Source organism: Aethalodelphis obliquidens, unplaced genomic scaffold (assembly GCF_003676395.1).
Source record: "Aethalodelphis obliquidens isolate GAN/ISIS:26980383/991018 unplaced genomic scaffold, ASM367639v1 scaffold7, whole genome shotgun sequence".
Classification (NCBI taxonomy): Eukaryota; Metazoa; Chordata; class Mammalia; order Artiodactyla; family Delphinidae; genus Aethalodelphis; species Aethalodelphis obliquidens.
In genome coordinates, this window is record NW_020837951.1 from 31,312,545 (window position 1) to 31,384,633 (window position 72,089).

General features: G+C 41.8%; 1 protein-coding gene across 3 annotated transcripts; it reads right to left on the reverse strand.

Annotated features, from left to right (window-relative positions):
- Nucleotides 1–3,286: 3,286 nt before the first annotated feature.
- On the reverse strand, nt 3,287–39,996 carry MSANTD3 (Myb/SANT DNA binding domain containing 3). 3 transcript variants are annotated; one of them, XM_027105360.1, is made up of 4 exons: nt 39,901–39,996; nt 39,614–39,812; nt 12,791–13,241; nt 3,287–4,463 (listed from the first exon to the last, which is right to left on the reverse strand). In XM_027105360.1, exons 3-4 carry the CDS (start codon nt 13,206–13,208, stop codon nt 4,054–4,056), a joined length of 828 nt encoding a protein of 275 aa, XP_026961161.1. In that variant the 5' UTR covers nt 13,209–13,241; nt 39,614–39,812; nt 39,901–39,996; the 3' UTR covers nt 3,287–4,053. The 3 variants fall into 3 exon arrangements, with proteins under 3 accessions (XP_026961161.1, XP_026961160.1, XP_026961162.1); XM_027105359.1 differs by having other exon boundaries at nt 39,614–39,959; XM_027105361.1 differs by lacking the exons at nt 39,614–39,812; nt 39,901–39,996 and adding an exon at nt 26,907–27,106.
- Between the last annotated feature and the right edge of the window lie 32,093 nt (nt 39,997–72,089).

The following is a 72,089-nucleotide window of genomic DNA, read 5'->3' on the forward strand; positions in this document are numbered from 1 at the left end:
AAATAAAAATAAAAAATAAGATCCCGCATGTTGCAATTTGCAATTAAGACCTGGCACAGCGCAGCCAAAATAAATTAAATAAATAAATATTTAAAAAAATAAAAAAAGAAATCCCGTTGACCCTTGAACAACATGGGTTTCAACTGTGCTGGTCCACTTATACTCAGATTTTTTTTTTTCAATAAATGGGTACTACAGCACACCATCCGCAGTTGATTGAATCCCCAGATGCAGAACTGCAGATACAGAGGCCTGAATGTAAAGTTATAAGCGGATTTTCCACAGCTGGGGGTGGTGGGCACCCCTAGCCCCCTGGTTGTTAAGCATCAACTATAGTCTTTCCTGCTCTTTCAAGTGTGAAGCCATTATAAGAGATGGTGACTGATGCACCACCAGCTGCACTGGAGGTACTGATGGCAGAGGGAGCACCAAATTGAGTCGGGGGACAAGGACCCAACAGGGAGGGGTTAAAACGTCAGATGAACAGGTGCAAGAGGCAGCACAGGAGGCTGAAGAGGCAGAAGCCAGAGCAAAGAGGTGACAGCCAAAGAGGAGACGGGAGGAGGTGCTGGTGTTTGAGGCTGAGTGGGTGGGAACAACTGCACTAGTTCATGTCTAGGCCTCTCCTAGGACACGTCAGCCAGAAATGCATCCGTTCTTTATTTCAATCAGCATCATTCTTTCCGGCATCTAGCTTTAAAACTTTACCCATCCCCTCCAACAAAAGCAATGTGCTGCCAAGACTGACTGATTCCACTTCAGCAACGCCCTTCACGTTGGTCTCCCTCGTTTTTTACTAGGTGCTCCTATCATCTCATCGTAACCAAACCCTCCTACCTCATCTCCTGAACTCCAGTCTTCTCTAAACTCAATTCCATCTTCTAATCTTCCTCCTGGAGCACAGTTTTGATCATGTTACTGCCTAATTTGGATATTCTCCCATGTCCTCCCAATTATGTGTCTCACCATCTTGAACCTTCAACAGGACCTTGCATCTAGTGAAGTTCCTCTCCTTTCTGAATCTGCACCTACCAAAATACCAACTCTAAAGATTTAGCTCAAATGCCACCTCCTCCAGGCTTTCCTTCAAGCTTCTTCACTCTCTGCTAGGCTTCAAATCCTTTAGAAGACGTGCCTGATCAAGTACATGATAGCTGTATACAAGTCTTATGTCCCCTACTGGGCTGTGTCCATTATTTGGCAGGTCAGGGGATGATGAACTGTGTCTTAGTATTTATCGGTCAATTCTCTACAGCATCTACCAAGAAATGATTATTGCATTTCCACCTCAGGTAAGGAACTACTCAAAAGTGGAATGAATTGGGATGTACCTGTTCATGAGTGGAGGCATTACAAGTATCCTGTAGATGTGATCTGGCTCTCGGGGTAAAGCAAATCCACGATATAGCTTTGAGGGATGGGGTGGGGGAAGGCAGGTGGGCCTATTTGTTTTTGAGTCGAGAGACCTAGGACTGAGGTTCTGCTTTGCTGTTCACTAGGTTTCATCCTGGTGCAGGCGGTTCTTTTCTGAGCATCATTTCCTCACTTCTGCAGGACTTCACAGGACTAAGGACCAAATGAGACACATTTGTGAACTCTACACCAGTGGTTCTCAATCCCAATTGGGCATCATCACTCCCTGTAAAGCTTCCAAAAAATATAGAGGACCAGGCCTCAATCCAGATAAACTGAATGAGAATCCCCTGGGAGTGGGACCCAGCGGGACTAATTTTTTATAAAATACTGTTTCTAATGCATACTCAAGGTTGAAAACTGTTATAAACTCGTAAATACCATTAACAGTAGAACAAGGTGCTTTAGCCTGCTGGTTTAATTATCCTTTATTTGTTCAGTTAGGAATTAGTTCGATGCTTTTATAGTTCCATTATGTGCGTGAGCATTTTTTGTGTTGTTCTACATTGTTATTTGTGTGATTAGGCGGTAAATTCTGAGAGAGGAATAATATCCGGCACAATGCTGTACACAAAAGTGTACCTAACCTAATGGGTTTTTTTTTTGTTTTTTTTGAGAACAGGTAAAAGGTTCACAGGGTCCTCTAAAACCTTGCTACACAGAATTGTGGTGACCAGACAAGCAGAACTGGCATAACCTGGGAGCTTGTGAGAAATGCACAATCTCAGGCCCCCCCCACCAGAATCTGCATATTAAGGAGATTTCCAGATGGCTCAATAGGTGAAGCAAAGGCAAACTTTTCTCAGTCCACATCATCTGTGTTGAGGACCTGCCACTCTCTGCCCTAATGTCTCCCATAAATCGGTTACGCTTGGGACTTTTTCCAGATGCTGCTTCTCTAAAGGGTCCATTTGGTAAAAACTAAATTAAGAACGCAAATCCTTACAAAAGCATCCTTCCTTTGAAAGAAGACTAGTCTTCACAGGGTTCCTTCAAATAACCAGTTCCTCTAAGATATTTAAAATATGATCAGTGTATAAAATAAATTGATATCCACTTAAGTTTTATGCAGTGCATACATTAGTATATTAGTATATACAGACCCCAGGACGCAAATTCCAAAATTATGAAAGGAAGGAAGCTTAGCCACTGCAGTAAACTCTCCCTGTTGACCCGCGTCCTCCGGACAATCATGATGTTAGCAGTACTCACCCAAGACTGTGCAGATCAAATCACAGTCAGGGAGCTGTAGCAGATTCTGACCATCACCTAGACCAACTCTCCTGTTCTATAGACGGGAAACACCAGGGCCAAAGACTAAATGGAGTAACTTAAGGTCACACAGCCCTTGAGACAGAGCCAAGCTCAGAATTCAAGCCCTGACTCCTCGTCCTACACTCCCTATATAGCCTCTGTCACACACACTCCTCCTTCCCCACAACATGGCCTTGAACTTTCATTCTCAGAAATTGCTGACCTGCCTTGGCTCTTAACTGTCACTTTGCTTCTTCCAGCTACTGTTATGCCCAACTCCCAAGGCTGTTTTTCACACTAGGCTACAGGAGAAGTTATATCACAGCTCAGTCAAAATATCCATTTATCAATCCACGTTTCCAAATACATTGGTAATGGATTCTGCAAAAGCTCAATACTAACTGCATACTCTGCAGACTACGTAGCATCACTATTAGCTAGCACCAGGAGCGTGGCGAGGGAAGGGCCTTGCCTTAGGTGGCTAAAGATTAAAAACAAGGGCAACCATTTACTCAGTAGTACAAAGTCGGTAGGAAACTACAGCAGGAAGGCAAAAACTGTAGCACAGTGGGGGTGGGCAGCACCTTTCAAAAACATACACAGTGTGACTATAAAATCACAAGTCTTGTCTTTTAATAAAACAAGCAGGACAGAATGTAGAGCTCTAAGCGAACGTTTCTCCCTCAAGGTAGTCACATCCTTAGTTCCAACAAAGCTACACCTGCTGGAGACATTATCTGGAACTCCTCTTTGGGGAAAGGAAGGACTTAAAAGGCAGCCTATGAGCCACATTAGAAAAGAGCCTTCCATTATGTTCGGCTGTTTAAAAACAGAAAATCCATGCTCCAAAGATGACATTGACAAAATGAAAAGTGTGCTGTAGCTCTTGTGGAGGCTCCGAAAGACCTCTAGCAAATTCTCAGCGACAGCATCACCACTGGAGAAACGTGTGTCCTCCCAGGACAGCCACTTTCAATGGGAGGGCATTCATTTGGATAGACAAGGTCTGACGTCTATTTAAAAAAAAAAAAAAAAAAAAAAACCCACAAAACCCAGCCACACTCCTTTATAGTCACACTTGCATTTGATTAAAAAAATACAACAACAACACTCACACATGGTTCTTGTATGAATTCTAATTAAGAGACATTACATTCAGAATGATAGCACTCATAGTGATAATTTTCAGAAGACTCGAACAGCTTCTTTGCCACTTCAGGGGTACATAGGGTGCAGCTGTTTACCTGAATGTATTCTTAAATAAGTGACTACTACCACTCTCATCTTCCTAGTTGTAGCTCTGTGACAGGCTACCGACCGCAAGTTCGTGTTCCAGGCCTTCTTTGCCAACACAGATTAATTACAAGGGAGCCACACCCCACCATCTTAGGGTGAATTGGGAAAGGGCCGGTTAAATGAGGAAACAGGCCATTCCTTGGTAAAAGTTTGCAGTTTTCTTTCCCAATACATCTTCTTTTTATTGAGAACTTCCATTCTTATCCTGTGTTCCTCCTCTGCCATCTCACACTCTCGCTCTAGCTGCTGGATTTTGGCCACATGCACCTCATTCATCTGTATCAGCTGCAGTTGTAAGATGGACATTTGTTGATGGTGTTCTTCCTCATGCATCTTTTTTAAAGCACCTTCCTGAGAGGTTTTGCTCCTGTAGTTTTTATTGGCTGTTATTCTGACAGCTGAACACGAGGGTTCAGGTTGGGAGGTCCCCTCACATACGGGGAAATGTATGAACTCTTTCTCATCATCGCACAGTTCTCTATTTGAAACAGCAAATGATTCTGAAAAACAGTAGCAGAAAACATGTTCAAAGATTTTACAGGCAGAGAGTAAATCAATCCTATTTCAAATGACAGGGTCCCCCACGACAGGATGATCTGAAGTAGCATCTGCTCTGGTCTGCATGTTCACAGGTACCCCTGCCCCACCTGACTTCTCAAAAACCCATAAATCGAGAGCAATTTTCCCTGAAGAAGTAACGATAAAGGGTTTCATTATGTCATTTCTGGCACTTCAAACTACGGGAACAGTGGTCAGAGATTGTGCTTATTAAGAATTGGAGACCTGGTTATGTGGATATAAATCCTAACATGACATGTGCATGACTCCCAGTGAGCAGAAGACCACAGTGTGAGGCCAGCAGTGGGTTTTCAGATTAAGTTCTCCCTCAGTCTCTCTCCCTCTCTGACTCTCATTCAGCCACGAACACTGAACTTCAGTCTCCACAAGGGCACCTTTGCTGTGGGTCCTGGTCACAGGTCTTAACCCTTACCCAGGATAGGCATCTTAACAAAGGTTCTTCCTTGAAAGATGAGCCTACACTCCCTGGTTTAACTTCCCCAGACTTCTCTTCAGTCTCCTACATCTGGCTGTTGCCTCAAGCACTGCCATCTGGGGGTCAATATTCAGATCCCAAAGACACTTTCCAACGTCCCTCGTAGGTAACTTCTCCCTAGCACTTGACAATCCTTCTTGACATTTCTTTCCTCTATTAGCTTCTGAACCATTGGTCTCTCCTAAGTTTTCTACAGCCTCCTCTCTGATTGCTCTTTAAGTCTCCTGTCAGGACTCACACTTAAATGTTCCCCTGGGGTTCCTATCTTCGGCTCTGTTTCCAATCCACCCTAAGTAACCCTCTTAATCTGGTTCTGACCTTCCTTTATCTTCCTTGTCTTACTCTTCAAAATACCCTGTGTACCCTCCAATCCTACCACAATCTTTATTTTCTCCCATAATTCTGTCTCACTGCTCCTTCAGCTAAAGTTGGGCTATTTGTCCCGACTCCCTTACGCAAACACACACTCTTACTCCAGTTTCCCCTTTCAACCTCCCTCCTAACCCCTACTGCATGCAGGATCAATGCCACTTGCTGTGAAACCTCAGCCCTCTTCTTTCTCTGTACATACTCTTCTGTTACAGCACTTAACACATTCTAGTATTATTTGGGGACCATGCCTTAATCATTTCTTTTATCCTTGGGCACCAATTATTTTGCTTGGTACCTAGTGGATGCCTAGTGAATATTTATGGACTGAAGCTTTGAACAAAAGGGGAAAAGAGCTTCTGGATATAAAAGGATGCCACATTTGGTGGCGCCATGTTTGCACTAGTATTTTTATTGGGCAATGATACAAGTATCAATTAGGAAGTTTCAATAAGGAAACCACTAACCCTACTAACCCATGGAGTCTTCTAGCTGTGACTCCAATGCCTTCTTGGGAAGCTTTATATTTCCAATGATGAGAATCCTCTCCTTGGAGAAAAATAATATCAATTTATTAACAGAGTTGATTACATTATTACATCCACTCCATTATTGCAGAAGATGGGATGCTGGGAATGTTAATGGCTACTGGGGGAAACCTAACTCATAATGTCTGTTAATAAAAGGAAAATGGCTACTGTTTATTTAGATTATTTCACTCCAAGGGGTTAGGTAACAACCATAACTAGTCCCTAATTAAGATAAAAGAAAAGGTAAAAACCTTACTTTTGAAAGAGGAGGTTAAAAGGACTTCTCTGTCATCCAGAGATAATGAAAATGTCTCCCTAGGAATCTTTCCCAAATCCAGCGGCTATAGCCTCAATTAGATGTCCTTCCTTCATGCTCCCACTGGTTCCTAAGCCTACCTCTGGCAGAGCACTTGTTAAAACTGGCGGCTTAACTACCTCCCCTTCAGGTCTCTGATTACTTTGAAGACAGAGACTGCCTCTAGTTCATCCTCCTGGAGGACCCAGAACAGGGCCTGACACACTGCTAGGCATATAAGAAACGTATGCAGGATGAATTGGCTGCAGTAGGTCACATCCCTCTCAACACAGCACAACTGTGTAGAAAGAACAGTGTTCTGAGTGGAGAGCTGAGGCACAGGACAAAGGAACAGGAAAGGCTTGGCACTGAGAATAGGATCCCTCAGATGGGATCAGATGCAAAGAGGATTACCTCATCCGTTTCCTTTCTAGTCTCAGATCTGAAACTTCTTCAAAGAAGACTGGACACATTAGACGTTTTTTGGTACCTTTAGCCTCTTTTCTCTTTGATTTCATTCCAGAGGATAGTTCTGAATACTCCTCTGAGCCTTTAAAGTTCATGCCCTGATGATGCTACTCATCTCTCCCAATTGCCAAACGCTCATTTTTATCTCAGTAATTCTTGGCTTTAGGAGCCTTTTGATGATGGTGATGGTGATGGTGATGACGATGACGACAGCAGCTACCATTTTCTGAGTAGCTAGCTAGGCATTAGGCTAGTGCTTTGCAGCATTACTTCATTTAATCCTTACAGCAACCCTCTGAGGGAGGTATTAGTATAGAAAACCAAACACAACATCTAAAGTCATTTGGCTAGTTCAAAGAACCAGGACTCCAGTCCAGGTCTGCACAACTCCAAAATCCAAGCTCAGCTACTACAGCACCTAGCCTCTCGCTGTGTCACTTGCTCAGCTGATCACTTGTGTGTCTTAAAAGGCAATCTCCAAGTTGTATCAACTACAAAACTATCTATTATTAAGAATATGGGTGTATATCCTAAATTCTGATCTCCAAATTTCTCTCTCGAGTTGTGAACGTGAAGACAGCATGTTTATGTCCAGGAGCAGAGAAATGACTCTACTTTAAAACTAACTTTTTTAGTTTAAATGTGTGCTAACAAACGCATTTTAAATTTAAAAAGCCAGGCCTCTTAAGACTCTGGCAGAAGCTGGGGCTTAAAACTAGAGAAGCTCAATGGAGTAATTAACTTTCACACACATATTAGCTCCAATGAATGGAAGCTAGTGTTCAGATGGGGAGAATCTCCTCTTAATTAGAGAAAGACTATCCTGGGCATGGCAACCTGCTGCAAACACACACCATGTAATCTCTCTCCCAGGTAAAACAAAGCCACCTGAAGTAGAAAACAATTCAATCTTGTGCAAAATGGTTAGGAAGGCCTGAAAGCTTTCCTGGGAGCAGAGAACACAGTCAAGGGGGTATTCTTCCACTTGGGCAATTTGAGTATGTTTAAGCTCATCGGGAAAACCTACTAAGGCAGTAAAAGGATGGGAAGGAAACTGTGTACAGGCCAAAGTTCAGCTCTTCTTAGCAGAACAAAGGAAACAGGACGGACTGGGAACACGGATAAATAAGATGTGGGGGATGCATACTACGGAATATTATCCATCAACAAAAAGAAACAAATTAGACTTACACACTGCAATGGGAATAGATATTTAAAACATTCTAAGTGAAAAGCAGCAAAAGGAAAAGGAAGGTATCTACTGCACAATTTTTAATCCATGTAAATTTAAAATATAGGCACACACGACGCCAACGCATGCTTTCAAGAACATGTGAGAGAATACACAAGCACCTTAGAATGATTAAGGTGCAGAAGAAAAGACTGAAAGTGGTGAATGGGGATAAAAAAGTAATAAATGTGTAAGTAACACACAAAAAAAGGGTTTTTCCAGACCAATGATGCTAGTGTGCCGTGACTGGAAATATGTCAGTCCCCTCTACTGGAGTTCCCACCCCAAAAGAATAGGATTGGTCTAAACAGTGATAATAATGGAAATTATTAAGAAATGTCTGCATTATTTAATATAGCTTTGCATACCTATGTCTGTGTTACTGGATTATAGCTTTATAGTAGAGAAATAATAGCATATGAATTAAGTGTAAGTTCTCTCAAGATATTTGAGTACTACTGAAAGCTTAGTTTTCCTAAGTGTATTTGACATTTGGCCATCCTTCCCTCCCGACCACCCCTAGCAAATTTTGTTGGCTCCCTTAGTTTGTTCTGCAAACCTCTTCCCCAAAGATAATGGAAGATAAGTGTCAAAGGCAAATTATCACAGATCATAAATCTACAGGGTATAAATTGTTTTAATATATTTAAAGGGAAAATACTGTTTTTTTTACAAATACATTCCTAAGTGTTAAATTTTAAGACTACTGTGTTCAACTACAGATGTACATTTCGAGCAAGTCATTGACAAAGCTAAGAATATGCATGCAGGGGATGGTGATCAAGATGACACAGCTGTTTTTGATAATTGGAATTTTGTACTTAGAGGTTACATTTTGTCAGCTTATGAATGGGCAGCTCTTGGAGAGGTCACAGGGTCCCCTTCTGGCCTGTTAATTCAATACCACTGGCCTCAGGAGTCCCTGTTAGTCGTTAGCTTGCTTTTGAATTACTTTGGCCACACGTTCTGAGACAATGCTGTGTAAAACAGGAAGGGGCCGTCCTGAAGGGTGTTATTTGTGAAAAGAACTTGCTGAGTGCCTTCACCAGAGGCAGTAGAGTCCGCAGGTGAACCACAATAAATGGGGATAATTTTGCACGGCACAGACATTACGGTAGTTGTCTTTATGATAGGAACTGATTCCTTGAAGGTATAATTGAACTCTAAAATGAACTATGCCTCTATGCAGGTTTAATGAAATTTCTGAGGTTGCTGAAATTTGTATATTTGTTTTCCTTTTCCAATGCAAAATCTGCTGGTGAGGGGAAATATCTGACTGGTTTTATTATGGTTTATACATGAATAAATGGGATATTTAGTTCTGTACATAAATCTACAGTGAGTACATACACTGGAATGAGAGACAATCATATTAGACCAAATCATCAGATCAAAAGACAAAGACATACTTTTCAGGCTTGAAAGTTCAAAGCTGACATTGACCTCTTGAAGGCCAGTTTTCCAACCATTTGCTGCCCTGGCTCAACCCTCCACCCCACTCTCAAATCCACATTTGCAGCTGGGTTCCCCTCACTTCCTCACTGCTGGGGATTGTGACAGCAAATTTAGTTCACCCATCCGTGGCATGGTCTGCAAAACTAACTCAAACCCAACTCCTTCGTTTTACAGAAGGGGAAACTGAGGCTCAGAGGGCATTTTAAAATAGTGTTTGTTCACTATCTTGAGACTCAATGTGGAATTTTTAAGCACCTTATTTTAAGTCATTCATTATTGGGAAAATCAAACCCCTGTTACAAAGGAGAGAAGCCAAATAGGTTCAAATGAAGAAGCACTTGGAATTTCTGGATTTTACTGTGTATTTGGCATACATCATGCAACAGGCCCTCTGTTATCACTGGGACATAACCAGACCCGGATACCTTAAGGTCTAACAGCCTGAAGGGCATAGAACATTAGATTATTGAAGAATCTGGAAAAAAAAAAAAAAAGATGACACAGCTGAAGCCATCTCACACAAGAAACAGTTGGAGGGAGGCCTCTAGTGGAATCTGTCAGGCTCCTTCCTGTTTAACAAGTTCCAACAAATCTTTCAGCACCTAATTCTGTCACAGGCATTCTGTAAGGTGTTTGGACAGAGCTGGCCAATAGAAACATAATATGAGATACATATGTGATTAAAAATTTTTCTCATAGGCACATTAAAGAAGTAAAAAGAGGTAAAATTAATTTTAGTAATATATTTTTGATCCAATATATCTAAAGTATTATCATTTCAACATTTAATCAAAATAAACATTATTAGTAAGATATTTTATTGATACACTCTTTTTTGGTACTAAATCTTTGAGATACAGTGTGTACATTTATAGCACATCTCAATTCAGTCTCCCCACATTTCAAGTGCTTACCAGCCTCATGTGGCTTGTAGCTACTGTACTGGACAGCACAGTAGAGACAGAGAGATAGTAGAGACCAAGTTAGTAGAGATAATAACTGAACACACACACACACACACACACACACCATACACACACACACAGAGTCTATGTGTCAAAATACACACAGTGGAATGTGAGCCATAACCCTACAGCAGGTTTTCAACCTCTTCCCCAGAAAGACCCAGAAGGGATGATTAACAATTCCAGCTTTCTTTTTCTTTCTTAAAACTAAGTTGAAATGCAAAATGAGTGAGGTTACCTCAAAGCTGTTTAAATGTATGGAAAGCGTTCCAGTACCTTAACTACTAGAGTTTACAGATACTTTGGACACAGTTCCCAACTGACAAAGCAGCATATTCTCCACCGCCCTCCACATTTGACCTGGAAACAGGAACCAGGCAGCATATGGCTGTACTTTAATAATCACCAACAAAGAGAAGTCTCATGTGTCATATATGTACAAACATCCAATTTAAAATAAATCTCTTTTACAAGTGAGTCTCTAGCAAATGTCACTACAGCAAGGACACTGAGAATCCATATTTATTGCTTTCTTGGAAATTTAGAAATTGTTTTTATGAGTAAATGAACTACATTCTTTCCTCTAAAAAGCAAGAGAAATTTAGAAATTGTTTTTATGAGTAAATGAACTACATTCTTTCCTCTAAAAAGCAAGAGAAATTTAGAAATTGTTTTTATGAGTAAATGAACTACACTCTTTCCTCTAAAAAGCAAGAGAAAAAAATCTGTGGAATGGACTTTCTAGATCCTACCCTAGAATTTGAAAATGGGGAAATAAGACTGTCCCGTTAAAATAAGTCTATGAAATCAATACACAATCATCCAGATCACAGATTTGCGAAGTAAACTGCATGCAGTCCACACCAGCATCTTCCTCAGCAACATCTCCCAGGGAATATGAGCAATTTGAAAAGCAGCCCTTGCTGATTCACCTCCCTCCCTCCCCTAGCACCATTCCTTTCACTGCCTCACAGACTCGCAATGGCTCCAAGGCCAGCATAATGGAGAGGAACAGCCTGAAGCTATAAACATCTTCAAAGCAAGGACACTCAATTAGCAGCGGGCCCCCTCCACCACAGAAGCAGCAACAAGGAGGGGTGAGAGAGAGCTGGCAGCGTCCATATCAACACCCTCTTCTGGGAGCTGCCCTGGCTAGGGAGCTCAAGAATCAAAACTCAGACACAGGGTTCCTACCCTGAGAAACAATACATGAGTTTCTTGACATTCACCACTATGGTTGCCCAACTGGCTCCCTAGACTTAACCTTGGCCAAATGATCAGAAAACAAACATTTGATCATAATTTAGCTTCCCAGGATGGTCTGCCGACGGGAAAAAAAAAAGTGCTAATCAAAAACATGTATTCTGTTCACTTGGTTATTATATTTTCCACTCTATATGGATAACATTCTTGGTTTTAGACAATTTCTTATGACTTTTAATTAACCAGTCCCTCAGAGCTCAATTTACTCTGGGGACACTAATAAGTGAATTTCTCATCCTGCAAGCCAAGAATCGGATTTTCCTAGGCAAATGCTTGCTTCCTGGGTCCTTGGAGCACCTTATGAACAGCCCTCTGGCCTTCCCAGAAATCTTCCTCTGCTTCAAGTATATTTTCTGCAAACTGCAATCTTTATATAAACTGGTCATTCCTATCTTAAAAGAGGCAGGAATTACTGGCAATTTATCTATATGCATCCTCACCCTGCCCTTGCCTGGAGACATTTCAATAAGCCCCTTAAATTCCAACTTTTTAAAGCCATGACACACTATCGCTACAGCCTTGATTATATGACATTCTTTTCCTTCCCCAAGAATTATGTATGACATTTTTCTCTTTTCGGTGGAAGTATATTAAAACTGAAATGACTTTTTTCCATTATTTCTCAAGTTTCCTAGAGTGCACAAACCAAAACTACAGATCACAATTTTATAATGGGTAGAAATGCTGGTTTTTAATCTGGGTGACTGCTAAATAGGTGTTTGCTATATTAGTCTCTGTACTTTTCCTAAGTTTGAAATAGTTCACTTTCTTAATGAGGCATTTTGAGTAACTTAATGCAGAGCTTTGCACATAATAGGTCCTCAAAAACTATCTTTTGAAAAAAAATACGATAGTGTGAATGAATATAAATCCTCCAGTTCTCTTTAATATATTTGAGATAGATTGAGATAAGCGACTAAGATATTTCATTAATAACTATATTAATGTAGCCCCTTATTTTTCCTTCTTAAGTAATAACAGAGATAAGTGAGATCTCTCTAAGAGAGACATGAGATAAGAGCTTCTGTTTTTATGTACGACCTGAATGTCCTATCTAATTGGGAAATTTTGTATTGAGAAAGTCGTTTGATATGAAAGTTTCTTTTTTATAAATTCCCTCAAAATGAAGGACTTGAAAATCGCAATGTCAAACAGGTACCCAAGGAGAACATGCAAGCGGGTGTCAGGCACCTATACCTTGAGTGGCGGCATCAGCATGGTACTCGGGCTCCTCCTCGGGAGGGCTCTGCAGGAAGTACAGCTGCTCGGGCAGCATGTTGGCGATCTTCTCCTTCCCCAGGACGTGGGTGCTCAGAAGGGGGCTGACGCTCCGTTTCACTTTCTCTCTCCTTTCATGGGCCATAATCTTTTTGGTCCGAGCCTTGATGTTCTCCCAGCACTTCTTCAGCTGTTTGAAATCCCGCAGCGACACGCTAGGCTGCGAGTTGTATTCATGGGCGAGCGCCTGCCAGGTACGCTGCTTGAGGGCAATAGTTCGCGCGTCGCTTTTCTTACACTCCAGCACATACTTGTACTTTTCTACTAAAGCCAGCAGGATGCTCTTTTCCAATTCTGAGAAGTATTTGGCAGGTTTTATGATTTCGTTGTTTTGCATTTTCCACTACGTTTCTCCTGGCTGTTAGCTATCCTGGAACAGGAAGTTTGAAACAATCAGTACCAACTCCAGCAATAAACAAGTCAGCGAATCACTCACGCTCTATCCCTGACTTGATTCCCTGGTCTGAAATACGGTACTTTCTTTTCCACTCATGTTGAATTGTGGTATTCTCAAGAAAACATTCAGAAGATTACAAGGAATGGGGTTTTTACTTAAAAGTAGATTTTCAGGTAGGACCTTTGCTGTAGGTCTTGACCATTTTGTGATTATCCGGTACAGGACAGCAAAAAAAAAAGTTGAACATCTGTGTGGAACTCTAATGTGTTCATTTATTTCTGCTTAATATTAAGGAACAGATAATTCCCCAAATTCATAATGTTAGGCAGCTTTTAAACTAAACAGGTCTCTCAAAGTTTTGTCACAGCTTAAGACAAGAGAAGCCACTGTGTGATCTAATACAACAGATAAAGTAAATACTACCAAAATTTCAGAATCATCCAGAAATCACCCCAGAAGATCTGACATTTCCATCACTATGTCTGTGACCTTTGTTAGGTCCATGCTCTTAGAAGAACCTCAGTTTCTTTATCTTAAAAATGAGGGCTTGGAGTCTGTGATCCTTAAGGTCTAAGGGCCACTTTTATTTTATTTTATTTATTTTTCTGTTTTTTAAACATCTTTATTGGAGTATAATTGCTTTACAACGGCAGGCCACTTTTAAAAGTGTACAGTTCTGTGTAAATAATTAATATAATTTCAGAAGTGCAAGGGCCTGGACACTTTAGAGCTTGAGTCCAGTGCCTCTCTTTTCTTTTTTTTTTCTCCTGGACATTTCATATAAATGGAATAATTCAATATGAGGTCTTTTGTGACTTGTTTCTTTCACTTAGCATAAAGTTTTCAAGGTCTGTCTATGTTGTAGCATGTATCAATGCTTCATTCCTTGTTATTACCAAATGGTATTCCATTTTATAGATGTAGCACAGTCTATATCCATTTACCAATTAATGGATTTTAAAAATTGAGATATAGTTGACATATAACATTACATTAGTTTCAGGTATACAACATAACGATTTTATTTATTTATATATATATATACAGACATATGGAAATGATCACCACAATAAATGTAGTTAACATCCATCACCACACAGTTAAAATTTTTTTCTTTTAAGATCTATTCTCTTAGCAACTTTCAAATATACAATATAATACTATTAACTATAGTCGCCATGCTGTATATTACATCCCAGGACTTACTTACATTATAACCGGAAATTTGTACCTTTTAACCACCTTCACCCATTTTGCCCCCCCAACTCCCCATCTCTTGCAACTACCGATCTGTTCTGTATCTATGAGTTCTTTTTCTTTTTCCTTCTTCTTCTTCCTTTTTTTTTTTTTTTTTAGATTCCACATACATGTGAGATCATACAGTATTTGTCTTTCTCTGTCTGACTTATTTCACTTAGCATAACACCCTAAGGTCCATCCCTGCTGTCGTATATGGCAGGCTATCCTTCTTTTTTGTGGTTTAATAATATTCCTTTGTGTACCTATATACCACATTTTCCTTATCCCTCTTTTCAACTGAGGGAACTAAACTAAGGGCCAGTAAGGTGAAATGGATTGTACAAGGTCACAAAGATGGTGACTTCAGAAGTCAAGAACCTGGACTGCCCTGATAGTTTGGTAATCTTTTCTTTAAACACACCAAATAATAGCCATTTTTTAACACATATTCGTTTAAAGTCTTTGTTCACCTATTATAGTAAAAGTTACCAATTTTATATTATTTTAAAATTTTGAAATGACATTACATTTTCTCCCTTATCATTATTACAGTCTACGTACCTTTTTATATTTTTAATAGAAATTGTATATATTTAACATACATAGTGAAATAATCACTACAAATAAGCTAGTACTACAATTACATATCTCCTCACACAGTTACCTTTCATATGCTTCACGAGAGCGCCTAAAATCTAGTCTCATCATATTTCCAGTATTCAATACAATATTATTAGCTACAGTCATCACTCCTGTACACTAGATCTCTAGACTTATTCATCCTACATAACTGCACTTTGTACCATTTGACCAACATCTCCCCGTTTCTCCCACCTCCCCCATCTCCAGCCCCCAGTAAGCACTGTTCTACCCTCTGCTTCTGTGAGTTTGAATAGCCTGGTATTCTTAGTATCATTTCACAACTATCTCTTGAGCTCTCACCTTGGGTGACTCCAAATTACTCAACCATGACTCCCTAGGTCATCTTGCCATCCTCCCCAGTGCTGAGCCAGCATCTTTCACACAATAAATGCTTAATAAATGTCCTATTCCACTGAACCTATGTGTGTTTTATGACTGCACAGTTTTCCACATCTTTTAATCACAGGAAACTTCCTACAAATTAATCTCTCAGTTACATTATGGCAAGAATGTTGCTAAGCAACAGAGAATGCAGCAATGAAGCAAGCGTTGCATGTCTCCTTCATGGAAAGGGCCGACGTGCCCAGTCCTCCTTACATTCTCTAAGCCTCTGATTTTTCAGAATAACAGGCAAGCATCAAGATACTGATGATATAGTCCATTTAAAACTGACCAACCGGGCTTTTCTGGTGGCGCAGTGGTTGGGAATCCGCCTGCCAATGCACGGACACAGGTTTGAGCCCTGGTCTGGGAGGATCCCACATACTGCGGAGCAATTGGGCCCATGCACCACAACTGCTGGGCCCGCACTCTAGAGCCCGCGAGCCACAACTACTGAGGTCCATGTGCCTGGAGCCCGTGCTCTGCAATGGGAGAGGCCACCGCACCGCAACGAAGAGTAGCCCCTGCTTACCGCAACTGGAGAAGGCCCACACACAGCAACGAAGACCCAACACAGCCAAAAGTAAATAAATTAATTAATTAAAACAAAAGAAAACAAAAAAAACCTGACCAACCTGTATTGAAAGAATTAGAAACTAACTTGAAAGGAGTCCCACTGGCCAAAAATGGGACATTTGAACAAGGGTGATGGGTACACAAAGATTCATTAAATTATTCTCTTGATCTTTGTGCACACTTGAAAAGTTCCACAATACAAAGCTGGGGGGTGGGGGGAGGCTGTGACTTTTAAATTTATGGTACACTGATTTAAAATCACACCATTACAAGTCAGCTCTTCACCTACTATGCCTGGGGAGGGGTTACTATTGTTGTAAATAACTGAAATCTGTTAGATCTGAGGCTGGAGGGGACCCAGCCAGATCAGAGAGCCCTGAAATAGAGGCCAAGGAATGTAGGCTTTACATGGGGGCAACAGAGCCTGTTCAGGGTCCCCCACTATGTACAACCTCCTCCCAAAAGTTAAAGTTAGTGTGATCAGTGTCTCCAGATACAAGGTACCTCACATTCATCATGGACACATCAGTATCAGAAATCGAGAGATTTAGACAAGTCAAAGGTGGTTTGGCCCTCAGGTCTTGGGCAAAGAGAAATGAGGGAGAATTTATCTTTGGAGATGTGTCCCTGTACCCCTAAATTATCAGGCCTACGCTTCAGTCATGTTGCTCTAATGTTCCTACAATGATCCAATCCAGGCCCCTTCTTCCCCAAAAGTCCAAAATTAATTTTTGCCTTCATCAATACTCCTATTTCCTATAAATCAGCATTCCCAAACTGAAATTATTAACACACCCTCCCTATAATATATCTCTTCTATATGATCTCTATCTGCCAAGATGACTACATTCAACTTTATATTCTATAGTTTTTATTATGAAATCAATAGGTATACTGAATGTTCTTAAACTACACAGCCCCTAGAGCAGATTCTGATCTGAAGCCCATCCCGATTCTTCTGCCCCTAGAAGATGTCTACCCACTCTTTTTAGGAATCACTGCTGGGGCTTCCCTGGTGGCGCAGTGGTTGAGAGTCCGCCTGTCGATGCAGGGGACACGGGTTCGTGTCCCGGTCCGGGAAGATCCCATATGCCGCGGAGCGGCTAGGCCCGTGAGCCATGGCAGCTGAGCCTGCGCGTCCGGAGCCCGTGCTCCGCAGCGGGAGAAGCCACAACAGGGGGAGGCCCGCGTACCGCAAAAAAAAAAAAAAAAAAAAAAATCACTGTTATAAGGATTGGGAATCTGATTCACAAATGAAAAAGGGATTGTTCCCTGTTTCATTCTATTAAAGGTAATGCTATTTTATACATTATATATTTTTTCTTTTTAAATAAATATTTTTTATATCCTTGATTATTTCAAGATAAATTCCCAGAAGAGGAATGGTTGCCACAAAATATAAAAACACTCAAGACTTTTGTTCCATCACCATCTGCCCTCCAGAAATGGTGTACTAATTGACATGCCCACTTCATTGACTTCTGTTGTTAACATTTTTTAAATCTATGCCAACTATGGAAGTGAAAAAATGTCCCTTCATTGTTTAGTGATATATGAATTGCAGCTCTCGGCAAATAAGCCATACTCTGCCTGCACAAAGTTCCTTTGATACTTAGTGGAAATGAAACTACATGGAATTAGTTCCAAGCAATTTAATAATTCTTCCTCACAATGTGTGCAGTACCACTAACTGCCACCAGGTGGTGGTGGGCTGGGGGTTGTCTAAATTCATAAGGATCTTAACCTAAGTGTGGCCAGTTAAGTCTCTAATAAGAGCAATAATTACAATAGCAGATTTATTTATTTATTTATTTATTTATTTTTTGCGGTACGCAGGCCCCTCACTGTTGTGGCCTCTCCCGTTGTGGAGCGCAGGCTCCGCGACCATGGCTCACGGGCCCAGTGGCTCCGGCATGTGGGATCTTCCCGGACCGGGGCACAAACCCGTGGCCCCTGCATCGGCAGGCGGACTCTCAACCACTGTGCCACCAGGGAAGCCCCAGCAGATAATTTTTATTGAGCCTTTACTGTGAGTTTGACACAATACTAACTGCTTAACATGCACTATATCATTTAATCTTCCCAAAAATAGCCCCTGAGAGCATCATTTGTTACACTGTTAAAAAAAAAAAAAAAACAACAACAAAAAAAACCCCACAAAGCTTTATGAAAGTATCAGAAATACCAGAAGAAATTATACAACTGCTCTCAAAAGCAAATACTCAGAATTACCAACACCTGGGGACCATTAATAGCCTATTAATTAAACTATTATTTAATCACTAGCTAAGTAAATCCAAGTTACCAATTTACTTTGCTTAATTTTGTAGAACAGCAGGCCTCCCTCGGCCATGTGGTTGCATCCTTCCGGGCTATAAAGGGATTCTGATGTGAGACAGTGTACCCCCCAAAGGTCCCCTGTGGATCCCCAACAGCCTCCTGAAGCAGGCTGTTTATCCCCACTAAACCAATTATTTTTCCTATTTCCTGGATCAGAAAAGTGAGGCTCCGTAACTTGCCGGTGATCACACAAATAGTAGCAGCGCTAGGATTCAAACCCAGGTCTGACTCCAAGCCCAGGCTGCTCTCTGATCTGCTTAGCCCTCTTCTTTCAGACCTAGTGACAGCCTCTAGTGCTCCAGCTCAAATTACATATCAATTAGCAATCTGATTGTCAGCAGGGACAACCTAGGAAGAGCTGTGCCTGCTTCCGTCATCTCCATTTGTTGGCTCCTCCCCTCCCTTCCCCACTCCCATCACCTCCACCCTTCTAGGTCTCAAACCTAGGGTCCACAGCTCCCCACCCCAACCCAGATGTACCCCTCTCACTCTAACTAGGGTTCTGAAATAATTTCCACTGTTGATCTGCTAAGAATGTATGTTTGAAAAGTAACTGTAGCAATAACATGGAGCTTTAAAATGGTCCACACCTCAAGGGGAACTGGATGCTGACATTCTGCTTGAGCACCTGACTGACAGTCCTAAGTAAACAAACACTTCCCAAAGAAAGAGATCTCCAAGAGAAGCTTGCTAATAGAAACGTCGAGGCTAGAAAGCACATTATAGCTTAAAACTGCTTAGGAACGTCCATAACTGGTTATAGATGACAACACAACAAGCCTTCTCTGCTACATTAGTCTTTATTAGAAACTTCCCTTCCCTTCTAGGGAACTCCAACTCCCCTCTGTACGGATCATCTTTTTTGGCTGCTGTTCTGCTAGACAGAGTGCTACCTGTTCTTATGTGTGGTTGTAGAACAACAAGCAGCCCAGAGACCCCAAAGTGAGCCTCAGCAAGATTTAATGAATGAATGTATTTTGATTTAGTCATAAAACTGTCTACCATGCACAGAATGAGTATCATACATGGTAAAACAATCAGTACACCAAAAAGCTGCATTAAAGTAAAAATGGTCAAATAAAACAGCAAAATCCAAATGCAATGGAAGTTCCTCTTGGGCTAAGCAAAGACCCATAGACAAGACTAAATAAAATAGCAGGATTCCAATACCATAAAAGAACAAAGAGGAAATAATCAGCACAATTCCCAAAACACTAACATTGACTAAACCACCGGAAGATTGTAATAAGTACATTTAATATGCACCTTAAAAATCCATCAGTTAGGGGACTGAATGTTTGTATCCTCCCCCCCCAAAAAAATCATTTGCTGCAACCCTAACTCCCAGGGTGACTGTATTTGGAGATTAGGCTTTTAAGGAAGGAAGTAAGATTAAATGTGGTCCTAAGGATGGGGCCCTGGTTCAAGAGGATTAGTGCCCTTAGAAGAAAAGACAACAGAGAGCTTGCCCCTCCCCGCACTAACCCCAGGGCTTACAAAGAGGCCATGTGAGCACACAGAGAGATGGCAGCCACCTACAAGCCAAGAGAAGAGCCCTCAGAATGAAACCTACCTTGCCGGCACCTTGATCTGGACTTCTTAGCTTCCAGAACTGTGAGAAATAAATTTCTGTTGTTTAAGCCTCCCAGTCTGTGGTCTTTTATTATGGCAGGCCAAGCTGACTAACACATCACCTAATGATATTTTAAGTCCACCAAGGGTCAAACTAAGTCCTAAAATTTGAGCAAAGACCAGAGAAAGTTGGCCAGATTTTACTTCTACTGCTATTTGTAGAAAAGGGAGTTCTTTGAAGTCAACACTCAGGATGGGAACCATGACTACAAATCTGTGACACTGAGACCTCAGACAGATATTAGGATATTAATGCACTACTGCTCTTAAAGTGAAGTGAAATAACCAAGACAGTGGATGCAGAGAACCTGGGCTCAAATCCTGAATTCAGCACTCACCTAGCTGTGTGACTTTGGGCAAGTCAATTAACCTCTAATGCTTCCTCTGTAAAACAGGGTTAATACTCCCTACTCTGCTTTATTCTCTCTACACAACTATCCTGCAATGGGAGTAAAGAAGCACAGACTAGATCTTCAATAAATTTTAGTTCTTTGCACCCCTCTCACCCATACTGAACTGCTTCCAAAAGTAGAACAGTGGTCTAAATACAGCACATACTCAAATACTTATTGGCTCTTTTATTCATAGACATACAATTCAACAAATATGTAATGGACTCCTGCCAAAGGCTCAGTACTGTCCTAGAGTATGTGGGAGATACAAAGACAAGCTGAAGGAGCATTGGCACGCAGAAACTGACAACCAAAAGGAGAGGTACAATGAATGGACACCATAACAGAGGACAAAGCACCCTGGGTGCTCAGAAGAGAGAAGAGGTTAATTTGCACTCTTCATGAACAAGAAGACATTTGAGCTAGATCTTTAAGAATGTATAGGATATGAACAGAGAGGGCTGAAGGAAATCATTCAGATAAATAATTGATAAGAAAGGACCTGGATTCTGAGTGGTGGTGATGTTAATGGAAAGGAGGCGGTGCATGCCAGGGACTGTTTCAAAGTGAGAAATGACCAGGACGTGTGTGTGTCCACACTACGGTGGGGGATCAAGAGAAAGTAGAGGCAAAGAGGATACAGGAGGATTAAACAAGCACCTAGAGCACCTACATGTGCAGGTACTGGAGGGAGGGGTATTCCTTAAGATCCAGGAGACCACAGTCCAGTGAAGACATATCACAACACAGTGTACTGTGGATGAGCTGGTGACAAGGCAGTGTGATAAGCACAGTCACAGAGATGTGCCCAGGGATGTTACTCCAGGATTGGGTGGGATTTAGAATAAGGACCTTAATTCCTATCAGAATAGACTGGAAATAGAATTAGCATTAGAACAAAGCAGGGCCACTTTGGAAAGACTGAAAGAAGGGACAAACACAGAATTGGTGAGTAAGCTGCAGGAAATGTGGCAGCCAATCCCTGAAGGGAGGCCTGGCCACAGGCTATGGGTGATCAGTTTGCTCTAAAGAGATGAAAGCCTATTTCCTATCCTGGTCTGTTGACTCTGTCTCCTGACTCCACAACCCCCAAACAACCTCTTTTGGAAACAACATAGATCCTAACATGTTATAACTAAAACAGGACTTCAGTCCAATCCTCTCATTTTACAGATGAGGAAACTTAGGCTTAGAGCAAACTACGGGGGTTCCTGGGGTCCCAGTAACAGAGGAGGGCCTAAAAGCGAAGCTTCATTATTTGTTTTCAACCCCTCCCCCCACATCTCTTCTCTGGAACCCTCCCGTCATCAAGATGCCCTTTTGCTAGGTACCATCAAGCCTTCCCCACTCTCCCAATGGAAAACTCGAGGGCACTGCTCTCAACACTGACACTCACTTTGTGACGTCAGGCAAGTCCCCTTTCCTCCCTGACTGTTGATTCCTCATCTCTAAAAAATAAAGCTGCAATGGGTGTTCTCTAAAGCCCCATCCGGTGCTGGCAGTCCATTACTAGCACTGCTGCTACAATGGTTTTTCTGCAACCTAATTTCCACAGTTCTCTGCCAAAGACGCATAGATGGTATTTTCTGATTATTTATGAGGCTAGTGGAGCTACTAGCCAAAGTAGGAGAACATTGCCACAGAATAAAGTGATCTCGGCACTTCAGAGGATTTAAGGCTCACGCCCAGGTTTAACTCTATAGGTTAAGTAGTTCCAAGTGAAACATCTAAAGCAGGTGATGGGATCTCTCTTTCACTACTGTAGCCCCGGCTCCTTGAAGACCACCTGGTACACAGAAGGTACTCCATAAATATTTGTGGAATATACGTTGAAACTAACCTGCTCGCCATTCGCATTTTTTACTAATTATATCTAGATGTTCTACTATCTTAAATTTCTTCTTCTATAAAGGACTTCTCATAACAAAAATCATTTCCTGGCTTCTTCTTGTAAATACTGTTGTATGCCAAATTTTTTACAACATGATACAACAAATTTCTACAGCTATGATGCCTTCATGATTTCATTTGACGCAGAGGTAGGAACAGTCAAACATTACTGACCCGTGCACACCTGGCTGTGTACCTGCTCTCACATGTTCAGACCTGTCTACTCAGGATGGCCACTCACCTGCACCCTCTCTGTCTTCTATCTTTCCTTTAGGGGAGCTTCCAGTCTAAACCTAGCACTAAATTTGCTTCCTCCGGTGCTCTCCCTCCCCTTTCCCTTCGCCACCCACTCGAGGCAGCCAAGTAACTGGGAAGTGTTTATTTTTACCATCTGCTTCTGAGGGTGACTGTGAGCAGAACCAGCCTTGTGTTTAAGGCAAGAGCTCCCCCCTCCCTCACAGTTCCCTCTGTGAACCAGAGGCAGGTTCCTAAAGGTCCTGACCCCTTCCTTCCCCTCCCCCACTGCTCCTTCCTAATCCATCTCCCCACTCCCATCCCAGTCTCCCTAAAATTCCCTTGGAGTCATTATTATTATTATTATTTTTATTTTTTGCGATACATGGGCCTCTCACTGTTGTGGCCTCTCCCGTTGAGGAGCACAGGCTCCAGACGCGCAGGCTCAGCGGCCATGGTTCACGGGCCTAGCAGCTCCGCGGCATCTTCCCGGACCGGGGCACGAACCCGCGTCCCCTGCATCGGCAGGTGGACTCTCAACCACTGCGCCACCAGGGAAGCCCCCTTGGAGTCATTATTAAAGTACCCTCCACAGAAAGTGCTTTTACAATACAGAAAGTCCCCTTATGTAGGTGTTCCTGCTCCAGCCTGCTTCTTGTCTGTGAGGACTCTCTCCTCTAGGCCCACCACTTCAGCATCAACGGCTCTCAAGTCTCTGGGCCCGGACTTGTGGCACAGTGGTTAAGAATCCGCCTGCCAATGCGGGGGACACAAGTTCAAGCCCTGGTCTGAGAAGATCCCACATGCCGCAAAGCAACTAAGCCCGCGAGCCACAAGTACTGAGCCTGCACGCCACAAATAAAAAATAATTTATTAAAAAAACCCAAAAACTCTCTGGGCCCAGGGTCTCAAGCATTTACCTTTTCCTGCAGCCCTCAGAATTACTCTGTACTGCAATCTATCCATACCCTTGAGGGGCTCCTCTATCTGAGCTCCTGAGGCACGGAACTACATTTTACTTGTATCTTGAGCACACAGTTGACTCTCGGTGTTTGTTCAAAAGAAAGTAGGGGTGTCAGGGAGAACCTCTCTCCAGCCCCATCTTCTCTCCTCAGCACCACACACATTTCCAATTGTCTCCTAGCCACCTCTATCTAGCTGTCCATTATGGGTACCTCAGAAACCTCCAAAAGCAAACGCATTATTCCTCTACCCCCAGACCTCCTGATTTCAGCCACATTAACTTGGCTCAAAGCAGAAACCTCAGCGTGCTCTTCAATCACATGGTACCACTCATCACATTTACCACTACTACATATTTTACCTCAATATCTCTTCTCTCTGCTCCCACCCTCATTGCCTATGTCAAAGGTAAGCCCTAGTCTCCCAAAATGATCTCCCAAACTTCCAGCTCCTCTTCCACACAGCCACCAGAGGGATCTTCCTTAAACACAGTGATGATGCCACAGTCCTGCGTGTAAACCTCTGACATTTCCCCCACTGCCTAAGCAATAAAGTCCAAACTGCTCACAAGGCATTCAAGGCCTTTCCAGATTTGGCCCCAATTACAGTGCCCCCTCTACCCCACCCCAAACCACCCTTTCCATGTATGTTTCAACCCGGCCAGACCAAACTCACCTTCGTGCCCTTAAACCTACTGTGTTCTCATGCCTCTAGACATGGGGCCTCCTCTGGCTGGAATTCTTTACCCCAAGATCCACCAAGGGCTCATCTTTAACCCTTAAGTCCAACTTTCATGAAATTTTTGTGAAGCCTTCCTCAACTAATACCCAGGCTATTATGTTTATTTTATTTATAGCAGCTTCCTCCTAAAATGAGTTTGAGGCAGTTTACAAACTACGTACACACTGCAACTAGATTTTTTTTTAAGAGAGAGGGTATCAGGGCAAAGACAAGACAGAGGTAAAAAAGATAGAAGTTAGGAATTTGTGTAGCATTCAAAACCTCTATGATAACGTCTCATCTTGTTAAATCTCGTTAAAGAGGTAGATTAGCCCTGAGTATTCTATCCAGAATGAACGAGTTACTCTTCTCTGAGCTCACTGCCAGTTGTATATGATTGTACTTCCCATATTTTCTGTGATTTGCTCATTGTGTCCATCTCCCTCACTAGGCTGGGAAATTCCTAAGGGAAACACATAATTTCTGACTCATCTCTCTCCCAGGCATGAAGCATATGACTCAGCATAAGAGTGGTGCTCAGCAGACAAGAATTAAACAACTGTCACCATGGACAGGGAAAAAGGTCCTAGTGCTTGTTGAGCTCCCTACGAGGCATTTGAAAAAACATTCTTTAATCCTCACCAAAAAATTACATGGCGGAGAAATAGCAGACCTAGGATTCGAACCTCCCACTGTCTGTCTCTCCAAAGCAGCTACTCTTCTTTACTAGGCACACGGCTCCCTACTTTCACCATCACTATGTGCCCAAACACCCCCTCCTTCAAGTCCTGGTTTTAAAACAACCCTTCTCTAAGAAGCCTTTCCTGCTCACTCAGGAGAAAAGTCAGCCCGAGTTCAGCCCTGACCTTAAACAACACTCAAGTAAGACACGGTCACAGTCGGGAGAGGAAGGGGTGCCTTCTGGGTAGCCAAGCACTAGCGGGCCGGGTGGGTGTTCTTCAGATGGTGTTGTGGGTCCTCAGCTCTCCTTCTACCCCCTGGCCCTTCCTGCCTTTCTCTTCCTTGTTCAGGGTCCAAAGCCTTCCAGTTCTCCCCATTTCAAACTGAACCCCAAAATAATTTCCTCAGGCCCATTGCTTCTCTAACCAAGGGAACTGTATTCAAACACACTCCTTCATTACATCAGTTCTGTCTTTGTACTGATATTTGAAGCACCTTACCAATCTTCAGGGTTGTTGAGCATCCCAATCGCCTCAAACATAGTAAAAGAATTTCAAGAATCATGAGAAGCGACCATGACATTTTAGGAGGCCTGGCTCTCAACCCATCTGAATACTTTTGGGGTGTCCTGGGAATAATAAGAGACAATTCACTGACCTCACCCTGGCTCTCAACCCATCTGAATACTTTTGGGGTGTCCTGGGAATAATAAGAGACAATTCACTGATCTCACCCCAGGATCCCTCCCCCTCTCTCCTCCCAGACAGGATGCCTGGTCTCTAAGGGCAGGATGGAATCCTGGTCCAGAAAACTGCTGGGGTGGTAGACGCTGGTCCCTTCCTCCATATCCTCTTCCAGAGCTTCAGAATCCTCCCTTCTCCTCCCCGTCCACCCCTTGTCTCTCTGGCCCCAAATTCCCCTAGCAGTCCTCAGTCCTAACTCAGGAACTATGTTTTTGAATTCAACAATTTCCTTGGTAACACAATTGACTTATCTGACATACTAAAATGCACATGCCTGGCCCTGATATTATCCTACCTCCCGGTTTTAAATGTGTAACAAATATATCCTATAACCACTCTCCTGACACTGCAGGAACATCTGTGATCTTAAATGTTACCATACCTAAGAGTCACCCAATCTCCTGAATCAGAATAAGGAGACTAAATAATCTTCTCTATTTCCTACTCCTAAATAAAAATTACTGGTGCAATTTATAGTAGCTACATCACAGCGCCAGTGTGATGACTTAATTAGATAACTCATGCCAACTGTTTGGTACCTAGGGCCTGGTATATAGAAAGTGCTCAATATTTAGCTATGATCATTTACGTACATTATCTCTCACAATAGCACCTGGGGATAGGCATTAAACGACGCACTCCCCTGCCACCATCCCTCCCCCCATCTCACCCCCATTTACAGAAGCAGGAGCCAAGGCTCAGAGCAAAGGAGATTTCCCAAGGTCAGGAGGGCACCGATGTGATGTTCAGCCCTCAGCCTCTGGGTGAGAGACCCCTCCCATTACACCCCTGTAAGGGACACAAGGGGTCTTAAAGGAGACGAGTATGGAAAAGCGCGAGCACAGTGCCCGGCATACAGTGGGGACCCCGGGATGGGGAGACCCCGGCACTGCGAGTCATCTGGATTCCTCCCAAGCGGCTCCTCCACTCCCGGAGTCCAGAGTCCCCCGACCCCGGGTGCGACGCTGAATCTCCCCGAGGTCCGCGCCGTGGGGCTTTGTACGCCGCAGGCCGGCCCCACTCACCGAGTCCCATCGCGGCGCGCGGAGGTGGCAGCCGGGCCTGCGGGGCAGGGGTCGTGGCGCCTGGGCCGGAAGCCCGCCCTGCCGGCCGCGCGGCCCCCGCACGTCTGGCCCGAGCCTCCCGCCTGACCCTCGCCCGCGCCCCCGCGTCGCTGCGGCCCGCCCGGCGGGCCAGCGTCCTACCTGCAGCGGCGGCGCAGCGGCCACGGCGATCGGGGGAGGGGCCGGCGGGATGCGAGCGCGGGCGGCCTCGGCTCCTCTCGCAGGCTGGGCGGCCGGGAGGGCCGCGGGCTCCGGAGCGCCGGGCGGCGGCGGCGCGCCCCCGGCCGGTCAGGCCCCACCACGCGCGCAGCGGCCACAAAGCCCGGGAGCCGCCGCCCCCTCGCGGGCCGCCCGCCGCCTGCGGGTCCGCAGGCGCCGAGGAGGGCGGGAGCGCGGCCCCGCGCAGTCCCCACCTCCCCAAGCCCTGGTGGCCGGCCTCCCCCGAGGTTCGGGGCGGGGCGCAGGGGGTCCTCCGCCTACCCACCCCTCTCCCTCCTGGCTGACATTCTTGTGGTGAGTTCCCTCTTCCCACCTTTGCGGACGAGCTCCTGAAGGACTTGAAAAACTGTTTCATTTCCATGAACAACAAAAGAATGTATTTGTCGCAAGGTATTTGGCGGCCATGGACGCGAAATAGCCCAGTCCAAACCCCCTATCTGAGAAAGGCCCCTTTTCCTTCGGGACACCCTGCTACTTGAGTAGACAACGCTCCTTGGCTGGGTTCATCACGGAGTTGTGTTTTGTTTTGTTTTTTTAATTTGCGGGATGTCTCCCCCTAGGCTGCGCACCTCGAGGGCAGAGACTACCCTCAGCACCCCAGGACCTGGTTCAGACACTGTGCGCTGAGTACGTGGGAATTTGTGCGCGGATGAATGAATGCACGACAGATGCCACTCTAGGACAAGGCACCTTTTATAGTGCCTCCACAAGGATGGGGGCTAGGTGTTTCTTTTGCCCTGTATCCATTGGGAAGATTCCAAGCTCAGAAGGGCACAGAGGGCTGCTGAACTTTCTGTTGTTCTAATCGAAGTGAAATTCACATAACATAAAAATAACCACTTTAAAGTCAACAACCCAGTGGCGTTTATTACATTCACAATGTTAAGCAACCACATCATCTCTACTTGTGAAACATTTATCACCCCAAAAGGAAACCCCCTCCCCATTAAGCAGTCACTCTCTATCCCCGCCCCTCCCCAACCAGGGGTAACCACTAATTTATTTTGTCTCTCTGGATTTGGCTATTCTACACATTTCATATCAATGGAATCATACAATATGTAGTCTTTTGTGTCTGGCTTCTTTCACTTAGCATGATGTTTTCAAGGTTCATCCAGGTTGTAGCATGTCAGTACCTCATTCCTTTTCATGGCTAAATAATTGTATGTATACCACAGTGCGTTTGTACATATATCCATTGATGGATATTTGTGTTATTTCCACCCTTTGACTACTGTGAATAGTGCTGCGCTGAACATGCCTGTAAACGTATTTGTATATCTGTTTTCAGTTCTTTGGGGTATATACCTAGGAGTGGGCTTGCTGGGTCATATGGTAATTCTATGTTTAACTTTTCGAGGAACTGCCAAAAAGATTTTCCATAGTGGCTAAATGAATGATTTTACATTCCCATCAGCAATGTATGAGGGTTCCAAATTCTCCACCACCTCACCAACACTCGCTATTTTTTCATTTTGTAAAAATGTCTTGATTATATGTGAGGCTACTGCCACCCTCCCAGCTCCCATGACCCACAGACCCACTTGGCTGAGAGGCTGAGAGGCTGAGCCAGGTCTGTTGACTACAAAGAAACACCCAAACACTTCTAGGGGTCAGAAGCACCAATAAAAATAAAGACCCTTACTATAACCTAGAGTTATACTGCTCCTTGTTCATTATTTTAACAATAATTTGTCTGGTGTCCAAGAAGCTTTGAAATTGTCCAGAGAACTCGGAAACTAAGACCATCCCGAGAGAGTTACTATTGGCAAACTTTATGACACTCACCTCACTGGAACCCAAGGCAGTACACCATTTCCACTTCGAGTTTTCCACCCTAGTGCCATGTTAGATGTCTATGAAGATTTCCTTCCAAAATGAGGATACAGCCAAGGGAAAACTACTGGGGTGTGAAAATAGTCAATTCAGATTGGAAATTTGATTGACAGGTGGTACAGTGAGGGAAAAGAAAGCAATGAATTTAACAGACAGACAGGGGCCTGAATCCTGACTTACTGCTTATAGTTTGTGAACAAAGTTAACCACTTAGAATCTCAGATTTTTCATTTCTAAGGTGAGAATAATGATACTTACCTGGCAGGGTGATGAAAGCTTCTAGTCTTGACTTTAATACATGATTAATATCATTATTATTACTGCATGTTGTCAGTATTGTTATTATTGTTTAAAATAATGACGATTGACATGAGCCACATGCAGAAATCCTGCTAAGGAAACAGAAACTCCTATCTAATCATGTGTCTCCCCCCCAATCAAGAGAGTAAACTAGTGAGAGGCCCGTGCACCGCGATGAAGAGTGGCCCCCACTTGCTGCAACTAGAGAAAGCTCTCGCACAGAAACGAAGACCCAGCACGGCCATAAATAAATAAATAAATAAAAGAGAGTAAACTATCTCCAAAACTAATGTGACAAGGGCATCTCGTAATGTGTGTAATGTAGTCACTGCCCTCCCAGCTCTCTCCTTGTTCCCTTATTTCCCTCCTTGTTCCCTGCCCTTGGACAAGATTCTTAACCCTCCTGAGTCTTATCTGTAAAGTGACGTAACAATACGTACTTAACAGGGTTGTTTGAGGATTCAGTAAGGTATTTATAAAAGGCTTAGTACAGTGCAAGTTACATAGAAAACACTCAATAAATGTTATCTATTATTATTAATAATAAAGTTGCTATAACTTCTCTGTAGAAAGAGTCAATAGAAGGGTGGAGCCTACACAGAGTCTAATAAAAGGAAGCCTTTCAAGAGAACCCATCTGTGTGACTTGTCCCTTCCTCAAGAGCAGGAGGGCCATTCCAGTGATGGAGGTGAGTGATGCATTGCACCCTGATAGCTTGTTGAGAATAACTCTGAAAACAGTTTCTCCTTTGTTCAGATCCAGTCTCACCAAGCAGACTTGACATAGGAGTTGGTTGTTACATAAGTTTTCTTGAGGGAGAGAAAATGCACTGATCATCCAACCTGAATACTCCACAGTTTTGAGAAAGTACAGTTCTCTTAATACATTGAGGTTTAGTTTATCCAACCATTTTGACTGCTCAGATCCAGAATCCCTAAAATTGAATTAAGTATGGACATTAGAGACAACTTTCATCAGGCTTTCTTAGTGGCAAGGAAGAGATTCATTCTTTACAACTTTTTTTTTTTTTTTTTTTTGCGGTACACGGGCCTCTCACTGTTGTGACCTCTCCCGTTGCGGAGCACAGGCTCCGGACGCGCAGGCTCAGCGGCCATGGCTCATGGGCCCAGCCGCTCCGCGGCATATGGGATCTTCCCGGACCGGGGCATGAACCCGTGTTCCCTGCATTGGCAGGCGGACTCTCAACCACTGCGCCACCAGGGAAGCCCTGGAAGAGATTCATTCAAACTCGCTAAAGTGAAAGGTGTTTATTGAATTTTAGGTGAATTTGAAATACAGGAACAACCCAAGTTATGTAGGACCTCACAGAAACCTAAGAGCCACTAAGAACCAATTTTTCTCTCTCTCATTTGAGGTCAGTGTGTCTTTCTATGTCTCTGCCTCTGACTTTCTTTGTTTCTCCGTCTCCCTCTTTGTCCTGTTACACCTTTGTCTCTCTCTGGATATATGCTCCTTCTTCCCTACCTCTCAGCGTGCTCCCTCTGCTTACTCACCTGCACCTGGCCATCATGGACTCCCCAGCCTAGGGTAGAAACCTCCTGCTCGCCTCTTGGTTCATATTTACCCACACAAAAAAATGTGATTGGCCCAGCTCATCACTGCAAGATAGGATGCAGGCTGGCAGCCTATGAATTGATTGCTTTTGGACTAGAAGTCCACTTTAACTCAATCAGCTGTTATGAAATGGAAGGGAGGTATCATCTGGTACAAAAATTACCACCCCACACAGCAGAGACTGGGAGTAGGGGTATTCACCAGAAGCTGGCATGGGTGGGTAGATGCACTGAAATCATTCTATTAATATGACCATACTTTCTGAACCAAATGTCAGAATAAATAGTATAAAAAGTATTTGCAAGGACTTCCCTGGCGGTCCAGTGGTTAAGATTCCACTCTTCCACTACAGCGGGCATGGTTTCCATCCCTGGTCTAGGAACTAAGATCCCTCATGCTGTGTGTTGTGGCCAAAAAAAAAAAAGTATTTGCAATCCACTCTCTAATGGTAGAGACAGTCTGAGGTATAGTTCAAATACTGAAATCTCAGAATTTCTGAAGCATTTGGATAGCTAATGACAACAGACCAAGACTTTTGAAATTGAGACTTTCCTGAAAAATCTTAGTGACCGTAAGATGGTGAATGATCTTATAAAGCAGAATACCTACATCACAGAATTGTTGAGAGGACTGAATGAGTTACATATATAAATCCCTTTAGTAGTTCCTATATAAATGTTATTATCACATAACAGAAGACTGGATAGCCCTTAATCTATGGTGACCCCACCAAGATACAGCTATCCTGTTAAGCAAGCTCTGGCTGCTAGACAATCTGTCTCTTTGCACATTTCTCTTCAAACATAACATCAAACACCAGACAAGCAGGAGGATAGTTTTTAGGAAGCTTCAGAGGCTGGCAGTGATGCTTACCACTAAGTACATAGAGTTTATTTTTTTGTTTTTGGGTTGTTTTTTTTTTTGCGGTACGCGGGCCTCTCACTGTTGTGGCCTCTCCCGTTGCGGAGCACAGGCTCCGGACATGCAGACTCAGCGGCCATGGCTCACGGGCCTAGCCGCTCCGCGGCATGTGGGATCTTCCTGGACCGGGGCACGAACCCGTGTCCCCTGCATCGGCAGGCGGACTCTCAACCACTGCGCAGCCAGGGAAGCCCTAGAGTTGATTTTTTTATCTGAACATCCCCTTCCCTAAATTGGAGAAGGGCTGACTATTATTCACATGGCTAGATAGATCCAAATATCTTTTGTAAGACATGGGCATGGAGAAAAACAAAAATGCCTCAACTTACAGGATCCAGCTGTCCAGGGAAGGAATGAGGGGTGAGGAGCTGGGAGTGCTGAACAAGAGCGTACAGGTGGAGTCATTAGGAGACCAAAAGCTACTGCTGAGGGAGCAACCTAGAAGAGTGCCAGGTCAGAAAGTGATGGGCTATCAGGGCCAGAATGAAATCCAGGCTGCTTGAAAATTCCAGAACTCATGGGTTTCAAATGCCTATACTCTACCTTTCCATGAGACCCACCCTGTCTATTTTAAAGTGGCTAGATTTGCAAGCTACTGGCCACTGGTACTGCTGGTGCCACGGCAATTTGATGTTGAGGCGGTTTTGGTGAACACGCTATCAGTATCTAGGTTTATTAGTTACTCGCTGTGGTGTAACCAGTTACCAGAATTGAGAGGCTGAAACCAATGAACATGTATTATCTCACAGTTTCTGTGGGTCAGGAAGCAGCTTATCTAAACAGTTCTGCCTTGGGGTCTCTTACAAGGTCACAGTCACGATGTCAGCTGGGGCAAGAGGCAGGTTCCAGTTTGTCCTCGAGTGTCCCAGTGTTCTTTGTGGGCCCAAATTTGCCCTGGAAGGTTCTAGTTTGTCCTTGATCTTGTCCACATCCAGCTTTCCTTCCCAACTGCCAATCTGGCTGACGTACAGCAACTTCAGGCTAACACTAAACTCGAGGCAACAGCAGCCTACATAGACTGTTCCACCAGCTGCGACAGTTGCATGAGGTCTAACCCCTTTTAAATGTCTGAAGACACTGCTACAAGCCTGTGTTACTTTTCATAGAGCTGCTTGAAACTGTTCTACATTTCTTTTTTTTTTAAGATTTATTTATTTATTATTTATTTATTTATTCTTTGGCTGTGTTGGGTCTTAGTTGTGCCATGTGGGCTCTTTCGTGGCAGCGCGCAGCCTTCTCTCTAGTTGTGGCAGGCGGGTTTTCTCTTCTCTAGTTGTGGCGCGCAAGCTCCAGGGTGCGTGAGCTCTGTAGTTGCAGCACGTGGGTTCCAGAGCACATGGGCTCTGTAGTTTGCGGCATGCAGCCTCTCTAGTTGAGGCACATGGGCTCAGTAGTTGTGGTGCAGGGGCTTAGTTGCCCCGTAGCATGTGGGATCTTAATTCCCTGACCAGGGATCGAACCCGTGTCCCCTGCATTGTAAGGCGTATTCTTTACCACTGGACCACGAGGGAAGTCCCTGTTCTACATTTCTAGACCTACTTTGCTACTACTAATAGGCTGTGAAATCTTGGGGAAGAGGTTTAGTGTCTGAAAAATGAAGAGTCTGGTTTAGATCCCTAATTGTAGCTTCAATATTAGATGCTACTACTCTCTTTTTTTTCACTATCAAATTTCTATCTCAACAATTCCACTTCTAGGTCCTCTCCTAGAAAAACATTTGCCTGTGATTACAAAGAGGCATGCATGTTCATTGCAGCTTTGATAATGGAAAACAAAGTAAGGTATAGGGAGGAGACGAAGGAAGAGAGATGGAGAGGAAGAGGGAGAGGGAGAGGGAGAGGGGGAGGGAAAGAAAGAAAGAAAGGAGGGAGGAAAGGAAGGGAGGGAGGGAGGGGAGGAAGGGAGGGAGGGAGGGGACTTCCCCAGTGGTCCAGTGGTTAAGACTGCGCTTCTACTGCAGGGGGTTGGGGCTCGGGGAACTGTGATCCCACATGCTCCGCGGTGCGGCCAAAAATCCAAAAAAAAAAAAAAAAGAGGAGGAGGGGCAGGGAGAGAAGGGAAAAATCACTGGAAGCAACCCAAAAGTCCATCAATAGGGAATAATTCAATAAACTATGATACTTCATAGGACTGACAAAGCAGTGTATGATGTGTTTGTTTGCTTATTTTTCTTTTGTTTTATTTTACGCAGCCATTTTGACTCCACAGTTTTAGACCTGGTCAACATTTTAGTCCTGGGCATATTCTCACCAAGGACATTTTGATCCAACAAAGAGTTAGCTTGCTCTTAACTCTACTGTAAGTATGAGTAGTTAGTATTACTATGGGCAAAGCTAAAAAAGCAATAAGTCAATGAAAGATGACAAGGAAATATTATTCTTCTGGAGTATCTGAAAGGATTTGCTTACAGCATTCTCATAAATTAATCAGTAATTAAGTATAAGATGTCAGTATTTTGTCCAATTCATAATAAATATTTCTGGCAGAAATAATTAATGCAAAATAAAATTGACAAAGGCTAAAACTGCATGTGGCAAATGTCAGATCTGCTAACCTTGACTTGGGAAAACAGGACTTGCTAGAAACACTGTTCACAAACTAGCACTCAAAATGGCAGAAAAGCTAATCAATTAAATTTAAAATAGAAAATTTTCATAGAAAAGAATTGATCCTATTAATTCTATTAATTATAATTTCAGTAAAATAGAAATGTAAAAATTTGGAAATCATTTAACTGTGCTCACTGGCCAAGGAATTAAATGAGTGTAATAGAATTGACTCCAGAATATATATTCTCAACAAAAATTTGTGAATGATTGTATAATTCCGACTGATATTCTTATGTTCTTAAACTTGTGTTCAAAATGTCCTTGAGTCAAAAATAGCAGAGTCAAAATCCTGGTGTTAAAAAAGTCCTGTTTCTCTCTACAGGCTCTATGCTCTCACATTTCTTCTTAGTTCTTAGAGTTAATTCTTACAGCCAGTGGTTTGAGAACCACTTCTGTAGCCAGATAAGAAAGGAGGGTCCAGTGCATACCAATTAAAATCCCCAAAGCATTTTCATGGAATTTGACAAGTTGATTCTAAAATTCATCTGCAAGAGAAAATGTTCAAGAATAGTGAAGAAAGTTTTATTTTACTTTTTTGATCAGAGATGGGACTTGTCTTACCAGATAACAAAATATTCTATAAACTCATATAAATTAAACCTGCATGTTGCTATACAGGAATAGATAACTAAATCCAACGACTAAAATAAAGCTCAAACATATTCTTGGACATGTGGGAATATCATATGTATAAACTATATGGAAAGGATTGATTAGTCCACAAATGGGGTTGAGATACTTAGCTATCCATTTACAAAGAAATAACATTTCTACTCTACATCATATTTTTAAAATTCCAGATGAATTTTAAAGCTACATGTAAAAGAAAATTGTACAAGTATTAAAATAATATATAGAGGGCTTCCCTGGTGGCGCAGTGGTTAAGAATCCGCCTGCCAATGCAGGGGACACGGGTTCAAGCCCTGGTCCTGGAAGATCCCACATGCCGCGGAGCAACTAAGCCCATGCGCCACAACTACTGAGCCTGTGCTCTAGAGCCCCCGTGCTAAGAGCCCATGCTTGGCAACAAGAGAAGCCACCGAAATAAGAAGCCCGTGCACCGCAATGAAGAGTAGCCCCCACTCACTGCAACTAGAGAAAGCCCGCATGCAGCAATGAAGATCCAACACAGCCAAAAATAAATTTTAAAAAATAATAATAATATACAGATCTTGTTCGTTTCGTCAAAAACGATAATACTTTCCTATATAAGATACAAAAAGCAAAGCTATACAAGGCACGATTGATACATTTAACTAGAGAATTCTACACTCAGAATGCCCAGATCTTAGATTCTAATACCATTCTCCAATAAAAGGAACCAGGGTTCGTTGGAGAAATGGTTGGTTCTATTAATAGGGTAGGAAATATACAAGATGAGTCTGGAAAATTTTGTAGTGCCAGAAGATAAAGAAGAGCTAAACTACATACATACGCACTCACACACACACACACACACACACACACACACACACACACACATACACATTCACACACAGTCATGGGGATGTGTCAAAGAGACACAGGAGCCAATTGAAAAATCACCATTGGCCATAGTTGTAACAATTTGAGCAATAATATAAATAAAGTAGTATTGAATTAGAACCCAAAGTATAAAATAAATATCATAAGTCCATACATATATGATTGAATAAATAAGTAAATGAGGGAGAATAGATAAATCTGCCACGCCAAAGAATTCCAGCATAACTCCCCATTCCTTAAGTGTGGGCTATGCATAGTGACTCTTCCAATGAGTACAGTATGTAAAGGGAGAAAAGGAAGAGCAACTTTATACTGAATAAACCAAACAAACACTACCTCAGCCAGCTGATCAAGATTAATATCAATAGTGATAAGTCATGTTGATAGGTTTGAAATGAGGTGATAAGAAGGGCACTTTACCTCTGTGGTTTTCCTCCCCCAAACCCAAAACTCCAGTCTAATGATGAGAAAAACACCAGGTAAATCCCAACTGGGGGACAGAATACCTAACTAGTACTCCTTAAAATGACAAGGACATCAAAAACAAGGAAAGTCTGGAAACCTTTACAGCCAAGAGGATCATAAGGGGACATGACGACTAAATATAATAATGTGCTATTGTGGATGGGACCCTGCAATAGAAAAAGGACATTAGGCAAAAACTAAAGATTTCTGAATACAGTATAAGCTTTAGTTAATAATAATGTATCAGTGTTGGTTCATTAATTGTGACAAAGGTTCCATACTTAAGTGAGATGTTAACAATACGAGAAACAGAGTGTGGAGGTATATAGCAACGCTGTACTATCTTTAGTTCACTGTGACCTTGACAAATGTTTTTTTAATAAATTTATTTGGCTGTGTTGGGTCTTCATTGTTGAACATGGGCTTTCTCTAGTTGCAGCAAGCAGGGGCTACTCTTCGTTGTGGTGCGCTGGCTTCTCATTGCGGTGTCTTCTCTTGTTGTGGAGCACAGGCTCTAGGTGCATGGGCTTCAGTAGTTGTGGCACGCAGGCTCAGTAGCTGTGGCTCACGGGCTCTAGTGCACAGGCTCAGTGGTTGTGGTGCACAGGCTTAGCTGCTCCGTGGCATGTGGGATCTTCCCGGACCAGGGATCGAACCTGTGTCCCCTGCATTGGCAGGCGGATTCTCAACCACTGCGTCACCAGGGAAGTCCCAACCTTGACAATTTTGAGGAGTATCAGTCAGGTATCTTATAGGATGCTCCTCAGTTTTTCCCAGTATTAGACTGGAGTTATGGATTTGGGGGGAGGACAGTAGCTATTAGAATTTTTAAATATGAAATTCTAGGAATCTTGAGAAATACTATTTGCACATATGGAAAAAAAGGCATGAAAAGCGGTTTACTGAAGCATTATTGGAAAAAAAAAGTGAAAACTTAACACCTATTGATAAGAAAATGATTAAACTACGGAATAGTCATAGTGTAGTACATCATATTTCATTGACTTCAGGATGTCATAATTATAGACATCATTATTTTATGTATCATTGAAAAAGAAAAATGCTCCTAATAAAACTATGACACAGGGACTTCCCTGGTGGCACAGTGGTTAAGAATCCACCTGCCAATGCAGGGGACACAGGTTCAAGCCTTGGTCCTCGAAGATCCCACAGCCCGCATAGCAACTAAGCCCGTGTGCCACAACTACTGAGCCTGCGCTCTAGAGCCCGCGAGACACAACTACTGAGCCCAAATGCCACAACTACTGAAGACCACACGCCTAGAGCCCGTGCTCCACAGCAGAGTAGCCACCATAATGAGAAGCCCGCACACTGCGACGAAGAGTAGCTCCCGCTCGCTGCAACTAGAGAAAGCCCGCGCACAGCAACGAAGCCCCAATGCAGCCAAAAATAAATAAATAAAATAAATTTTTAAAAATAAACAAATAAAGCTTTCTTATCATTTATAATTTTTATTTTATACTTATTCAGAAGGCCACGTGAAACTTAAGACATGGATTTTTAACTCCATATCATCCTCATGCATACATTAAAATGAAAGTATTAATCAAATAAATTGATTAAAGTATATATAAATCTTCTTCTCAGAGTCTGAACCATCTGAATCATGTTTAGACTCAGGATCATCAATATTCCAGGCTGCTAACATCCATTCTGCAAGTTTTGAAGCATCTGCAGCAGGTGATGACAGCTACATCACTACTGCTGCCTAGCTGACAGCAATTGTAAGATGCATACTAATTTTAGAGATAATAACATGTGAATGAAAAAGTGAGCCTTAGAATAATGAAACGAGGGTATTGTGCAGCAGCTAAAGCAACCAAGGAAGTTTCACACAGACCACCGTGGAAAGTTCTAATTCATTCATATCGCCAAGGAAAACTAGCAAGTTGCAAAAAATATATAGTGTGAGTTCATTTATGGAAACTCTATATTTCTGTGGCAGACACTGAAAATTCGGTTACCCAAAAGATATTCACAACTTGCTTTTACTGTGCCATTCTATAGTTTAGATACTTGAAAAGTAAATTACTTCCCTAGACTCCCTTGTTGATAGAGGGGTCATGTGATACAGTATGGGCAGTGACTTGTAGACAGACGACGTTCTGGTAGGCTTCCTTTCTTTTCTTTTTGTTTTTTTTTTTTTCGGTAAGCGGGCCTCTCACTGTTGTGGCCTCTCCCGTTGCGGAGCACAGGCTCCGGACACGCAGACTCAGCGGCCATGGCTTACAGGCCTAGCCGCTCCGCGGCATGTGGGATCTTCCCGGACCGGGGCACAAACCCGTGTCCCCTGCATCGGCAGGCGGACTCTCAACCACTGCACCACCAGGGAAGCCCAGTAGGCTTCCTTTCTTGAATTAAAATATAAAACTTCACAAGATGGCTTTTGTCCTTTCCTGCTAATATGTGGACTCACCTTTAGAGAAGCAGCAATCACCTTGTGACCATGAGGACAAACCTGTGGATGGTGAAACCAAGACAGAAAGAGCCTGCTGGCTCTGCACTCCTACCCCTGGGCTTCCTTTCGAATGAGACTAATAAACTGCTTCCTTTTGTTGGGTATTCAGTTGGCAGAATAAGGTCCTAACTGCTACAAGTCAGGGTAGGGCTAGATTTTGAAGTATCTGAACAAAATGCACAGTAAACTGATGAGTGGAGTTGGGAATAGAATTGGGAGGAGATGTTGGGGGAATTTCCCTTCATTTTTAGTTTTTTAATTTTTTACAACGTAAAGGTATTCACATATTACCTATGTAGCTAAAAGAATTATTTTTGTAAGATTTATGTCAGAAATGGAAAGAGACTCGCTGACAAGAAAGGCGCTTACAATGCGGTAGCATCTCAGGCTGAGACCTTTGTTCAAATGGCTTAGGTCCAGAAAAGACAAAAAGTTTTTCCACTGAGCTATCAGTTTACTATCCATTCAAAAAGGTTAAGCTGGCTTGCTTTATTTGTTCTTAGAGAGTTTAGACTGCTTCATAGTGCATACTAGTTCCTTTTCTAAAGGCTCTCAAACTACCTTTTTTTGCTTGTTTTTGGCCGCGTGTCTTGTGGGGATCTTATTTCCCCAACCAGGAATCGAACCTGCGTCCTCTGCAGTGAAAGCGCGGCGGCCTAAGCATTGGACCGCCAGGGAATTCCCCTCATAAACTACCTTTGATATGATCCATCCTGGGTTTGATTGGTGCTCAGTAAAAGTCAAGATTACCAGAGTCCATTTTTCAAGATCTACTTTTTTCTCATTTCTAAAATGAGCACATTTTCCAGTCTTTAATTTCCTGTTACTGCTCATGTTCTGTGATATTTCCCAAAGACTACCAGCATAATAGTTGCATACAAAAGATCCTGGCACACACAAAAAAAACACGTTATGATGATTCTTATGCTGTTAACGTTCATGATAGTAACGGCACTTACCAGTTACTGGGCATTTCCTTTGTGCAAGGCACTGTGCTAAGCACTTTACACACTGTCTAATGTCATCTTCACAAAAGTCCCGTGAGCTCCATTTCACAGAGATAGACCCTGAAGCTCGGGCAGGTAACTTGCCCAAAGCCACACAGAGGCACGCGGTGTCAGACCGCGACCTGCAAAGCACCAGCTCTTGACCACCAAGCTTAATTGAAAAAAAGGCAAAATCAGTAAAAGTGTAAACTCAGGTCAGTCCCCAAAATGTTCTCTTTGCGTACACTTCAAACACTCACTAAGCTGCCCCACTTAGCCAGAGTTGACTGCCATTCCGATCCTTTCCTTGTTTCCCTTATCACCGCCGCCTGAGCTCCGCAGGCTCCGCCCCCCCACTAGCCCGAACCACCTTCTGCGCAAGCGCACTGTGGCCCGGAACTTGACTAAGGCCCCGCCTGTCCCCGAGTGCTACGGAGCCGAGCCGAGCCGAGCCGAGGGAGCGCGCCGAGCGGGGCCGCGCCCGGAGGTGGGTGGGGCCTCCGTGGAATGGGCAGAGTGACGCGAGCCTTGGATTTGCGAATGATGGCGGGGTTTATACGGATTATACTTCTCGCCAGGGAGGAGCCACAAGAAGTTTCCATTGCACAAGTATTTCATCTACCCATCCATTTATTCCAGAAATATGTGTTAGTGGCTGCTGAGTGCGGGTACCCACTTGGCTACTGCCCCCCCGGGGCTCCCCCACTTGATAGATACTAGAGAAAGTGAGAGAGCGGGGTTCCTTGAACCTCACCCCCACACTCCAACATCCACACAGGAGAATTCCTAATACTGTAGGAGGAAAAGCCGGCCCAGATCAGGGTTCAGGTCTGCACCTACCTGGGAAATGGCCCCCAGGTTGTCTCTAGGCTTGTCATTCCATGCTTGTCTGTTCTCCCAGACACTTGTACTTACCCCACCCGCCCTTATGTCAAGGTTCCGTCAGCCCTGCTTACACTGTAGCGGGGTTAGAACACTCCACCATAATGTAAGATGAGGAAAGGGGGCGCTCAAAAGAGGAGCAAGTAGCTAGGGATGGGTCTGTAGAAGGCAGACAGACGATCTTTAGGATTATCACTGTGGTTCAAAGGAACTAGGTAATGATAGACCCAGTGTTCATAATACTTGGGAAAGTGTGGGCCCTCCCTCAGGAAGCTCACAATGTTTAAAGAAAGAAAAAGTGTATGGGGGGGGGGGGCGGGGCGGAGCGGACAGTGGAATAAAATAAAGATCCCTCCCTCCCAGGTTTTCCTTTCTATGCCTTCCACCTTCCTCTAATAATTAACATGTGATTAATTATTATTAGTCATTTTGTAATTTCCCAGTTCCAAAAACGCTTTTCTGCCATTCAGTCTTACAAGTAATCTAGTACATTCCTTGTCACTGCCATCACCTCTACACTGTTATATCCCATATATGTCTTGTCAGTTTCATGACCCTAAAATTTCTCAAACTTTTCTCTGTCTCACCATGTCCACCCACTACCTTAATTCAAGCTCTCATATGAATTACTGGTATACCCACCTCCCTTTCATTTTTCCCTTCCTGCTAATCCATTCTCCCCAGAGTAGAGTGATTTGCTTGAGACACAAAATCTAGTCTGTCATTGGATTCTGAGCACTGGCTTACCTTTGTTTTAAGGATAAAAACCAAAATCCTTAGTGCGACCTACAATGTGACCCTGTCGAAATCTTTACTCTCTTTGACTCTGTTCTCTCCTTTGTCTTTCTGTTACACCCACTGGCCTTCTTTTAGTTCCTTGAATATGCTTTCACCTCAGGGACTTTGCACATGCTATTCCCTCTGCTTACAGTGTTCTTTTCCTTACTTATAACATTATTTTTTAGTTAAAAATGTTTCCCAGTATTATCAAGGAACAATTGACAAATATATTTGTATATACTTACAATGAGATGATTTGATACATTGTATCAAATGATTGGAATGATTACCAAGATCAAGATAATTAACACATCCATCACCTCACACAATTAACTTTTTTTTCTGGTAAGAATGCTTAAGGCGTACTCTCTCAGCAATTTTCGAGTATATAATACCATATTATTAACTATAGTGAACATGCTCCACATTACATTCTCAGAACTTAATCTTCTTATAACCAAAAGTTTGTGCTCTTTGATCTATATCTCCTCATTTCCTCCTCACCCCAACCCCTAGCAACCACCATTCTCTTCTCTGTTTCTATGAAATTGGCTTTTTTTTTTTAAGATTCTACCTATAAATGATACCATACAGTATTTGTCTTTCTCTGGCTTATTTCATTTAGCATAATGACCTCCAGCTTCATCCATGTTGTCACAAATGACAAAATTTTCTTCTGTTTCATACCTGAATATTATTTCATTGTCTACATAGACCACATTTTCTTTACCCATTCATCCATCAATGACACTTAGGTTGTTTCCATATCTTGGCTCTTGTGAATGACGCTGCAATGAAGATGGGTATACATATATCTTTCTGAGATACCGATTTTGTTTCCTTCAGATATATACCAAAGGAGTGGGATTGCTGGATCATATGGTACTTTTATTTTTAACTTTTTGAGGAAATTCCATACTGTTTTCCATAATGGCTATACCAATTTACATTCCCACCAACAGCTTATATTACGTCCACATCCACACCAACATTTGTTATCTCTTGTCTTTTTGATTATAGCCATCCTAACATGTGTGAGGTGATATCTCATTGTGGTTTTGATTTTCATTTCCCTGATGATTAGTGATGTTGAGCACCTTTCCAGATACCTATTAGCCATTTGAGTGTCTTCTTTGAACTCATCACATTCTAAACACCTGCACATCCTTTAGATCTCAGATTCAACATCACTTCTCAAGAGAAAATTTCTCTGATTCCCAGACCAGGTCATTACAAGGATAAATTCTGGCAAGTAAGCATGATTAAATCAAGAAAGTGCATGTGTTTGGAATTCCATTTGCTCTTCCAGATGCACTCTTCACTTTTCTTTACCTTGCGTTATACCCAAGGGGGCCAACCTGTGTGGGCCACACCAAAGTCTCCCTGGCCCTATGGCTTCTGACAGTCTGAGTGGGGCCCATAGGCAGGAGCTCAGAGCCAGGGGGTGTCTTTGCTTTTATCCCCTTGCCTCTTCCTTCGGGGTCCCTGCAGACTGGCTGCTCCCTTGACCATGTACTTAATAAGCTTCTGTCAGGCAGGGGTTTCCTCTGAGCTTTCTTGGTTTCTAGGTTCCCTTAACTGCCCCTCCTCCCTCCTCTTGCCACTTCAGGCCAATGGGTACCATCAGCAGTGTGGTCACATACTACATTATTACTTGTGGCTTCTTTAATCCCTGCCCACTCTTTTGTAAACAGATCTTGTGTTAAGCACTCCTCAAATTACTCTCTCAAAGTGTGCCATCTGTTTCCCCCAGGGATCCTGTTAGAGACATTGCCCCTGGGGATTTTTCAAGTAACTAAAATTTACATTATTGGTGTCAAAACTTTTCCTCTGGTCAACAGTAAGGGATTATCTAATCTATTATAGTTACAAAATGGAATGCTATTGGTTATTGAAAAATCATGTTTTTAAAAAATAGAAACATGATGCAAAGCATATACTGAATTTGATCTCACTTTTATAAAACCAAAGAAAACAAACTAAAACAAATGTGTGTATATAAAAGATTCAACAGATATGTTCCAAAATGGTAATAGTTGCTTTCAGAGTGACAGGATTTTTTCTTTATGATTTTCTATTTTTTCCCATTGTCTGTAATAATGCTACATTATTATGATGATGAAATATATATGTTATTTTAAAACATCTTACTTGATCCAATACAAATTATAAAATTACTAATTAATTAAAATGAAAGTTAAATAAGACAGAAAGTATATTGCCTAGTATACGTGCCTATTACTTGGCACAGAGTATGTATTCAATATGTCAATTATAACTTATTACAAATCATGTTTTACGTATTTCTCTACCTTATGAAACTAAATACAGAGAATAGAAATTAGCCTTTTCTGAGTGACTGAGAAATATTAATAATTCATTTAGCATATAAGAAAATGTATAAAATGGAATCATCCCCAGAGAGATTAAGTGACTTCCCTGAGGTCATATACAGCTAATTAGTGCTCTCAGCTCACCCTCTCTCTAAAGACTTCCTCCAAGACATCCTTCCTTCCCTCTGGAGAAATACTTCTTTTCCTGTATTTGTCACTACTCACAACTTAGTTAATTCTATTACAGGCTTTGTGTTAAGTAATTAAGTCTATTTCTATCTTTATCATAGTACATCATGTACAATTTTTTCTTCTCTCTCCTTGTCTGAGTTCTATTTTTGTTCTGGAAGTGGAACTAATCGGGTGAAATGAGTCCTAGTGCTAGAACACAGTAAAAGGAAATCAAAAAGTTTCAGAGTAAAATTAAATTTAAAAAAGAATGAATGCTATCAACTTTTAGAGCCCATTAACATGTCTTGTACTCCCCTTCAGAAATCACACAAACATCCATTGTCACCTTTCTCCAACTCTTTATCCTAACAGTGCTTTGGTGAAGCATACTTTATATATGAAAAAATGAACAGGTTTAAGTGTAAAGTTTAATGAATTTTGACAAGCATATATACTTGTGCAACTATTGTCTAGATCAAGATAAAGAAATGTCCTATAAACAAAGAAAGACAGCGTTGCTTATCACCCAGTTCTGCAAAGATTAACTTGCTGCAGTCTGACAGTGCACTCTGCTTCAGACAGAGGAAATTAAAATGATAACGGGACGCTCTATGCTCTGGACAAACAGGCCCTTAGATAGTTAGATGTATCTCAGAAAGAATTTTAGTGAATGAGTCTTCTTGCATCTTCCCATACATAGAAAAGCACCAAAATCATTAACTCGATATATATCTGTTCTGGGTGACTAGCAGTAATCTGTTACCAAGATGTATACTAGACTGCATGCATTCCCCAGCCAAAAATCATATATAAACTGGCCTGCCAGCTATCTCTTCAGAGCAGTTTTTCAGAGCTACTGAAAGATTGTCTCCCAGGCTAACGTTTTCAGTAAGAACCTAAATGAAACGTAGCTCACAACTCTTACGTTGTACAATTTTCTTTCAGTCAATAGTACTTTACCTCAGAAAATTCACTCATGAGCCTTCCTGTCTTTCCATGCCCTGCAACCTCCCTCCCCTGGCCCCCTGCCATGGCACAACACAACCACTCTTCTGATTTCATAGCTTGGTTTTGTCTGTTCTTGAATTTCCCGTAAACGGAATCATATAGTTTATACTGTTATGTATATCCATTTTTCATTCCTTTATATTGCTGTGTAGTATTCTACTGTATGAATATACCACAATTTTTGATAGACAGTTGGGTTGTTTCCAGTTTGGGCTATTATGAATAAAACTGTTATGAACATTCCTGTACAAGTCCTTTTTTGCACTCATTTCTTTCAGGGATATGCCTAGCAGAGGAAATGCTTTATCATAGGAATTTCTCTATTATGCTGCACATTTCACATTGTAGGAAACTACCAAGCAATTTTTCAAAGTGGTTGTTATATTTTAGGCTCTCTTCCACTACCCCACGTCCTCACAAGTACTTAGAATTACCACTCAAATTTTAGCCATTTTGGTGTGTATGGGGTGGTATCTCATTATGATCTCAACTTGTTGAGCATGTTTTTATAAGTTCAGTAGTCATTCAGATATCTTATTTTGGAAAGTCTCTATTCAAATCTCTTGCCCATTTAAAAAATTGTGTTGCATTTTTATAACTGATTTGTGAAAGTTCTTTATGTATTCTACTAACCTGTCCTTTGATGTATTTATTGTGAACATATTCTTCTAGTCTGTAGCTTGCTGTCTCACTTCTTTAAAGTACCATTTAGCATGAAGAAATTTTTAATTTTTATGAAGTCCAAGTCATTAATGATTTCTTGTCCAGTTAGTTAATTGCATTGTAAGAAATATTTATTTGCCTACCCCAGGGTCATGAAGAGGCATTTCCCTATGTTTTCTCCTAGAAACGTTATAGGCTTATTTTCACATTTATGCCCCTATTAAACTTGCCTTTCCTAGAATTCTGTACATGTAATCATAATCTTCAGATAGTATTTAAAGCCTTGGGAATGGATAAAATCACACAGAGAGAGTGTAGAGAGACAGGAGAGGAGGGATCAATATACACCAGTTGAATTTCCAACAGCATTTTACATGCAATTTGACTAGCTGATTCTAATGTTTGTCTGAAAGGAGACTTGCTCAAGAATAGTCCAAAGACTTTTGCAAAGAACAGATTGGTGGAGTTTGCTCTACAAGATGTTAAAGATATGTCATTTAAAATGTACATTTCTGTGAAGAAATGGACAATTTTAACAAAGGAACAAAATAGAGTTCAAGCATAAATAGAAATATTAAGCACCGGGGGGAAAGGCTTTACAAGTCCATAAATGGTATTGAAACAGCTATCTATCCATTTAGAATAGAAATAAAATTCTTACCATACACTAAGACAAAAATGAATTCTGTGTGGATTATAGAGCTTAACAATAAGGATTTATACAAGTACTAAAAGCAAATATAAGAAATTTGTTTATAATCTTGATTAATACTTTATGCAAATGCAAAAGACTGACAATTAACTATGTAAAAATTGTCTTCTGCATGAGATCATAAGCAAAGTTAAAGGACAAACAAATTAAAACAATGAGATACCATTTTTCAGGACGATTAGCAAAAATGTATTAATCAAAAACACCCATCGTGTGACAAAATGGATACCTCAGTACATTGTTAGTGCACATTTATATTGATATAACCTTTTTGGAGACCAGTACCTAAGAGTTAGAATTTTAACTATGCAATCCTTTCAATCTAGAAGTTCCACTCCTATGTATCTATTCTAGAGTAATACTTACACTTGTGCACCAAAAGGCACATATGAGGGAGTAACTGGAACATTCATGTTGATAAGTGGTGTTTAAAAAGCTATAAAGTAACCATACTAAGTAATAATGTATTACATTAAATCTACTATAACATCAATTGTAAGACCCAGGGGAGAATTCACATGTTTATGATAGTGAGTCTACTAATCCGTGAATATGACATCTCTCCATTTATTTACATCTTGGTTTCTTTTATCACATTTTGTAGTTTCAGCATACAGATCCTATATAAGTTTTGTTAGATTTATAGCTAAGTATTTATTTTCTTGGAGCTGTTATAAATGGTATTGTCCTTCTAAAAAAAAATCGTAAGACCACCTTTTTAAAAAATTTATTTTATTGAAGTATAGTTGACTTACAATACTGTGTTAATTTCTGCTGTACAGCAACATGATTGAGTTATACATATATATATATACATATCCTTTTTCATATTCTTTTCCATTATGGTTTATCATAGGATATTGAATATAGTTCCTTGTTCTATACAGTAGGTCCTTGTTGGTTATCTATTTTACACATAGTAGTGTGTATCAGTTAATCCCAAACTCCTAATTTACCCTTCCCTCCTTTCCCCTTTGGTAATCATAGGTTTGTTTTCTAAGTGTGTGAGTCTATTTCTGTTTCGTTAATAAGTTCATTAGTATCATTTTTTTTAGATTCCACATATAAGTGATATCATATGACATTTATCTTTCTCAGTCTGACTTACTTCACTTAGTATGATCATCTCTATGTCCATCCATGTTGCTGTAAATGGCAATATTTCATTTTTTATGGCTGAGTAGTATTCCTTTGTGTGTATATATATCCCACATCTTCTTTATCCATTCATCTGTTTATGGACACTTAGTTTGCTTCTATATCTTGTCTATTGTAAATAGTGCTACTATGAACACTGGGATGCATGTATCTTTTCAAATTAGAGTTTTCGACGTTTCCAGATATATGCCCAGGAGCGGGATTGCTGGATCATATGGTAACCCTATTTTTTAGCTTTTTAAGAAACTTCCAGACTGTTTTCCACAGTGGCTGCACCAATTTACATTCCCACGAATAGTGTAGGAGAGTTCCCTTTTCTCCACACCCTCTCCAGCATTTATTAAATGTAGACTTTTTGACATTGGCCATTCTGACCAATGTGAGGTAATAGCTCATTGTAGTTTTGATCAGCATTTCTTTAAAAAGTGTTCCTCTAGGGCTTCCCTGGTGGCGCAGTAGTTGAGGGTCCGCTGCCAATGCAGGGTCACAGGTTCGTGCCCCGGTCCGGGAGGATCCCACGTGCCGCGGAGCGGCTGGGCCCGTGAGCCATGGCCGCTGAGCCTGCGCGTCCGGAGCCTGTGCTCTGCAAAGGGAGAGGCCACAACAGTGAGAGGCCCGTGTACCGCAAAAAAAAAAAAAAAGTGTTCCTCTATTATACTTTCTAGGATTTTCTACCAAGCCACTGACACCCATTCTAAGGTTTTGACACCCGTGTAGAGTCAGTTGTAAGAGGTGTTCACATTAAAATGTGAAAAATTGTATGTTTAAAATTGATGAAATATGTGTGTTATTCAGCAAGATCTCTTCTGGTACCTATTATATGAAAAGAACAATTTACAAAAAATACATAAAATATAATTCCATTTATGGAAAAAAGCCTGTGGTAGACACTATAGATTGGCCCCCAGATCTTCTTTTTAACTTCTAAGAGCTTTATTGAGATACAATTTACAGACCATGCAATCCATCCATTGTAAGTGTACGGTTCGATAAACTTTAGTCATTTTATACTGCTGAGCAACCATCACCACAATCTAAAGTAAAAGGTTTCCATACCCACTAGTGCTAGAGGGAGCTCTCTGGGGAACACGGGGGAGTGCTGGAAAGTGGGCAGAGACTGGCTGAAATTACAGGGTGACTTCGGGTTTGAGGAATGGTGGGGACAAGCTTCCATGTGGAAGGAATGACATAAAGCTTCAGTTCAAAATATTTCTTTTTATTTAATCATTCAAGAAATATGCATTATGGGCTTCCCTGGTGGTGCAGTGGTTGAGAGTCCGCCTGCCGATGCAGGGGACACGGGTTCGTGCCCCGGTCCGGGAAGATCCCACATGCTGCGGAGCGGCTAGGCCCATGAGACATGGCCGCTGAGCCTGCGCGTCCGGAGCCTGTGCTCCACAACAGGAGAGGCCACAACAGTGAGAGCCCCGCATACCGCAAAAAAAAAAAAAAAAAAAAGAAAGATGCATTAGTGTCTACCATATGCAAGCCCCCAGGAAGCAAGAAGGCTGCATTCCCTGTCCCTGTCTGTAGGTGTAGAAGGGATAAGCATTAACAGTGCACTGAAATGAGTACAACGGAGTAAAAACTTGGGTAGGGAGCTTCCCTGGTGGCGCAGTTGTTAAGAATCCTCCTGCCAATGCAGGGGACACGGGTTCAATCCCTGGTCCGGGAAGATCCCACGTGCCGCGGAGCAACTAAGCACATGAGCCACGACTACTGAGCCTGCGCTCTGGAGCCCGCGTGCCACAACTACCAAACCCCGCACGCCTAGAGCCCGTGCTCCGCAACGAGAGAAGCCACCGCAATGGGAAGCCCGCGCACCACAACGAAGAGTAGCCCCCACTCGCCACAACTAGAGAAAGCCCATGCTCAGCAACAAAGTTCCAATGCAGCCAAAAATAAATAAAAATAAAATAAATAAATTAAAAGTCAACAGAAAAAGAGTCATTATAACATTGTTCCACACATCGATTTTTTACTTAATAGTATACCTTGGAGAGCTTTACATATTAGTATATGTAAAGCTATAGTATTCATTTCTTTTTAAAAAAAAATATATATATATATATTTATTTATTTGGCTGTGCCAGGTCTTAGCTGCGGCATGCAGGATCTTTTTTTTCGGTTGCGGCATGCAGGCTCTTAGTTGCAGCACACGGGATCTAGCTTCCTGACGAGGGATCAAACCTGGGCCCCCTGCATTGGCAGCATGGAGTCTTAACCGCTGGACCACCAGGGAAGTCCCAGTATTCTTTTCTTTTTAATGGATTCATAATATTCCATAAAACGTAATGTATTGTACATAATAAGTACAACCATTTACTCTACATGGAATACCTTGTATATAAAATCACTTACATCCTCTAATGTTCCGTTAATATTCTTCTAATGACAACTTTTAGGTGGTTTCCAGCGTTTTGCTTCTACAAGCTTTGCCCACACTAAACATCCTTGTTCATATATCTTTGTGCATATGTGCGAATACTTTTCTTGGACAGATTTCTAGATTTTGAATTGAGTTAAGGTATATAGGCACTTAAAATTTTGATGACCACTGTCCAATTTCCCTCCCAAAAAGCAGCACCAATTTACACTTCCTTTAACAAAGAATCTGAGTGCTTTTTTTCTTCACTTCCCATAAATACTGGGTATTATCAATGAAAAAAAAAAAACTTCACCTGCATGGATAACTAAAAATGAGATCTCATTATTTTAAATGGCATTTTCCTAATTACTAGTAAGAAGGACAATATTTCATAGCTTAATGATCATTTCAGTTGTCTTTTTCAAGACTATTTTTTGGTTACTTTGTGTGTGTGTGTGTGTGTGTGTATGTGTATAATCTGATAATTGTCTTTTTTTTTAATCTGTCATGATATCTTTTCACTATACCAAAGCTTGAAATTTTTATAAAATCTAATGATCAATCTTTTTATTATGGATTTAGGGTTTAGTGATTTTCTTAAACATTACATGGCCAAGAAAATATTGTTTTATATTTTCTTTCTAAGGTGTTTTAAAAAAAATTTAGATGTTAGGTTGGGATATAAATAAAATTTTGATTTTCAAATCCATAGCCAATGATCCCAACATTATGTATTGAATCATCTTTTCCTTCATTGACTTGAAATGTCACATTCATCATGTACTAAATTCTGGTATATATACACACATATTTGTGTATATATACAAGTATGCATATATATACATATATGTGTGTATATATATCTGTGTGTGTGTGTGAGTGTAGAGATCTCAGATCTCTTACTGCAGGAGAGTAATTACCAGCAGCTCTGAGGTAGGAGATAGGCCCCAGACTGAGCAGCTGCAGCTGGTCTCACGCTGATGCTTCCAGGTGGGATACCAGTGGGGGCATTGGGCCCTGACTGGGTGCATTCTTGTGGGTTTCCAGTCCAACACATGTGCAGAGAAGGCCCTAGGTCTAGGGGAAGGACAGAAGGAGGGAGAAGATGCCAATTGGAATCCATCTTGGCTGAGAGACGCCCAGTACCAAATGTGGAGATAATTGGCCAGAAAAAAACCTGGAAAACGGCCCCTATATAAGCAACTTAAGCTGCTCCTATTGCAGGCAACTCTGAGCTCATCTGTGTGCTCTTCCACACATACTTTTCTTCTTCTACAAGTATTTTGCTTCTAATAAACACTTTTGCTTTTTTCACAATCTTAGTCTCTCTCCTGAATTCTTTCTTCAAAAAAGACAAGAACCGAGGTCCTTCTTCCAGCTTCTTACAGCTGGAATCATCTCCACCTCTTACACTCTGAAATCCATCATCTTTTTTGCTCTGAGGCCTCACTTCCCATGGGTTGCTCCTAGTGACTGAGTATCTACTAAGGTAGGTCTGTTTCTGGGAGATAAGATGCCTCTGACAAATCACTTTGGCTGGAAGACTCCCTGTCGGCCTGTCAAAACTTTTTCTTTTTCTTCAGCTTTATAGAAGTATAATTGACAAAATTTTAATATGTTTAAAGTGTACAATATGATTATTATATAAATAATAATTTTATATAAATTATTAATTTATATATTAATTAATAAATAAAAATAATTTATATAATAAATATCTTGTGCATATACCTCCAGCTGAACTTGTTTCATAAAAAATATGTATTATATATATGTATATATGGAAAGAATTCCCACCATTGAGTTAACACATTCATCACTTTACATATTTACTTTTTTTTTTGACTGGAACACTTAAGTTCTACTCTTTTAGCAAATTTCAGTTATACAGTACAGTATAATCAACTACAGATACCATTTTCTACATTAGATCCTCAGACCTTATTCATCTTATAACTGAAAGTTTATACTCTTTTATCAACTTCTCCCTATTTCCCCCACCCCCGTCAGCCCCTGGTAATCCACAATTCCACTCTCTGAAGCTTCCTTAGAACTGCATTGCAGGCTAAGGCCTTCCTCCCTTCCTTCTCTCTTTCCCAGGGCAGGGGGATGGGGGTGGTCTGCATTGTTGTCTGACTGTGCCTTCCCGGTCCTCTTCCCTCACTCTTAATTTTTCCTCGCAGATATTTCCCACAGTTGATGGTAGACAGCTCATATTTTGGTTTTCAGAGGATCTGGACTAACACTGTATACCTGGGTCTCTTTGTTTCATTGATCTATTTCTCTGTTCTAGGTCTGTTATCACAGTTTTTTTTTAAAAATTTATTTTATTTTTGGCTGCTTTGGGTCTTCGTTGCTGCACGCAGGCTTTCTCTAGTTGCGACGAGGGGGGGCTACTCTTCCTTGCGGTGCGCGGCCTTCTCATTGTGGTGGCTTCTCTTGTTGCGGAGCAGGGTCTCTAGGCGCGTGGGCTTCAGTAGTTGTGGCATGTGGGCTCAGTAGTTGTGGCTCGCGGGCCCTAGAGCACAGGCTCAGTAGTTGTGGTGCACGGACTTAGTTGCTCCGTAGCATGTGGGATCTTCCCAGAACAGGGCTCGAACCCGTGTCCCCTGCATTGGCAGGCGGATTCTTAACCACTGCGCCACCAGGGAAGTCCCTCACAGAGTTTTAATTACAAATATACCGTAAAGCTGTAATTATCATAATTACAGCTTTATGGTATATTTTGAAATTCAGTTGAATAAATCCCCTACATTGTCTTCTTTGTCAGAATATTTTTGTCTATTCTTGTGCATATACTTCCAACTGAACTTGTTTCATAAAGATTATTTTCTTTTCCTTCTTCTTTTTTTTTTTTGCGGTACGCGGGCCTCTCACTGTTGTGGCTTCTCCCGTTGCGGAGCACAGGCTCCGGACGTGCAGGCTCAGCGGCCATGGCTCATGGGCCCATGTGGGATCTTCCCGGACCGGGGCATGAACCCGTGTCCCCTGCATCGGCAGGCGGACTCCCAACCACTGCGCCACCAGGGAAACCCAAGATTATTTTCTTTTTAATTAAAGCATGCACATGATGACAAAAGGCTACGTAAAAAGTAAGTTTCCCCTCCCATCTCTGACCCTCACTTCCAGAAATTCCCTTCTTAGAGGAAACTATCTTTACTAGGTTCTTCTATATCATTCCAGAAACATCCTAGATATACACAAGCATGTGTGTGTATATGTGTGTGTGTGTGTGTGTGTGTGTGTATACATATAAATAGGTATCAATTCCTATACATATCCCTTCCTTCTTGGTCCATATTGTAGCGTAGTATGCACTCTGTTCTGTACTTTGCTTTTTTCATTTAACAATAGATCTTGGAAAGCTTTCAATGTCAATATTTATAGTTCTGCCTCATTCTTTTTAATAACTACTTAGCATCCTATTGTTCCCGCCCAATGCACATTTAAGTAGTTCCGAGTCCCTTGCTATAATGAACAATGCTACAGTGAATCAAAGGAACATTATTTTACTTTATAATTATTATTATTATTATTATTTTGGCTGCATTGGTCTTCATTACTGCGTGTGGGCTTTCTCTAGTTGTGGCGAGCGGGGGCTACTCTTCATTGTAGCGCACGGGCTTCTCACTGCAATGGCTTCTCTTGTTGTGGAGCATGGGCTCTAGGCACGCAGGCTTCAGTAGTTGCAGCACATGGGCTCAGTAGTTGCGGTACGCGGGCCCTAGAGCACAGGCTTAGTAGTTGTGGCGCATGGGCTTAGTTGCTCCGCAGCATGTGGGATCTTCCCAGACCAGGTGTCGAACTCGTGTCTCCTGCATTGGCAGGTGGATTCTTAACTATTGTGCCACCAGGGAAGTCCCTCAAAGGAACTTTAGAATCATCTTATCAAGTTCTATTTTGTAAAAATCCAACCAGGATTTTAAGGAGAGTTGCCTTGAAATTTATAGATTTAATTTGGGCAAAAGAAACATCACTATATTTGGGTCTTCCAAAGAAGGTCATGTAGAATATCTTTCTCTCCATTTAGTTAGAAGGAAAAAAATTTACATCCTTTGGCCAACTTTTATAGTTTTCGTAAATATAGGTTCTTGCCCTTTTGTTTAGATTTCTTCCTGAGTTTTTGTTTTCTTTGCTTGTTGTTTTTAATGATTACCACAATAATTTTAGTGAACATCCATCATATCATACAGATACAAAATAAATGAAAAAAATGTTTTTTCTTTGTAATGAGGACTCTTAGGATTTACTCTGTTTTTTTCTCTTTTTTTGCGATACGTGGGCCTCTCACTGTTGTGGCCTCTCCCATTGTGGGGCACAGGTTCCGGACACGCAGGCCCAGCGGCCATGGCTCACGGGCCCAGCCGCTCCGCGGCATGTGGGATCTTCCCGGACCGGGGCACAAACCTGTGTTCCCTGCATCGGCAGGCGGACTCTCAACCACTGCCCCACCAGGGGAGCCCCAGGATTTACTCTTTTTAAAAAGTTTTTTAATTTTTATTGAGGTACAGTTGATTTACAATATTTTATTTGTTTCAGGTGTATACCATAGTGGTTCAAATGTTTTATAGATTATACTCCATTTAAAGTTATTATAAAATATTGGCTATATTCCCTGTGCTGTACAATATATTCTTGTAGCTTATTTATTTTATACATAGTAGCTTATACTTCTTAATACCCTACCCCTAATTTGCCCCTCCCCCTTCCTCCTCCTTGTTGGTAACCACTAGTTTGTTCTCTATATCTGTGAGTCTGTTCTTCTTTTGTTATATTCGTTTGTTTTATTTTTTAGATTCCACAAATAAATAACATACAGTATTCGTCTTTCTCTATTTGACAAGGATTTACTCTTTTAACAACTTTCATGTGTAACACACCTTAGTGTTAATTATATTAACCATGTTGTACATTACTCCCCTGGTATTTATTTACCTTGTAACTGGAAGTTTGTACCTTTTGACCACCTTTATCCAATTCCCCCTCCCCCTCCCCCTTGCCTCTGGTAACCACAAATCCGATCTCCTTTTCTATGGATTTGTTTGTTTACTTTTTGAAGTATAATTGACCTGCAACACCATGTTATTTCCTGGTGCACAATATAGTGATTTGATATGTCTATACATTTCAAAGTGAGCACCGCAATAAGTCTAGTTACCATCTGTCATCATACAAAGATATTACATAATTATTGACTATAATCCCCATATTGTACATTTCATACCTGTGACTCATATATTTTGTAACTGGAAGTTTGTACCTCTTAATTTCCCTCACTTATTTCACTCATCCCCTCACCTTTCCCCACTTGCAACCACCTGTCTGTTCTCTGTATCTATGACTCTGTTTCTGTTTTGTTATTTTGTTCATTTGTTTTGCTCTTTTTGATTCAACATATAAGTGAAATCATACAATATTTATCTTTCTCTCTTTTACTTATTTCACTTAGCATAATAAACTCAAGGTCCATCCGTGTTGTCACAAATTGCAAAATTTCATTCTTTTTTTATGGCTGAGTAAAATTCCATTGAAAAAATATAAATAAATAAATATATATATCTCACATCTTTTTTGTCCATTCATCTATCCAATGAGTACTTAGCTGGATTCTGTATCTTGCCTATTGTGAGTAACGCTGCAAGGAACATAGAGGTGTATATATATCTTTTCTACTAGTGTTTTTGCTTTCTTAGAATAAATACCCAGGATTGGCAATCCTGGATCATATGGTAGTTTTATTTTTAATTTTTTGAGGAACCTCCATGCTGTTTTCCATAGTGGCTGTACCAATTTACATTCCCATCCACAGTTCACGATCGTTCCCTTTTCTCCACATCCTTGCCAACACTTGTTATTTGTGGTCTTCTTGATAATAGCCAGGCTGGTGAGGTGATATTTCATTATGGTTTTGATTTGCATGTCCCTGATGATTAGTGATATTAAGCATTTCTCATGTGCCCGTTGGCCACTTGTGTGTCTTCTTTGGAAAAATGTCTATTCAGATCCTCTGCACGTTTTTTTTAATTGGGTTGATAGATTTTTTTTTTTTTTTTTTTTTTTTTTTTTGCAGTACACGGGCCTCTCACTGTCGCGGCCTCTCCCGTTGCGGAGCACAGGCTCCGGACGCGCAGGCTCAGTGGCCATGGCTCACCGGCCCAGCCGCTCCGCAGCATGTGGGATCTTCCCGGACCGGGGCACGAACCCGTGTCCCCTGCGTCGGCAGGCGGACTCTCAACCACTGCGCCACCAGGGAAGCCCAGTTTTTTGTTTTTTTGATGTTGAGTTGCATGAGTTCTTTGTATATTTTGGATATTAACCCCTTATCAGATATATCATTTACAAATATCTTCTCCTATTCAGTAGGCAGCCTTTTCATTTTGTTGATCATTTTGTCTGCTGTGCAAAAGCTTTTTAGTTTGATGTAGTTCCATTTGTTTGTTTTGCTTTTGTTTCCCTTGCCTGTGGAGATAGATCCAATATTGCTATGACTTATGTCAAAGAATGTACTGCCTGTGTTTCCTTCTAGGAGTTTTATGGTGTCAGGTCTTACATTTAGGTTTTTAATCCATTTTCAGTTTGTTTTTGTATATGGTGTGAGAAAGTAGTCCAGTTTGTTTCTTTTGTATGTAGCTGTCTAGTTTTCCCAACACCATTTACTGAAGAGGCTATCTTTTCCCCCTTGTATATTCTTGCCTCCTTTGTCATAGATGAATTGACCATATAAGTGTGGGTTCATTTCTGGGCTCTCTATTCTATTCCATTGATCTATGTGTCAGTACCAACCCCACCCACCACTATGTTATACACCTGAAACTTATAAAATATTTGCCTGGTGTTGGGTGGGGTTGGGTCACAAGGCAGCTGGCTGCAATGCCCTGGGGGTGGTCCCCGGGCTATTGCTGGTCCACTGGTGGGCAGAGCCAGATCCCAGTATGGCTGGCTGCAAGGTAGGGTGTTTCAGAGCTAGTGTCAGCCTGTTGGTGGGTGAGGCCATGGCCCACAGGTGTCCTGGGGCTGGTGTCAGCCTGCTGGTAGGTGGGGGTGGTTCCTGATACAGCTGGCTGTGGACTCTGAGGTGTCCCCAAACTGGTGTCAGCCCGCTGGTAGGTGGGGCCAGACACTGAGGCAGTCGACTGAGGGGCCGAAGGTGTCCTGAGGCTGGCGTTGGCCTGCTGGTGGGTGAGCCTGGTCTTGAGATGGCTGGCTGAGGGGTTGGGATAGTCCCAGGACTGGTGTTTCCCCAGTGGTGGGTGGAACCGGGTCCTGGGGTCTCTTGCTGCAGGGTTCTGGGGTTCCTGGAGTTGGTGTTGGCCTGCTGGTGGGCAGGGCTTCTTCCCTGGGTGGCTGGGGCCTCAGTGGCAGCTTGTCTGCTGGTAGGTGAGGCTATATCCCTGCCTGGTTAGCTGCTTGGCCTGGGGTGTCCCAGGACTGGTGCTAACTGCCCAGTGGGCTATGCCAGGCCGGCACTAATAGAGGGAGGATTCCAAAATGGCTCTTAATGGCATCAGTATCCTCATGGTGGAACAAGCCTCCAGAATAGTTGCCTCCAGAGTCTATGTGGCCAGGGGAGTCCCAGTTGCCTCTCTCATTTCTGGGAGGCTCTCCAAGAACAGCAGATGGCCCCTTTCAAATTAATGTTTCTACTCCGGGTATAAGAGTGTGTAAAATTTTGCCCATGTGCATATTAACCTATTTGAACCACCATGTGTTCCATATATTAGCAACAAACAATCGGAAAAGCCATATAAATATGGCACCTAGCTCCTCTGTATCAAGATGTTAGAAGGAGAAAGGGTATGGAGAATCACTCGTGGAACATTTTTGTGGGCCGGGCCTGAAAGGAGGTGTACATTACTTCTGCTTACGTAAGGGTAAATACAAATCTAACACCTGTGCTGGGTTATCTGTTGCCGAGAGAAGACAAGATCTTCAACAGGGACTATGCCCCAAGTTACTCTGTTCCTGAATGCCGTGACTGGATGCAACTTTAGGATTTCTTCATTGGATAAGGGTTGAGAGTGTTCTGTGTTGGGGAACACGTGAATCTCATATTCAGCAGATGCAGACGCTAGCTAGTTGTTTATCAAACTAGAGGAATTAACAGCTTACCAAAGTAGTATGAAAATGGTCTGAAAATTATTTTAAACTGGAAACATCTGAACAGTCAGCGGCCACAGAAAGAAATATTATCTGAACTTAAGCAGAACCTCTAGAAAATACAGCTGCCATTGACCCTCCTCTGAGAAAGTTTCCTTCTTGGAAAAAGACTGACCCTTAGCATTAGGAAGCATAAACTCAGCTGTCATTAATATCAAAAAATCCAGTAGAACCTTCCTTTTAGTGGGAAACATACTTTCTCACTGAAGCCCTAAAACAGCCTCCTTTTTAAAGCTGGTATGTAAACATTTATCTCTGACTATTCAGGGAATTACTCACTGCTGAGTACTCTTGAGGCAAAATAAACTTTTCTTTGTTAATCTGTCCATTGTTAGTTAATTTAATTTGAAGTCCCACCCCAACCAGTAACCAGTCAGACCTAAATTGGTAGAGAAGTTTTCCTCCCCCGCAAAACCCAGGCCCTTATTTACCTGGGCATACAGTTTAGCTATATTTATATTCCTCCTGTAGCTGTGGCCCTGTGACTGGGTACTAGCCAATGGAACATGAGTGTTGAGGAAATAATTAAAATTAAATTTACTGTCAATCCAGGAAACATCTCACAAAGGTACTTCAGAAAGAAAAAAGTTTTATTATTGAATAAGCATTAAACCATGCTTGTCATAGTAAATGGCCAAATAGATTGCAAAATCAAAAAGAATTCTTGTCTTTTTATATACACATGTTAATTATCCTTATCAAAGGGGAAAATAAAACTTCTCAAATCTTTTCAACAAGTGGGGAGTCACATCTTGTAGCCAAGCAGCTGGGCTAGAACAGGCAGCTAGGAAATCATGCTCTTTGAGGTTCACATTTCAAAAAGTTGGCTCCAAGAAAGAGGTTCCTGAGATGCAAAACTGGCAAGAAGCTTATTTAGCTTTTAAAAAGATTTACATACATCTCTAGGAGACAGAGAAAGCATTTACAGCTTCAAGTTTTCTAAAGGAACTTCTAAAATGAAGGAAGATGGGGAAATTTCTTTTTCCTTTTTGGTACCAGCGAAATTTTTAAATTAAATCAATTTTTTAAAATTTTAGATTCGTATTTACTCTTAGGTTTTCAGAAGTAATGTGTACTTCCTGCAGGCCTGGCCCATAACTATGTTCCACGAGAGATTCTCTACAATATCTAGTCATCAAAAAATATTTTTTAAATGCTCAATATCAGGGACTTCCCTTGTGGTCCCGCGGATAAGACTCCATGTTCCAAATGCAGGGGACCTGGGTTTGACCCCTGGTCAAGGAGCTAGATCCTGCGTGCTGCAACTAAGACCCAGTGCAGCCAAATAAATAAATATTTTTTAAAAAATGCTTAATATCAGGTATTAGTAAATATACCACATACGATTGCTTTGTAAAAGTCAAAAGCTTAAAATTTAAGATAGATATACTCTGTTCATTTTGTGAATGTTTGTACAATGTGCAAGGGAGTTGAAAGGGAACAGTGTAAAAATCCTATAATATAGTTGGGTTAATGGGATTTCTAAGTGAGAAATACAACTGTGTGATTCCCAAGAGGCCCAAAAAGAACTTGGGAGGCTGCTGTTTTAGACATGCTAATGTGGTCGTTATCAGTCTGAGGAGGGAGGTACTAGAAAATTATTGCACAAATAGTTTACACTTAGGAGTTTTTTTTTCAAGCTACATTTTAAATTCCATTATGGTGAATATTTAATTGTAACAAAAAAATAGGTTGTATTTGCATTAGCATACCCCAGATAACACCTAATTGTCACATAAATTTCATTGAAAGGCAATATTCCTACTTCATTAAAATACTTGCTACAAGAATTCTGTGATGAAATAATTAAACAAATTTCAAATAAGGGTTAGTAGATAAGTTTATTGTGCTGGGGAGTGTTGTGGGTTCAGGAAACAGTCACAGAAGTCTAGTTCTATAATGTGTTTTAAAGTATTTCTCTTAGGGCTTCCCTGGTGGCACAGTGGTTAAGAGTCTGCCTGCCAATGCAGGGGACACAGGTTCAAGCCCTGCTCTGGGAATATCCCACATGCTGCGGAGCCACTAACCCCGTGCGCCACAACTACTGACTGTGCTCTAGAGCCCACGAGCCACAACTACTGAGCCCATGTGCCACAACTATTGAGCCTGCATGCCTAGAGCCCGTGCTCTGCAACAAGAGAAGCCCGCGCACCACGAAGAGTAGCTCCTACTCCCTGCAACTAGAGAAAGCCCACGTGCCGCAGTGAAGACCCAACACAGCCAAAAATAAACAATAAATAAATAAATTTTAAAAAAGAGAAAATATTTCTCTTATAATCATCATTTATTTTTACGTGCACCATCATTTTTTTTTTTTTTTAATTTATTTGGTTGCACCGGGTCTTAGTTGAAGGAGGCGGGCTCCTTAGTTGTGGCATGTGAACTCTTAGTTGCAGCATGCATGTGGGATCTAGTTACTTGACCAGGGATCGAACCCTGGGCCCCCCGCAGTGGGAGTGCAGAATCCTATACACTGAGCTACCAGGGAAGTCCCTATGTGCACCATAATTGATTTTAAAAGAAATATGGTGCTTTCCTCCTCATAGTCTTTTATATTGATTGTGTTAATTATAACCAGGGTCTGTAAAGTCATAGTAGCTAGTTAAATATTTCAAGATTTATGAATAAATTTGTTTGATTTCCCTTAATACGTTTAGAATGAATAGATAAAAATTTCTACACCAAACGAGGTAACAAGCATTCTAATATTAAAGTTAAGAGTTACATGACAATAACTCCATATTAAAGTAGACTCTCAGGATTTTCCTGGTGGTCCAGTGGCTAAGACTCTGCGCTCCCAATGCAGGGGCCCCAGGTTCAATCCCTGGTCAGGGAACAGATCCCACACGCATACCACAACTAAGAGTTCTCATGCCGCAACTAAAGATCCCGCACGTGGCAACGAAGATCCCATGTGCCGCAACTAAGACCCTGCACAGCCAAATAAATATTTAAAAAATAAATAAAGCAGACTCTCATATGGAATTTGGCACAAAGTACACTCTTGGCAAATGTCAGTTTCCTTCCTTCCTTCTTCTCTCCTCTATATTACATTGATTTTTTCTTATTGCATATGGTATTTTTTGGTTTATTTAAAGAAGTAAAATTTCAGCGAGCATTAAGCACACATATGATTATCACCCAGTCATCCAACCCTCCTGGATGACCCAAGTTGAAAGGAACACAATTTGATGCCTGAGAAAGGAGAGGAAGTGAACTGTAGAGTAAGAGATGCAGACACTTGTTTCAATCAAGCCTCAGGCAAGTTGCAGGCAAAAGACAAGGGATTTAAACCCTTTCTCCAGATCCATCTTTTTTTTTTTTTTTTTGCGGTACGGGGGCCTCTCACTGTTGTGGCCTCTCCCGTTGCGCAGCACAGGCTCCGGACGCGCAGGCTCAGCGGCCATGGCTCACGGGCCCAGCCGCTCCGCGGCATGTGGGATCCTCCTGGACCGGGGCACGAACCCGCGTGCCCTGCATCGGCAGGCGGACTCTCAACCACCGCGCCACTAGGGAAGCCCAATATTCCATTTTTAAAAGTACAAAAACCATCTACTGGTTTTGAGTTAGGGATGTGACACTTAAAAAGAAAGACAGGCTTCTGCATTGCAAGACTGAAGCTAAATTGAATTTATTTTTATAGCTAAAGAAAGAATGTCAGAAGAGGAATTGATGGGTCTTTTATTTTATTTTATTTTTTTGCGGTAGGTGGGCCTCTCACTGTTGTGGCCTCTCCCATTGCAGAGCACAGGCTCCGGACGCGCAGGCTCAGTGGCCATGGTTCACGGGCCCAGCCGCTCCGTAGCATGTGGGATCTTCTCGGACCGGGGCACGAACCCGTGTCCCCTGCATCGGCAGGTGGACTCTCAACCACTGCGCCACAAGGGAAGCCCGATGGGTCTTTTAACAAAAGAAAAAGAAAAGGGGAATTCCTAAAGAAAATTTTGGCTGTACTCATTTAACACGGCTCAGAGGAAGATACTTACTTGGAAAATTTCAGAAATCACTTTCCCAGTGGCAAATCTAACCCAATTTTGAAAGTGGCTATATTAGGTCTCTTACTAGTAATCATTCAAGTTAACTTATTCCTTTTGTTCCATTTCCATGTCGACTATTCAGGCCTGTGGTCATAATTTTTCTTTTGTCCCATGGAAGTGTGCCTATTAGAGGCAAATGTGCTAGGCTTATTGCCCTGAGTGTTCTGGTCTCTGTAGCAGGTGTATTTTTATTATAAATCCAAACATTGACACTCAGCCTTTGGGCACTAGCTCCTTTGAGCCTGGTTAATGTAAGCTTACTCTAAGCCTGCCTAAGCTAACCTTTAAGCCTTCAGGGGATAAGAGTCAGACCCTGTAGGCACGTCAGTAAAGTTACCAAGGTACTGGTACAAATTACCAGCATTTTTCCCTCCAAAGACCTCTGAATCACAGTTTCCTTTCAAAACATCAATGCAGTTGTTGCTCATCTCATGAATCCATTGAAATAGAGTGAAATAATATTTATAGAGAGCTTTTCTCTCCTAGAAAAGAAAAAAGGTTGCCAGTTGTTACTTCACAGAATCAAAATAATAGGAATTCAAATAATTTTCTTCTGCTCTTTTAAAATATCTTTCTATCCTGCAGTTGGAATGGCCTCTGATGATGAAAAGAGAAACCATATCTCTAAAATGGTTTTAAAAATTAGCTGAAGATAAAATTGATGAAATATTCAAAGTCTTGAAAACTATGAAAAACCCCACAGAGAAATCAATTATTTGAGAGGCAAGTTTTTGAAAATCATTTAAGTGTTTTGAAATGAAAAGATGAGAAATAGCAAAATTTATTTTACAATCATTATATAGAAATTTTATTTTTAAAATATATGTTATATGTATATATCCCAAAGGATAATATTAATCTGAATCTTTTATAATAAATCATACTCTGTGTAAGAATAATCGGTTTGTTCATTGGAGAAAAATAAATTTGTCGAAGCTACTTGGAAGTGCAATGGTAATTTTAGGTAAAATGAAAAATGTAATAATAGTGTGAATTAACATTTAAAATTAATGCCCCCTTTCTTTTTTGTCTCAGAAATTTGGCCTTTCAAACAGTATTCACTTACACCAAGGACCTGGAGAGGTTAAGTTACCCAGAGTCATAATGCCAAAAAGTTGTGGACTGGGATTCCCACCCAGAGAGCTTAACTCTAGAGCTTAATCTTTCCATTTACTGCGGTATGTCCCAGAGAATTGATGCTTAACATTAACATGCAGATGTTTGAACCTACATTTCATTCGCTAAGAATTACGTTAAGAGAATTCTAGGTAAAGAATTGTTGACTGAGGGCTCCCCTGGTGACACAGTAGTTAAGAATCCACCTAACAATGCAGGGAACACGGGTTCAAGCCCTGGTCCGGGAAGATCCCACATGCCGCAGAGCAACTAAGCCCGTGTGCCACAACTACTGAGCCTGCGCTCTAGAGCCCATGAGCCACAACTACTGAGCCCACGTGCCTGGAGCCCGTGCTCCACAACAAGAGAAGCCACTGCAATGAGAAGCCCGGTGCACTGTAACGAAGAGTAGCCCCCGCTCGCCACAACTAGAGAAAGCCCACGTGCAGCAACGAAGACCCAACGCAGCCAAAAATAAATAAATTAAAAAAAAAACAATTGTTGACTGAGGGACTTCCCTGGTGGTTCAGTGGGTAAGACTCCGAGCTCCCAATGCAGGGGGCCTGGGTTCGATCCCTGGTGGGGGAACGAGATCCCACATGCATGCCGCAACTAAGAAGTCCGCATTCCACAAATAAGACCCAGTGCAGCCATAATAAATACATAAATATTAAAAAAAGAATTGCTGACTGAGCTGTCAAATGCAGCTAAAATTTCAAGTAGGAACTTGAGTACCTTCTGACAATCCTTGATGACTGTTGGTAAATCCATTCAAATTCTTTACATTTAATAGTACAAATAAATATGGTTAAAGTAAGTTTGAAGTCAGAAATGCCAAACTGATTTGCCTACTTATCCTAAAGTTCCCCTTCACAGCTAAGATTTTCACCAGAGCACTGGGAAATTCTGTTCTAAATATGTATTCCACAAAATATTATTCTCATGAAATGTTAAAATCTTTAATCAAATAAGTTTGGGAAATGCTGGACTAAATGAAAATAAAATATATTTCTTTATCCACAATTTCTTAGAGCCTTTAAATTGGTAATATACACTCCTAAGAGGGGAATGAGCTATGCAACATTTCCTACGTTTATTTAATCATGCAAGTCTTCTTTCTTCAAATGAGCTTCTTGGGGTTTAGTGTTCCCCCAAACACCCTACTAAGAGCTGCCCTAAGCCAATTTTTCAGGCACAGTTATAAGGTCCTTTTTGGTAGATTAGTGAAGTATCTATTAGTTAGAGTGGATGAAGATTAACTATGCCTTCTTAACCTCACTACTAGGTTATAGGAAAGCAACTCTGGGACATAATTATGGGACATTTACTAAACAGAAATTCATTATTAATAAAGCACAAGACAATACTATCTCAGTAAAATTCAGATCTCTGCCCTTTTTTTTTGGCTGTGTAGGGTCTTCGTTGCTGCGCACAGGCTTTCTCTAGATGCATTGAGTGGGGGCTGCTCTTCGTTGTGGTGTGCGGGCTTCTCAGTGTGGTGGCTTCTCTTGTTGCGGAGCATGGGCTCTAGGCATGCAGGCTTCAGTAGTTGTGGCACGTGCACTCAGTAGTTGTGGCTCGCAAGCTCTAGAGCGCAGGCTCAGTAGTTGTGGCGCACGGGCTTTGTTGCTCCGCGGCATCTGGGATCTTCCTGGACCAGGGCCCGAGCCCATGTCCCCTGCATTGTCAGGAGGATTCTCAACCACTGTGCCATCATGAAAACCCCAAAATGCTGTTTTAAGGATGGTATTTTAGAAATAATGCCCCAGGCTCTGCAATGGCCATTTTCTAATTTTAAAGTTTTCTTTAGTTGGCTATAGTAGGAAGACTGTCTTACTTCTTTCCCTGTAAATGTAGGGGTTTTGATATCTGCATTCAGAGTTTATAGTTTCCTAGACATGCGCATCCTTGCACCTTAGTTTCCTCAGGGCTGGTGTCCAACTGGGAGGCACTAAGATGGCTGTGTTGGTATTTTAAAGCTGGCCTCTGTGCTGATTGTTTGGTACTGAGCTGTATCATTTGTTAAAACTTTTGAGCGATCATCCTATCATCCTTGGGAATAAGGATATCAGTCTGGTAGTTATACATTCTGACTCTCATAGTGGGATCAAGGCTGCCTATCTGAATCCCTACAGAGCCCTTTATTCACTCTCTAGCTGTGGAAATTGTCAGTCTTCCTGTTTAGCAGAATTGATGAGAGGGGTAAAGCGACATTGAGATGTGGGAAAATATTTACAGAGACTATGAATATGTGTAGGATCTGCAAGTTGGCAATTTAACGTCTGCGATGATCACATGACTTTTTCAAAAAGATTTGTTAAAGGACGTACTTCCTTATATAAGTTGTTTGTAAACGCTTTTTAGCTTTTAGGAGACAAAATATTGAAGTTCACTGCTTAAGGTGAACCTTCTTCAGAACTTTGTGATGGGACTTACAGGTGTGTTATTACAGGGTGTGTTAATGTCTCAAGTTTTGGTATAGGGTTAAGTAAGCATTTAAAAATCAATGCTTGGACAAATAATGCGTTATTCCACGTACATGAGGTTTCGAAAATAGTCAAACTTAGAAAAGCAGAAAATCGAATGGTGGTTGCCAGGGAATGGGGGGAATAGGAGATGGGGAGTGATGCCAGTGGGTATAAAGTTACAGTTATGCAAGATGAGTCCTAGAGATCTGCTGTACAATATCGTGCCTATAGTTAGCAATTTGGTGTTTTGCATTTTAAAAGCTGTTAAGAGGGCAGATCTCATGTTAATTGTCCTCACCATGAAATTGCTTTTTAATTTGAAAAAAAAAAGCAAAGGGATACAAGGAAACTTTTGGAAGTGATGAATATGTCTATTACCTTGCTTGTGGTGATTGTATCACGGGTACATGTATATACGGAAACTCGTCATATTGTATACGTTAAATAAGTGTAGGGTTTTGTATGTCAATTACACCTTAATAAAGCTGTAAAAAATAAAAATCAATGCTTGTAGTAAAAACTGGTGAAATCCAAATGTGATCTACACATGAGTTAATAGTATTGTACTAACTTCAGTTTCCTGGTTTCAACAATGTACTATGTTAAAATAAAAAACAATGCTTGATATTAGGGTGTTAAATATTATTTGATTTTACTTTTTGATAGCCATCCTTTCAATCTTCTCTTTCTGCTATTTACACACCCCTCTTTCCTTCTGTTCCTCCCAGGTAACTAATAACATTCTGACATTATTTTTCATAGCTTTCTCCATGTTTATGTGATTACACAGAAGTATAGACATATATTGATGTTTACATTTTTGGTTTATTTCATAACAATGTAATTAGACTATATATACGTTTCCTTACCTGAAAATACATTGGGAAAAAAACCTCTTCAAATTAACTGGTATAGATGAAACTGAATCTTTTTAATGGCACTGTAAGCGTCAATGTATCACAGTTTATTCAATTATTCCCCTTTTGATTGATATTCATTTTTTTCCCTAGTGTTTTGTTATTCAAATATTGTTGTAATAAATATCTTATAAATATGTACTTTGGACTGATATTTTTATATCTATGGGATAAATTCTGGGGGGATGGGATTACTAGATTGAAAGAATATGAATTTAAAACTTCTTTTTTTTTTTTTTGCTATACGCGGGCCTCTCACTGTTGTGGCCTTTCCCGTTGTGGAGCACAGGCTACGGATGCGCAGGCTCAGCGGCCATGGCTCACGGGCCTAGCTGCTCTGCAGCATGTGGAATCTTCCCGGACCGGGGCACGAACGCATGTCCCCTCCACTGGCAGGCGGACTCTCAACCACTGAGCCACCAGGGAAGCCCTGAATGTTAATTTTATATTGCCTCACCCTTTTTGAATTCTCTTATTGTTTTTAGTAGCTTTCCAGTTGATTTTTTAGGCATATAATTATATCTGGAAACGTAGACAATTTTATTTCTTCATTTTCAATTCTTACGTCTTGGAATGAGTTTGTGGTATAACAGATGTTGTACTCCTAGTTCCTGGCTGGTCTCCCTCCTTCCCGTCTTTTTTACAAGCCTGGGTCAGCATCCTTCCTCTCCTTTCTGTGTTACTCAATATTCTCTGAATAAATCCCTTTTAATTTAAAGCCAGAACTGGTTCCTTTATCTAAGAAACTTGACTAAAAATTTCATTTTGCACAAATAGGGTCCAATGATACCTCATCAATAAAAATATCTGTTGCCAGGCTTCCCGGCATACCTCCATAGTGTTCTCCATAGAGGCTGTATCAGTTTACATTCCCACCAACAGTGCAGGAGCGTTCCCTTTTCTCCACACCCTTTCCAGCATTTATTGTTTCTAGATTTTTTGATGATGGCCATTCTGACTGGTGAGAGGTGATACCTCATTGTGGTTTTGATTTGCATTTCTCTAATGATTAGTGATGTTGTGCACCTTTTCATGTATTTGTTGGCCATCTGTATGTCTTCTTTGGAGAAATGTCTATTTAGGTCTTCTGCCCATTTTTGGATTGGGTTGTTTGTTTTTGTGATATTGAGCTGCATGAGCTGCTTGTATATTTTGGAGATTACTCCTTTGTCAGTTGCTTCATTTGCAAATATTTTCTCCCATTCTGAGGGTTGTCTTTTCATCTTGTTTATGGTATCCTTTGTTGTGCAAAAGCTTTTAAGTTTCATTAGGTCTCGCTTGTTTATTTTTGTTTTTATTTCCCTTACTCTAGGAGGTGGGTCAAAAAGGATCTTGCTGTGATTTATGTCATAGAGTGTTCTGCCTATGTTTTTCTCTAAAAGAATTTATAGTGTCTGGCCTTACATTTAGGTTTTTAATCCATTTTGAGTTTATTTTTGTGTATGGTGTTAGGGTGTGTTCTAATTTCATTCTTTTACATGTATCTATCCAGTTTTTCCAGCACCATTTATTGAAGAGGCTGTCTTTTCTCCATTGTATATTCTTGACCCCTTCATCAAAGATAAGGTGACCATATGTGCATGGGTTTATCTCTGGGCTTTCTATCCTGGTCCATTGATCTGTATTTCTGTTTTTGTGCCAGTACCATACTGTCTTGATTAGTGTAGCTTTTTAGTATAGTCTGAAGTCAGGGAGCCTGATTCCTGCAGCTCCGTTTTTCTTTCTCAAGATTGCTTTAGCTATTTGGGGTCTTTTGTGTTTCCATACAAATTATGAAATTTTTTGTTCTAATTCTGTGAATAATGCCATTGGTAATTTGACAGGGATTGCACTGAACCTGTAGATTGCTTTGGGTAGTATAGTCATTTTCACAATATTGATTCTTCCAATCCAGGAGCATGGTATATCTCTCTATCTGTTTCTGTTATCTTTGATTTCTTTCATCAGTGTTTTATAGTTTTCTGAGTACAGGTCTTTTACCTCCTTAGGTAGGTTTATTCCTAGGTATTTTATTCTTTTTGTTGAGATGGTTAATGGGATTGTTTCCTTAATTTCTCTTCCTGATCTTTCTTTGTTAGTATATAGGAAGAACGCAAGAGGTTTCTGGAGAATGCACTTTGAATTCTTGTCCCTGGTTATAGTGCCAAATCTGAACTCATCTTTTTACCTTTCTTCAAAGTCTCTGCTTTCCGTGTCAGTAGTAGCTCTGAAATGTAAAAGCCAGTTTAATATGTTTATGCTTTTATTATTTGTCTTGACATTATAAAATCAAGTTTATTAGATTAACAGAGGTTTCAATTTTTTTTTTTTTTTTTTTTTAGCAGTGGTATCCTATTTCCAAAGCAAATATTAACTGGAAGCCCAGTATAAAGAACAGAGAGTTTAGGTAGACGGTGTGGTAATAAGTTACTTAAGTTAGAATTTTGTGATGCTTCTCAGTATAGACAAAAAAAGAGATGTTCAAATGGTGAAATATGGACATTCCTAGACACAAATCTGTTTTTGTTTTGGCCACCCCACACAGCTTGTGGAATTTTTGTTCCCCGACCAGGGATCAAACCTGCGCCCCCTGCAGTTGAAGTGTGGAATCCTAACCACTGGACCACCAGGGAATTCCCAGGACATAGATCTTGGTGACTGTTATAGGTTGAATTGTGTCCTTCTGAAAAGATATGTTGAAGTCCTAACCACTAGTACCTCAAGGTGACCTTATTTGCAAATAGGGTCTTTACAGAGGTAGTCGAGTTAAAATGAGATCATTAGGGTGGGCCCTAAATGACTGGTGTCCTTATAAAAAGAGGAAATTTGGACACAGACACACACAAAAGGCAGACAATGTGAAGACAAAGAGAATGCCATCTACAAGCCAAGGAACATCTAAGGCTACCAGAAGCTTGGAGAGAGGCATGGACCAGATTTTTCCTCAGAGCTCCCGGAAGGAATCAACCCTGCCAACACCTTGATTTCAGAGTTCTGGTCTCCAAAACAGAGAGCCAATAAATTTCTTTTGTTTAAGTCACCTAGTTTGTGATACTTTGTTATAGTAGCCCGAGGAAACTGGTAGAGAGGTTTAAGTGGCCAACTGGACAGAGTTTCGGAGGTGGAATATCCTACAGATTCTGGAATGCATGTTCACTGTACATGTTTTTCTGGCATGGGTCAGGGACCCTTGATTAGTTATATGCTTGTTATTTATCAAAGGTCTATTCTGGCTCAGCTAAGCAGACAATTCTTGTAATTATTCTGTTCATCCCTTGGAGTTGGAAATCTATTTTTACGTACATACTTTTCATGATTTAAACCAGAGGTTGGGGCTTCCCCGGTGGCGCAGTGGTTGAGAGTCCGCCTGCCGATGCAGGGGACATGGGTTCGTGCCCCGGTCCGGGAAGATCCCACATGCCGCAGAGCGGCTAGACCTGTGAGCCATGGCCGCTGGGCCTGCGCGTCCGGAGCTGGTGCTCCGCAACGGGAGAGGCCACAACAGTGAGAGGCCCGCGTACCGCAAAAAAAAATAAAAAAAAAAAAAAAAAAAAAACACCCCAGAGGTTGTAAACTGGCAACCTGCTTGGAAGTATTTCATTTGGCCCACCCAGTGTTTTTTGTTTTTTTTCTTTGTTTTTTTTTTGCGGTACGAGGTCCTCTCAGTGCTGTGGCCTCTCCCATTGCGGAGCACAGGCTCCGGACGCGCAGGCTCAGCGGCCATGGCTCACGGGCCCAGCCGCTCTGTGGCATGTGGGATCTTCCCAGACCGAGGCATGAACCCGTGTCCCCTGCATTGACAGGCGGACTCTCAACCACTGCACCACTAGGGAAGCCCCCCACCCAGTGTTTTAAAACAGGAAAAAGATGTACTTGCTTACCAGTATTTAAAGATCAGATTTCTTATAAACACTTCTGGATTTCTGATTTTTTCTTGAAAATGAGGTATGCGTTCCCTCATGGCAACAGCTGGCTATTGCTGAAAACCTGCTTCCTTTAGCCAGGCCACACTTCTGTCAGCTGCATTATCACCAGGCCCAATTTGCCACAGGCAAAGAAGCAAGAGTGGTTGGAGCAGAGCAAAAAAGGAGAGAGTGGTAGGAGGAATGCCCAGAGGTTAAGAGGATGTGTCAGAACATGGCACAGTTTGAGGCCATCAACGACTCTGGTTTTTACTCCAAAAGAAATGGGGAGCTATTGGGAGGTTTTGAGAAAAAGATCTGACTTAGATTTTTAAATAATCACACAACTGCCCTGCTAGGATTAGACTGTAGGGGGAAGACACTAGACTGTAGTGGTGGAAGCAGGGAGACCTGTTCAGAGGCTTTTTACAGTGATCATGGGATGGCTTCTAATATCGTGGTAGCAAGGGAGATGTGTTAAGTGGTGAAAGTCAGGATGTGTTTGTAGAGTCAACAGATTCTCCTGATGGCTTAGATGTGAGATGTGAGGGGAGGAAAGAAGCCAGGCCCAAACTCCAAAGGTCTTGGCTTCAGTAACTGGAAGGATGGAGTTGCCATTTGAGATGAAGCTGTAGGAAGATTAGATTTCAGGGGGAAAATCAGGAATTCCATTTTGGACACATTGACCTTGAGATGTAGAGCAGATATCCAAAGAAAATGTTGAGAAAGCTGTCAGATATGAGTCTGGAGTTCAGAGGACATGTCTGGCTGGCAATCAGCCTTTCCTCTTCTGACTTGGTCTCATAACTTTTAATAACATATAATGCCACATAATGCTGATGACTACCAAGTACGTATGTTTATGTTGGAATCAAGGCAGACTGTTGGGCCTTCCCTGATGGCGCAGTGGTTAAGAATCTGCCTGCCAATGCAAGGGACACAGGTTCGATCCCTCCTGGTCTGGGAAGATCCCACATGCTGCGGAGCAACAAAGCCCGTGCGTCACGACTGATCCTGCGCTCTAGAGCCTGTGCTCCAGAAGAGAAGCCACTGCAACAGAGAGTAGCCCCCGCTCGCCCCCGCAATTAGAGAAAGCCCTCGCGCAGCAACAAAGACCCAACACAGAAAGTAAATAAATAAATTTATTAAAAAAACAGGCAGGGCTTCCCTGGTGGCGCAGTGGTTGAGAGTCCGCCTGCCGATGCAGGGGACACGGGTTCATGCCCCGGTCCGGGAAGATCCTACATGCCGTGGAGCGGCTGGGCCCGTGAGCCATGGCCGTTGAGCCTGCGTGTCCAGAGGCTGTGCTCTGCAACGGGAGAGGCCACAATAGTGAGAGGCCCACATACCGCAAAAAAACAAAAACAAAAACAAAAACAAAAAACGGGCAGATTATGGTAGTATGGCTGTATTGCCGGGGTGCCTGGGACTGCCTCTTTGTCTCTGATCATAGAATATGCATGATCTTAGCCCCAGTGCTTGGGTCTCTCCCCACCTCAGACATCCTTGCTCTGAATCCCTACCCAGCAAACTGAGGCTCATTCCTTGTCAGCTTTACTGAGCCTTATAATCTGGTAAACTACAGAAACAAATTTAAATCAAGTTCTAAAATCCATACCTGGGGCTCTTCCCTCCATGCCACCTGCCAGTCTTTGACAAGGCTATCTTCCAAGGACGGATTCTCTTTGCTTTCTCATCCCCTTTCTAGGCATTTAAATTTCTCTCTAGCTTCCCTGGGCCCACTTCACTTCAGTAGCAGGGACCTCAGTGCTGAGAAATTTAAATATTAGGGAAAATC

What these genes read in the sequence shown, in the direction of transcription:
- MSANTD3 (XM_027105360.1), bottom strand. Translation starts at nt 13,208, where the DNA reads ATGCAAAACAACGAAATCATAAAACCTGCCAAATACTTCTCAGAATTG. An exon ending in TGCTGATGCCGCCACTCAAG is followed by an intron (nt 4,464 to 12,790) that starts GTATAGGTGCCT and finishes ACTGTTTTTCAG; the next exon opens with AATCATTTGCTGTTTCAAAT.